General features: G+C 35.3%; 5 protein-coding genes, 1 long non-coding RNA gene and 1 pseudogene across 11 annotated transcripts; 3 read left to right on the top strand and 4 right to left on the bottom strand.

Moving 5' to 3' along the window:
* Nucleotides 1-3431: 3431 nt before the first annotated feature.
* Nucleotides 3432-6545, bottom strand: LOC146936952 (uncharacterized). 3 transcript variants are annotated; one of them, XR_015030799.1, is made up of 7 exons: nucleotides 5766-6545; nucleotides 5508-5667; nucleotides 5311-5352; nucleotides 5059-5154; nucleotides 4862-4966; nucleotides 4057-4099; nucleotides 3432-3930 (listed from the first exon to the last, which is right to left on the bottom strand). It is a non-coding gene; the product is annotated as an uncharacterized LOC146936952 (long non-coding RNA). The 3 variants fall into 3 exon arrangements; XR_015030800.1 differs by having other exon boundaries at nucleotides 5796-6545; XR_015030798.1 differs by having other exon boundaries at nucleotides 5782-6544.
* Nucleotides 6546-9760: 3215 nt separating this feature from the next.
* On the bottom strand, nucleotides 9761-17459 carry LOC146936951 (F-box family protein with WD40/YVTN repeat doamin). The gene is made up of 9 exons (XM_085751494.1): nucleotides 17179-17459; nucleotides 15770-15967; nucleotides 14652-14706; nucleotides 13778-13876; nucleotides 13469-13572; nucleotides 12938-13027; nucleotides 12594-12733; nucleotides 10991-11075; nucleotides 9761-10230 (listed from the first exon to the last, which is right to left on the bottom strand). Exons 1-9 carry the CDS (start codon nucleotides 17337-17339, stop codon nucleotides 9846-9848), a joined length of 1317 nt encoding a protein of 438 aa, XP_085607620.1. The 5' UTR covers nucleotides 17340-17459; the 3' UTR covers nucleotides 9761-9845.
* Nucleotides 17460-23163: 5704 nt separating this feature from the next.
* LOC146936950 (Acyl-CoA N-acyltransferases (NAT) superfamily protein) lies at nucleotides 23164-29551 on the top strand. The gene is made up of 2 exons (XM_085751493.1): nucleotides 23164-23550; nucleotides 29116-29551. The coding sequence occupies exons 1-2, from the start codon at nucleotides 23251-23253 to the stop codon at nucleotides 29365-29367; spliced, it is 552 nt and encodes a 183-aa protein (XP_085607619.1). The 5' UTR covers nucleotides 23164-23250; the 3' UTR covers nucleotides 29368-29551.
* Nucleotides 29552-30966: 1415 nt separating this feature from the next.
* Nucleotides 30967-33174, top strand: LOC146936949 (F-box/kelch-repeat protein At3g23880-like). The gene is made up of 2 exons (XM_085751492.1): nucleotides 30967-31285; nucleotides 31732-33174. Exon 2 carries the CDS (start codon nucleotides 31788-31790, stop codon nucleotides 32916-32918), a length of 1131 nt encoding a protein of 376 aa, XP_085607618.1. The 5' UTR covers nucleotides 30967-31285; nucleotides 31732-31787; the 3' UTR covers nucleotides 32919-33174.
* A 20355-nt stretch (nucleotides 33175-53529) lies between these two features.
* Nucleotides 53530-55139, top strand: LOC146936948 (F-box/kelch-repeat protein At3g23880-like). 2 transcript variants are annotated; one of them, XM_085751491.1, is made up of 2 exons: nucleotides 53531-53823; nucleotides 54199-55139. In XM_085751491.1, exons 1-2 carry the CDS (start codon nucleotides 53733-53735, stop codon nucleotides 54864-54866), a joined length of 759 nt encoding a protein of 252 aa, XP_085607617.1. In that variant the 5' UTR covers nucleotides 53531-53732; the 3' UTR covers nucleotides 54867-55139. The 2 variants fall into 2 exon arrangements, with proteins under 2 accessions (XP_085607616.1, XP_085607617.1); XM_085751490.1 differs by having other exon boundaries at nucleotides 53530-55139.
* Nucleotides 55140-56123: 984 nt separating this feature from the next.
* LOC146936947 (putative disease resistance protein At3g14460) lies at nucleotides 56124-60514 on the bottom strand. Of its 2 annotated transcripts, XR_015030796.1 has the most exons (3): nucleotides 57723-60514; nucleotides 56939-57157; nucleotides 56124-56386 (listed from the first exon to the last, which is right to left on the bottom strand). XR_015030796.1 is itself a non-coding variant. In XM_085751489.1 (2 exons), the coding sequence occupies exon 1, from the start codon at nucleotides 60512-60514 to the stop codon at nucleotides 57767-57769; it is 2748 nt and encodes a 915-aa protein (XP_085607615.1). In that variant the 3' UTR covers nucleotides 56897-57157; nucleotides 57723-57766. The 2 variants fall into 2 exon arrangements, 1 of the variants encoding a protein (XP_085607615.1); XM_085751489.1 differs by lacking the exon at nucleotides 56124-56386 and having other exon boundaries at nucleotides 56897-57157.
* Nucleotides 58153-61683, bottom strand: LOC146936946 (putative disease resistance RPP13-like protein 1 pseudogene; annotated as a pseudogene). The gene has a single exon (XR_015030797.1). The product of XR_015030797.1 is annotated as a putative disease resistance RPP13-like protein 1 pseudogene (transcript).
* Nucleotides 61684-72089: the final 10406 nt, after the last annotated feature.

Below are 72089 nucleotides of genomic sequence, written 5' to 3'. Positions count from 1 at the left end.
AATATATTTTATCTTTACTACAAATTTTTTGTAGTCACAATTATCATTTTATATAAGGACTATATTATTCTTTTTTTTACCAAATGAGTACTACTACTATATTATTATAATTGTTTTTGTTGGTATTAAAAATATATAATGATTAATTACATTTTTGAGAAAAAAATCCAAGGAGCATTTTCGAAATATTTTTGTTATTAATCTTTATAAGCTTAAACACACTTTTGACCATCTTATTTTTACAAAACTTGCGATTTTGGCCGTCTAAGTTTAAAATGACACTTTTGGCCACCTATCTTTACTATCTTTTGCAAAACCTTATTTTGACCAAGCTAAGGCGGTGTTCAGATCTGCTTCAGTCCTTATTTCATCCAGTTTCCCAGTTTGCTTCACCGATGTGCGACATGTGGCGCAAAATAATTCACCATTGTGTCTTTGTTCTTGAAATGACTACATTGCTTAACGAAATCTGCATTTTTTAATCTGCAACATTGCATAAAAAATTATGCATTACTTCTGGTTTTAATTGAAAATTGAACCCTAATTTGAAAAAAGGGAAAGATGCGGTGGGGCTGGAGAAGCTAATTCCACAGTGAAAGTAGCATAGCGGTGCCGAGAGCATGGACAAGAAGGAGAGATGGTACAATGTTCAATTTTCAGGAACGATTCTCTTTGGAACCCGTCTCTGTTTCATTTTTTGTTAAACAAAATATTAGTAATTTTCATATTTTTTAGAGAAATGATATTTGTATAACAATTTTTTGACAACTTTTTCTTTCATACTCACATCTCTCTATTGTTTTGGTTTTGTGTCAATTGCTCCTTTTCTTTGTAAATTAAATTTTTTGTTGTGCCAAAAGTTGTCATACAAATGTTGTTCAAATAACATAACTTTATTTTTTAATCTTGATCATTGATTTCATCTTTACCATGTGTCAAGCATCTAAGCAAATAACTGAAAACTGGATGAAATAAGGACTGAATGAAATAAGGCAAATGTGATCACTCACTTAGCTGAGTCAGACGAAACCTGTGTATTTATTATTTTTAAAGTAAAATAAAATCTACCTCATCAATAAATTAAACATTTCTTAATTAATTTTTATTATCTTCGTCATCTTTTTTGTCATCTTCATCTTCAAATTTATCAACTTTCTTCATCTGCATCTTCGACTTATAAAGCAGAAAGAAATATCCATCATATTTATCTCATCATCTTCAAATCTTGAGGGGAAAAATAAACAAAAGAAAAATAAAACAAACCCAGACACTACCAAACGCAAAAGTTTAGTACCTCAAATCGAATTCAAAGGCTAAAGATCCAAGAAAGGTGTTTATTTCTTGATTGAAATTTAAACATTGTTTCCAATCACAACCTTAAAACACGATTTAACCCATCAACTTTAGGGTTATTTGGATTTTAAACCAACCTTCTAGCTCAAACCCAAACCAAACCAAGACAAACACACACCAATGTGAACATGAAATCACTTTTACAAAATTAATTTTGGAATCAAGAGAGAACCCTTAGATGGAATTATAAGTCCCTTGCCAAAAAACAAAACCCTTAGATGGAATTGAAACTTGTTGTCATTTGAAGGATTCTTGTGAAAACAAAACAATCAGATATTTTCTATGAAAGGTTTTCGTTCTTATTAGTTTCTTATTGGTTCTTCAGAGACGCCACCATCACTCTTGTCTCAACCCATCTCTCAAATCCTTTGATTTCTTAATTTGAGATTTTGGTATTTTCAGGGTTCTAGAATTTCTTGATTTGATTAATGTCTCATATGGAGATTTTTTGAATTTGGAAAGATCACTATTATCAAGGTTTTAAAAAACGCTATGATATCGTGAAAAAGGTCGAGGTAAAAAGTTGTAGCTAATCGTCGTTACCATTATTCTCCGTTTTTACATAGTTGACAAAAAATCACAACGAACTACAGTTACAGCCGCAACGAAACACCATTACACCTGCAACAAAACATCGTCCATGAAAATAAACGAGAATCTCGTTATTTTTCAATTGAGACAGATGAAATCACATTTTTAGGGCATATTTTTACATAAAGGCTAAATTGGATATTTGGTCTCTTAACTTATTTATTGTTTTCATATTGGTCCCCTAACGAATTAATTTTACGCTTCGGCCTCTCATGAAGGTGATAAAAACACAAGAAGGTATGTTGAATTGTGTTAGGCTGTTGGCTTTTTCAAACTTTTTCTAAGTGTTTGCGTTGTTCAGAGTTGGATTCATTGCATTTCAAGTTTCAAAATGGCTTATTTAACATATACAGAAACTAGATTGACGACCCGTGCGCCGCACGGGTCCTACCGATTAAAATAGTCACCAATGAGTTATATTGTAATAAAAAATTGTACTGGAATTTATCAAATGATAAAAATTTATTAGATTAGTGATATCATGACGACATTTATATAGTTCGAAAATCGTACTTTTTACAAATTCGTTTTTTTCCTAGCTTTTTAGTGGATTATGAATAGTAATTGTCAGAAACGGTTGATTCAACTTCTATCATTGTTAACGTACCAATTTTGTCTAGACTTTTATTTCTGATCACACGCAACAATTGATTCATTCATTATGTAATACTAATCATAGGTTAGATTAACATTAAGTCAGAATAAAAATTTAAAGTACTATTAAAAAGCAATGAGACTTTTTCACGTGATAATGCAAGAAATATTACTCTTTCGCAACAAATTCTTTTATAGAACATTTTTTTTTAATATAGAACATTTTTTTAAAAGCAAAAAATATAGAACATATCAATGAAATTTTTTAAAACAACTTTTATGGAAAAATCTCATCTAAAAATTGATTTTTATTTAAATATTATTTCTTCTATAAGCTTTACAAAAAAAAAAAATCAATTGTTATTGTCATGCAATATATTCCTCTATTGTTATTAAATTAACCAGAGATGATTCGGTACAATATAGAACATAGCACATAAAAGCTCAAACTCCGACTCTTATATAGTCTCATTACAATCAACAAAATAAAATGGCACCATTAGACCCTATTTTAGTAATACATGACCCAAGAGCAAATTATATTACACATTAATTTATTAAAAGTGCTTACATTATACCAAATTAACATTATACTTATTTTATAATTGGACAAATTTATAATAGTAACCAATTCAGATTTCCATTCCGGTAAATACATGCTTATATCAATTCTATAAATTAAAACTGATCGGTGACGGACAAAATTTAAACTATGGCAGGTTCATGCTTTTGTTAATAGTTTGGTTGAGCAATCAAAACCAATTGCTTGCAAGTAAGTTTGGACAGTTAAATCAAACCTTATTACTTGATATCTTGAAAGCTTATTTAGTTTGGTATAGTGTAACATTTGTTAATACCTTTAGACATAAATATTCAAATCAAACCAAATGAGATAGTAATAAAAGATATCTTGGAAAATTAAGACAAAGGATATAAATTGTTTGGTACTAAAATAGAGTTCCAATAACATAGACAGAACAAAACTTAAATCTAAAGCTTAAACTTAAAGGGGAAATGAACATACATAGAACAAAGTAAAATAACAACTTCTCAAACTACAATCTGAACTGGTTTGATTTGAATAGGCCAAGTTGCACCAGTACTGGTTGGTGAACACAGTTTTGTACGGAGGACCAACATTAGAGGAGCCATAGGATATATGATCTTATTGTTACCAGCATCTGTCACACCAAGTCTAATTGTTGCACCTTTCAACGAACCTACGTGAATTGCAAAGTTGTAGCCACTGACCAAAAAGAGTGCACGGCATATCCTTTTCACGATTGAATTTGAAATAACATTTTTCAACTACAACCCAAGTAATCCACGACAGTTAATTCTGTTTCGTCAGCAGGCACTGCAGTCTGACAAAAAACCAAACCAAGACAGCTTCTGCAAGACATCTTCCACAAAACCAATTAAATATATATCTTACCAAATTGCCAAAAACATCAGAGGTTGTCAAATCCTTAACACTTGTTTGGTAAAACTTTGTGGGAAGAAAGAGAGTAGAAGCACCATTTGGAATGCTGGAACAGTCAGAAGAACTTGCATACTCGTGCTGCAAAAGCCATAAAAACGGAATAGACACATATTATAAACTTATAAAATGTTACTTACAATAGCAATGTCAAATTTCATGTGAAAAGTTCTCAATTTCATCAAGTCATTAGGAACAACCTTGCTTACAACCCCACCAACATTATTGTAACACATTAAAGATTAACAATTCTATATAAATATTATCAATACACTACAAACAGAAGAAAAAAAAATCAGCGTAAATTTCAAACTTATCGGTGCATCAATAGTTTCTTGATCCTTGGCAAATATGATAAAGTTATCCAAATCAGACATCTTACGTATTGGAATGGAAAGTAATGCATCATATAAGTTTGTCTAGTACTGGCAAAGTTGACTAACTCATGCAAATAAGCAAGTTTTAATATGCAGGTTACTTTGGAAACAAACACTGAACAAACAAAGTTGTGTTTAAAGAACCTGCAAACAAAAATCTGACACAAATATGTGGCAGATTAAAAGTGAAGTAGCTTGTTCACCATCTACTCACACCTTACACCAGCACAAAAAAATCAGTCCTATGGACCTTTTACCATCAGAACCAAAACATATTAATTAGCATTGTAACATCAACAGAGCAGCCATGGCAGCCAATGCAGGGAATATACAACAACACATACAAATGGTAGATTAAAACAAATAGATATGGCAGCCTTGTCCGATATTTGTTTATGCTATTTTTACATACCAAATTAGTTACTAATCAAATTTGTCAAAAAAGAGAAAGGAGAATCTGCCTTACGTGTTCAAACTCCGCTCCTGGGCTGCATCCAATGAGATAAAAGAATAATCATTTTGCTTTTGATCAACTTAACTTTCTCGGAGAAGAATACCATTTGTTAGGTACCTAATGGAAACGAACTGAATCGAATCAATGAACAATGATAACAACACAATTGAGAATTAGAGAATGATAATATTAGGATAAAAATACTACACCTCATATGCTTTTCTTTACTGCATTTTGTAAGCATCAACGGAAAACAAAAATTCAAGAATGTATACCATCGCGAGTTATATTGTCACCGTGAGCCACTGCAAACATCATAGAAAAAAAATTTATGAACAACTAATTGACCATCTCCATTTGCATGGGTCTACTAAAAAACTCACCAATGAATTCAAGTTAGACAGTAATAAACCCACATGTTAATCAAACCCACATGATTAAGAACTGTTAAACAAACCCACATGTTAATCTTCCGTTTCTTCATATTCTTCAACCTCAGAGTCCTAATTTAAACAAACCCACATGATTAAGAACTGTTAAATATTAATAAACAGTCAGCAAGAGAACATGTTAATCATAGAACCTTGTAGACAAAAGGAGATATAAGTCTACGAAAACGCTAAAAACTGATATACATGAAGAAACAGTAAAGATTAACCTCATCGTAATCTTCGGAGTCATCATCGTCACTATCCTCATCCTCGCCGTCTTCATCCTCTACTTCATCTCCCTTAGTGAAGTGAAGCAGTTTTGAATTGAATCACCACATGACTTCCCTTGTTTCAGGAGTTGCTCAATCAATTGAGCCAGTGCCATCACTAAAATCCACCCAATAAATAAATTAAAGTCATGGTTTGTTAAAAAAACAGATTCAACTGATTGACTGTGTGTATTAGTAATGAATGTAAATATTAACTGTGAAAAAATTGAACCATGTCGGCGGAACCTTCACTGATGCAATCATCATCCTTCTTCTCTGCTGTCCGCCGACCATCATCAACTGTTTTCTCTACTGTCCGCCGCCGTCGACGAATTTCGTAAATTTGAAATCTTTTCCGTTTTTTTCATATGGGTTTTGATTGTACTTTAATCAGCGGCGATGGTTTCAGCGAAGAAAACAACACCGACAACATAAATTTATCTCCATCGGAGTTGACGGATCCAGCGGTGGCGGTGATGAAAGAAGAGCTCATTGAAACGAAAAACAACAGCCTAACTCCGATGCCGGTTCCGACGATGATGACGGTGGCGGTGGCGAAGATGTCATAGAATGACTGTCATACAAATGAGGAGGGAGGTGGTCGCCGGTGGAAGTGAAAAAGATCAAGTATGTGTTTGGCAACACGTTTGGAGGTTCCAAACGTGGGTTACTTTTGTCAAACGTCGTTTTGCCCTTAAACATGTTGTTTGGATGAATGAAAAAGCAAGTTTGTGAAACGTGGTTTTTGTCTCCAAACGTGGTTTTGCTGAAGCTGAGATTCGTAGCTTCTACGGTAGGAGAAAACGTGGTTTCAGCCTTTAAAGATGTGTGACATGTTTATCTTCCTATATTACCCTTGTTTTCTTTGAAACTTGTTTTATGATTTTTTAAGATCTGCAACTTTACTGTTGTTGTGGCAATAGGTTGAAGATGATGGTACATGGGCTTTTTGTTATGTTTAACTCACTGGCCCATTAAATCTCTATCATAGGCTTTCTATTATTATTTTTTTAATTTTTTTTTTGTGATGATTTGCGTTTCTTCTTCTGTTGAGAGGATTTTTTTATTGTTAAAATAATTGAATGAAAAAAGAAATTAACTAATGTAAAGAAAACAATTTATAAACATATAATTTTTTTAACGTAATACTTGATAAATTATTATGAAGGAAAATAAACAAAATTAAATATAAAAGTAATGTAATTTTAGGTGGGACCTATTTTGGTAATTATGCACTTAAAAGCAATTTTGATTCAACATATACAAACAACATTAATTCATAAAAATCACTTTTAAACTAGTGTATCCAAACATAAATCAATTCACATCCAACTCACTTTTAACCAAAAGCAATTCTCTCAAACTCAATTCTATCAAAATCAATTCTGTCCGCCTCCAAACCAAACACACACCAAGATGGTGATAGATGTACAGAAACGAACCAGAAGGAATGGTTGTGTTTCTTCTGTTTTCACAGCATTTTTTTATTTCAAAAAATTAGGAGGAGATGGGAAGAGAAAGAGAGAGAGAAAGAAAGATGAAGACTGAACTTTTGGGAGGAGATGATTTTGTCTGGTGAAGCGTGTATTCTCTATACTAATTGGGAGGAGAGGATATCTCAAACCTGATTGGTCAATTGTGTGGTGGCATACTTGAGCACTGTGCACCTAAATTTTTATTTTGAATTTCAAACAGCCAAACACTTTGGAGCCAAATTTTTTTAGGATTATCTCACTTAGCATTTAATGCTGGGATTTTGGAGCCAAATTTCTAGGGTTAAATTGTTGCAACCTAATAAGCATTTAGAGTAAGGGATATTACGTTGGATTTATATTTATTTCCCTAACAATTTATCTCTCAATCCATGCTAAAACCAATTCAATAGGTATTCCGTAGCATATCTCTAACTAAGTTCGTTTGCTAGAAATTAACTATGTATTAACTGCAAGATTCATCGCAGCAAATCACATATTTTCTTTTAGTGAAATGCCATGGAAAATATTAGAAACAAAGATTTACAAGAATTAAGAAACCACATCCTAGAATAGAAGAAACTAAGCGAACCATATCAAAAGGTCACCATAAGATTTGATTTGAGAGAACAAACATTACATATATAATATATAAATTTAACCCGTAAAATTTCATATAAAAATTTACCTTGAGTGACCGAGAGGGTGTGTAGGAGTATTGTAGGAATTACTTGGCTGCATTAAGAGACTTTAGATAGTGTGTAACGTAAAAATTGAGTGAAATGATAGGGAAAGATAGGGGGTTTTCAGAAAGTGTTGGTTTCGTTGTTTATTGATACCTTTGTGTTATACCTTGGTGAGCGGGTCTCCAATAGGTGAATTGTGATGTGCTATGCAAAATCTTAACAAATAGATTATGATGATGAAGATACAAATGCAGTATGAGTGGGTCTCAAAGTTGATGTTGTTCAACAAATTGAATGTGACTATGGGAATGGCAAATTAAAATGCAGCGTGTGGGAGCACAAATAATGTCAGTAGCTGCGTCTTTCAATGTTGGTAATGGGGGAAACGGAAGAACCAATTGGTCAGAGATGAAAGGAAAATAATGGCAATAGCTACGTCTCATCACAAGGCTCTAATGTCGTAAAATTCTCATAACATCGTCTCAACGATAAATAAATTCCCTAAATGAATTTTGATTATTTCCAAGATATATTCAAATTTTCATGTTTGGTTCTTCCCAACTCTAAAAATCATTCAAATGCATGAAATAAGGCAAAACATATTACTACAATTTAGTGAACTAATATGTATTCAACTATATTTTCATGCTTAACAAACATACTACTTTTTTTTAAAAAAAAAAAAAAAAATACTTGTTTTGACATTGTACAAAAATTAACAGAATAAAATTTAAAACGGCAAAGGCCTATTCTAGGTTGTCCTAAACTACAGGTCTTACAACGTAGGAATTAGATTCAAACAAGTTATCTTTTCTTTGGTTTCGAAGAGTGTTGTGGACTCTTTTATCTTGCAAGACAATGATAGAGGGGTGGGTTCCATTTTAAGTAGAAGTTGTTGTACTTTATCATTCTGTAAAACCTCTTATGTTCAACTTTGTTTTGACATTCCACTTTATAGTGATCCTTTGATTTTAATGAATTGCATTAGTTTTCTCTTGTAAATATTAAAGGAACAAATATAAAATCAATATTTTTTTTTAAACTATTTGACATGATGATAATTAGACCAAAAAAAGATCAATTGAGTTATAGAATTTTTAGAAACAATATTTTTTTTTTTTTACAATAAGTAGTTTTTAGAACCTTGATGAGTGAAAATAATATAATGAGTAAGTCCAATTCCAATGTGGCAACAGTTAAGACAATTCACCATAAAGCACCCATCTTGAAAGCTTAAGTGGGACCAATATATACACATCACTCATTATATACCATTTTAACGTTAATAATAAATAGGGTTAATTATGTTTCTAGTCCCTATAAAATAGCGACCTTGTAAGTTTAGTCCTTACTTAATTTTAATAGCATTTTTAGTCCCTATAAAAAAAAAATTTACTTATAATATTAGTCCCTGCTAAAACAAAGTTTGATTAATTATCCTTAAACTCTTAAATTTTTGAACGATTTTTTTTAGACAAGATTAGAACACTATGAAAGGTTCGTTTACTAAAATTTAGAATTTTCAGACATGAAATGAATTAAATATGAATTTTTTAAAACGACAAAAGTTAAAGATAAAAAGTAATAAAATCTGGATGTAGAAATCAAATTTTGCGATAATTTTTTGCGCAGGAACTTTTAGTAATGTTCTAAACATGTCTGCAAAAAATTGTTCAAAAATTTAAGAGTTTAAGCATAAATTAAACAAATTTGAATTGAGTAGGAACTAATACTCAGGGCAAAAAAAACAAAATTAGGGACTAAAAATGCTATTAAAATTAAGTAAGGACTAAACTTACAAGATCGCTATTTTATAGGGACTAGAAACATAATTAACCCTAATAAATAAACACCTAGTTTCTCCAAAGTCCAACCTAACTCCTCAAATTGTTGTTTTACTAAATCGATCCCATCAATAACTATAAATAAATAATCATTTTAATACAACTTATTTATTGGGAGAGAGAGAGAGAGAGAGAGAGAGAGAGAGAGAGATAGAGAGAGAGAGAGAGAGAGAGAGAGAGAGAGAGATTGCTTCTATAGTATTTAGTTGTGTTAAGTAGGTGAAACACCCATCATTGTGGATTCTCTAACCCGTACACGAAATTTAGAGGTACAAATTTAATAGGTCATAAATTTTACAACGAAATGGTATTGTTGTCTTTGAATTTCCACAATCTGATGTCCCTAGTCTTGTGTGTGGTAACAACCTTCTTCATTCCAACTGCTAGGCATGTAATAGAAGGTCGAGAATTCCTAGGAATGGCATCAACATTTATGTAGGTATCTTCAGGCAATCTCTTCCCCTTCCTTCTTTGGATGGAGCCTGGATGACTTTGATACGTCGCCAACAATCTATCCTCCGCAATACAACTTGAAACAATATTGCCATTATTTTGATTTAGAAATCTTAAGATACCATCTATTCCTCCAACAGCCAATGTTGATTTGTCATTCTGCATGTGCTGTAAGGAGGACACGACATTAGGACTCACTCGTGTGTTCCACAACAGTTTTCGTGTCCTGCATGCAAAAAATCAAGATTGTGTATATGAGTGATGATATATATAAAACTTTGCATTGGTCAAATAAAAATGAATGACTTGTTTTTTGTGTGAATCAGGTATCATCTACACACAATTACAACAGAGGCTAATCCCTTGAGCTGAATAGGACCACAATGGGTGGCATGCAAAGCATTCCCTCAAGAGATATAACATTGTTACATTCACAAGGCTGGAATCGAACCCAAAACCTCCGGAATAACTAATGGTTTATGCATGCAGAGCATTTATGTTCCAAATCAACCTAATCTTTTGACATCTAGAGAGGAAAAGAACGAGGGAAGACTATCTAGCAAAACGAAGGACAAATTAGGGAAGGCGTAAAGCCTCATCCAGCACCTTAATACCCGTCAGAATATACGAAAACAATCAGTTCCTAGAGTCCACATGTATTACAGGTGTGATGAAAATACTAATATGGAAAATCTGTAAATTTCTACAAATTATCAGGGTTTTAAAATAGGTGTGATTATGGCTGCGACATGAAGTTTTTGAATGTCTTTGTGACTAAAATTATGGCCGCATCAATTGCATTTGACCGCGATGTTGCATTTGACCACAATTCTTGATAATATCAAGGATTGCAATGCGACTGTCATTTTAAACCTTGGAAATGATATAGCATGCTTTATTACACGCGTCATAATTTGTTTAGGAATTCCCAACGTTGATGCCCCCAACCCCTAGCAATAACCTTTAATACACTATTGCAAGCATACCTCATGTCCCAACAATATGTATACCCAACAGCTGATCCGGCAAACAATAGCTGAGAGGAGGGTTTTAAACACAAGGTCTTTATGCCTGCAAGGAAAATTAAACATTAAGTAAGATTTTCACTTGCTGCATCAGAATCTGTAGTGCTTAATTTCCTACATTGGTCAAAACTGATTATGCCATGCATGCAAAATTAATATTTCAAGCATGTAAATAAATATTATTTCGTCAAGGAGTAATCCACCAAAGAAAATAAGATCATATTAACTTAACTCCGGTTGAAGTGCCACAAGTACAGTAGTATTTCTCATACATGTATGTACTTGCTAAAAGTACAATAATCGTATTAGGGTTTGTATTGTATTGGTCAAGCCTTGAGAAGGCTCTCAAGGGTTGTATTTATAGCCCTTTATGGGCCTGATTTGTGGTTACTTAGTCAGTAAGTAACAGGGGTATTTAGGTATTTAGGCGCGTTCTAGAGTTTCTAGAAGTGAGCAGAGGCGGCGCCCCAGGGAGGGCGCGCCTTTGGGCCTTAGGGCCTTTCTGGAGGGCTCTGAGGCCTCAGGGAGGGTCTAAAAGCCCTTCTGGAGGGTCTAAAAGGGCCTTTTGGAGGCCTTTTAGGTCCCTAGGAATATATTGACGGTCCAATGTACAATCACATAGCATAAAGGACACACAAGAAGTGCAAACCAAACACTGGAGAAATTAGAAACTAATTCCAATGCTGAGCCAATGTAATATGAATACATTATAGCACCCCAGGTTTAACTACACAAACATTATCTCCCATTTTCAAACATTCGACAGCTTGCATAGTTCCCTCCTTTGGGGGTGGTCAACAAACCATTTTAAACCAAACTGAATCACACTTAAACCAAACCACCTAGAACAAGATTTGAACTAAACTGGTTTAATTTAGTAAGTTATGATTCAAATGCTAAAAAAAGTGATTCACACCAGACCACAAACTAACCAAACCAAACCCACATCCAAAATACAAAATCGTGACTGACTTTTAACAAAATTGAGTATCGATGTTTTCTCTTCGAATATAGCTAAAACTTTTACAGAAAAAGTTCCCTATTGAATATAGCTTTCAATTACCTATTTCTTGTGAGCAAAAATAGTTCAAAAAGATATAAGTAGCTTGGGACCTTCGAGGAGATGGAATATTGTTTCGGAAATGACAAAATTACATGTTAAGACGTAAAAAAACTAAGAATGATCGAATGGAAAACTATATATCTATAAAGCCATGGGTTTAATAGTCAAGTAGTACGATTGTTATATTGAAGTATAACGAGGGAAGCAATCTAGACATTCATCTTCAAGTCACATGTCCACAAAGCAATACATATATTGATAATAAAAAAGGGATTGAAGAATAAAGGGCAACCTGGTGCACTAAAGCTCCCGCATACGCAGGGTCCAGGAAGGGGTCCCACAAGCAATAAAAACAAAACGATCGTGTATATTATGCTGAGAGGAATGCATGATGCTCATCAAATAAAAAAAGGAAACATAATTTGATTCTTATGATTGTGTTGCAAATCCTGAATGCAATCATGCTAACCACAATATTAATTAGAAGGGATAAACCATTACCTCTAAAATCACTTGATCTAAGTGTTGCTACTTTCTGAACAGAAGAAGGATCTGCTATTGTTATATTCCCCGAAGTGGAGCCACTTAGTATCAGTTGATCTTCACTTAAACATAAACAAGTTATAGGTGCAGAATGCATTCTGCAGATAACGAGTTTTACATATTATAAATGTTAGACGGCATGTTTAAGTTATTCCTCAATCAATTAAAATGAATCAACCTATACCAATGAGATTTATGATTTTATACAATATGCAACTTGTGTTTTTTCATGATAAACTTAATGTGCAATGACATCAGATCATTTTTGGACAGAAATAAAACAGAAAAAAACTGCAAGATACCTTATAATTTGAGAACATCTCCTACTATACATGTCAAAAACACGAACAGACCCATCATCACATCCAACCATAGCTTCTGGATCAAAGTAACTGCAAGCACATAAGGGGAAAAGAAAAACTTTCAGGTCAAAATCAAGATCCTATCTAGGAGTGGAAAAGGAGTGTAAAATACACAATCTTAACACAGGTCATGTGATCTTATAAAAGTACAATACGATACAATTAATTAACAGGTGTAATCATATCACTAAAGTTCAAGTAAGAATTTAGATGTTTGGTTTGTAGTTATTGCAAATGTTAATCTTTTTAATAGTTATTATAGAAAAATAACAGGAATAGAGCAGAACAGAAAAATCACGAAGGCTTGTATTTCACAAATGAAGCTTAGAGCAAGCAACAGACTGCCTTATGAGACTCAATTTAGATAAATTTTCAACTTCATGCCAGCAAAGCATACAAGATTCTGAGTCTGACTGCCTTATGCAACAGAATTTGAAATAAACCAGAAGAAAGATCATTGTTTTTGCTTACCGCATGCATGAACCTTTTATGAATTTGCCTTCAAGAGAAGGAAATACAATTCTTTTCCCATTCCGCCTCCATATGCATAAATGACTGCCAATTAGACCAACGATCTACAAATGAATATTAAGAGATATAAAGCATACAAAACCTCAGCCATTACAATTGAAACCAATTATATTTATTAATACTAACTTTTAGTAGAATGTGAATTAACTAACCAAACTATTTAAGGTTTTTCATTCCTAAGAAAAGTTTTACAATATTTCTTATACTTTCACTGAACAAAATTAATCCATAAAACATTCAATCATTGACCTTGCTCTCGTCAAAATCAAAGTCCACTAGAGAAAGTGTATCAGGTATCGAGTATTCTTCTACACATTTATAGCGGTCTAGTGACCAGAGACGAATAACCTGCATAATGCCAAGAGAATAGTTAGTACACATGGCTAATCAAGTTAAAAAATTATACCACATGAAAAAGAATAAAAATAAAATATCAATAAAAGGTAGATAAGATAACAATATAACATGAATTTTTACTGTTTTAAATGACAAATATGCTCCATTTAAATGATTAACATAGTCAAATACAGAGCAAGTACACTTCCAAAAGCAGAACAAAAATCCATATTAGATATTTAAGGAATCTATTGATGAAGTTTTCTACAGCCACCAAAGCATAGGCAGTAACCCTTTGAATCACTTGTCTTTTCTGTGTTCATGTGAATTTAAAGTTCAATCATATCTTTCTTTTGTCATACTACTTATGAAAAAACTAAATACTTCGAAGTTACAAGATTCATATATGGAATTGGTGAATAGTTACTATTGTGATTGTTCTATACGATTGTTAATTTACTGCTTCCCACAGAATACAGTTTGCTCAGACACTATAGGATCATTAGATATTGTCTTGTGAGGATGTGTAGATGCACATACATGTACCATTCATGGTTCATGACTACCAACTCATAAACTTATTAATCATACTCGACAAATGATATGGATGTCTTGAGCGATAACTTTGAATAGATCATGCAAAGTTAGTCATAGAACCGCAAAGCAGTTCATAATCCACCGTAGGTTTAATATTCCATAAAACAAACTTTATACCAGCTGCTCTGGGAAGAATGTTTTTAAGAACAGGATATTCGAAATGCATAAAATATAAGAATGGTGTCCACACCTTATCTCCCACACCAGTAACAAGTGTGCCCATTTTCATTCGGCACTGAGAAATCCTGAATGGAAAGGCAAAGATTGAACATTAGTAAACAGTCCAAACGTTTATATGGTGTGTATTTATCGAACATATGTACACAAAGTAGGCAAGTACTTATGCGATCAGAGTATTGATTCATCATTGATATTTACGTCAGAGTACTAATAATAAACAGTTTTTGCATATAGAATCCATTAAGTTCTAGTTATGGGAGGCAGAAATAGTCGCACAGATGTAATAGGATTATGGGAATAATGCCAACAGTTAAAAAATAAATGTCCATATGAAACCAGTAACTAAGGCAGTTTAAGAAAGAATTAAAAGACTATAGCCATGTACTTATCGAATAACATAAAACAATCATGCCAAATATCCTCAGCAGCATTAACATTTAACAAACACTTCATAAAATTTCAAAAATGATCTGAGTTCAGTTCGACATTTTAGTGAACACGGAACAACATTCATGATAGCTTTAAAATTTTGACATGCACATGCACGTATCCACACTATTAAACCTGTATTATATGGCATAATATGGAAGTCACGGCGTAATATGACGTGGCAGACTTTTTGATAATCGTCATGTCCAATTTGTGAAGGGATGCCCGCCATAGGCCACAATGGCGCGTTTAAATTATGGATTTTCGGCCTTTCACCGTATTCCACCATCAACAACGCTGGTATCAATAATTTATTTATCTGTACTCACATAAATATATGTATAAACACAGACATATACACATTTTATGTCACACAAAACATATACACAAATTGTGAAGTAAATACTACTAGTACTAATTATAGAGTAAAGCAAGTGATGGTTGAAAAACAATACTCTCTCCATCCCAATTTATAACACCATTTGACACTTTTCATGCGTATTACTAAATTACCCTTTCTATATAAATATGTTCAATGTTGATTTCTCATATTCCATAGTAAATTGATAGCGGAAAAAGAAAAATCAATGTATCCAGTAATGTGTAGAGAGGGTCTTATATTAAGCGACAAGTGAATGCTCCAAAAGGGTCATATAATTACGTACAGTACTAACTTTAAAGAACTTGTTAGTAACTTACGTTGTTGAATGACCTTTCCACTGATCAACATGAAACCCACCACATTGAAGCGCCAATCTATGCTGCTCCATAGCAACATCCCTTAAAATCACCCTCAAGGACTTTTTAGTATGTTCAAATGACCTCGAACTCGAAGCATTATTCCGCAACTTCCTCTCATAAAACTTTCGCAGTGACCGAGACTCAAGTATTTCATTCCTTCAAAAAAAAAATAGCAATTAGTACGAAGCAAGGACACAGATACAACACATACATGTTGGAATTGATAATAATCTGAGAAAATGGCATTATTCTATGTACTCACACGTGAAAGTGTGTTGTTTGTCAGATGTTAAATGGGTTTGTCCTCGTGAGCTTAGCTCAGTTGGTAAGGACAATGCATAATATATGCAAGGTCCGGGGTTCAAACCCCGGCCACCACCAAATAAAAGATGTTAAATGGGTTTGGATCTCATCCTAAAAGTTAGCTCAAAGGATGAGGGTACTCAAGCATATTTATACACTCAACAGCGCAGAAACCTGAGCAATGTGGGACTACAAACAAACTACAAACAACTTCAAAACCAACTTCAACGTCAGACAACACTTGTCAATCCTATCAGCTTCGGTAGTATTGATTAAGTTACTCCCTCCGTCCCGGAATATCTGACCTATTTACTAAAAAAAAGTGTCCCAAAATAACTGACCCATTTCAATTTTCAATACAACTTTCATCATTCCCAATACAATATAACTCTAATTAATATTACTTTCATCATTCTCAATACAATATATTTCACTTTCCCCTTTATTTATACATTTTTCTTAATCTGTGTGAAAAACCAAATTGGGCCAGATATTCTGGGACGGAGGGAGTAGTTGTTAATCAGTTGCACTTAGTTAGTTGCTAGTTGTTAATCAATTACACACAAATTAATCAATCAACTTCATTCTATCACTTCCAAACTTTTTATTATTCTCTTTGTTGAGCTCCACCATGCATCTCAACAACACTGTGGCACTCACATGTCAACGTTGGACGCTGACATATGTCAACCGTGTTAGAGTCGGATACCAACACATGTCAGACACCAGATACCAGATACGTCTTCCATCAAAAGTGTCGGTGTTACAAATTACTCCCTCCGTCCCAGTTTAATTGACCTACTTTGGTTTTTCACACAGATTAAGAAAAGTGTATAAATAAAGGGGAAAGTGGAATATATTGTATTGAGAATGATAAAAGTAATATTATTTAGTGTTATATTGTATTGGGAATGATGAAAGTTGTATTGAAAATTGAAATGGGTCAGTTATTTTGGGACACTTTTTTTTAGAAAATGTGTCAGTTATTCCGGGACGGAGGGAGTAACTATTATTTTGTTCACATTGCAAACAGAAAAGGAAATGAAAGGGAAAAGAGAAGTTACCAGAATTTGCAAACGAGAGAGCAACGAACAAGGTCGAACATGTTAAGGAAAGCGAAGATGATAGAGAGGATGTCGCCGTCGAGGGAAAGTATTGTGGACGGAGTATTACAGCGGCGTTTGTTTTTGTGGTCGGTGGAAGCGGTGGCCGGAGTAGGATGCATCTTCTCCGGCGCCGCCGTGAAACTATATTGTGTCGGGGAAAGGCAGCTGTGTGAAGTCTTCTCTGCTCTCTCTAGTATACTCAGGCAGCAGCGTATGCCATCGACGAGAATTGTAAGGTTGGGAAATTTGATCTCTTTTAATAATACTGCATTTGTCACCTAAATTGAGAATGGTGCCAATTTATTTTTCTAAACATTGAAAATTAATTTTTTTTTTTTTGAGAAAAATATTGAAAGTTAATGTTATATAATAAATATTTATCATCTTTTTCATAGTTATTTTCTCTTTCTTCTCAATAAGATAAGATTTTTTGTTATAAAACCGTCAATATTTTGACGATTGATTTTTTAGTCCCAAAGACACAAAAGGGTTAAAATATGATGATTTGTCATATGATTAAGAAGTGACACTATTGTGTTTTTGCTAATCATTAATTTTGTATGTGTTTTTTTTTATGAAATCATTAACGTGTTTTCTAACGGGACAAGTTAACATAACCCTAAAAAAAAAAAAATTGAAGTCATGGGCTCAAATTCGATTAAAAAAAATTGTTTTTTAATAATTAAAAAAATTGTATTCTTAAAAAAATTATGGTGTCAAGTTTTTTTTTTTTTACAAGCGAAAATGAGATATATTAACACCAAAATGAGGAATTCACCAGCACAAGATTCGTCACAAAGAAACACCAAAGACTACAACAATACCGGTTCGAAAAGAGTAAGAGTAAAAATAGACAAAATCAACTAATGCCAAAGCACATAAAAGGGCACAACCATCAACTAATGAAAAATTAGCATACTTTTCTTTCGGCCACCAAAAAGAATGCATTTTTACTTTATCTAGGAGCTGAGTAATTGATTATCTCTCTCTCTCTCTCTCTATGTGTGTGTGTGTGCGTCTATTATTTTTACTCCGCTGCACTCAGAACCTCAATCGAACTCCGACTCACAGCAACACAATTCAACCCCCCCCCCCCCCCCCTCTTGTGTTTTTCTCTACTTCATTACGAACAAGGTGTCAGAGAACTAAATATGTTGGAAGATAGAAACAAGTGTTGAGTTGTTTCCACGCCTACTCACACATAACAGTGAATCGTGAGGAAGAATGGTGCTTCTCACCAAATTGTCTTTAGTCGGCAACCTATTGTGAAGAAGTCGCCAAACAAAAATAAAAGGCTAAATTGCATATTTGGTCCCTCAACTTTTTTATTGTTTTCATTTTGGTCCCTTAAGTGGTTAAGGTTGCGTATTGGTCCCTTAACTCACCTTTCATCTGCCAAATAAATCCTTGTCGTTAACTTTTGTCAAAAAACTTTAAAATTCATCATCAAACCCATAAATTCATCACATTCATCTTCAAACCTAGAAAATTCATCACCTTCATCATCTCTCTTCATGACCTTCATGAAGAAACCCAGGAAAATAAAAAAGCTTCACTCGAAACTGATATTACCCTCCAAGGAGGGAACCAAGACAACCCAAATTCAAACGAGCATGGCAATGTCGAGATTCTGGTTTCGGATTCCATTTCCAAAACCTGCAAAACCCACTCTCAAATCCAATCGTGTCCATTCCCTCACAAAAAAGCGATATTTTGAAGTGAAACTAGAAAGATTTTGATTAGTTTTTGTTGGTTTAAGGTTTTAGTTTTAGTTTGTTAGTTAACACTGTTAGTGCTATAAGTTATTCATGTGAGTGTTTGTTGCAACTTGCACAACGTTGCATGAAACACATATGTTGAGTTTTTTTTTTTAAAATAAAAAATTGGGTTTGTTGATGAAGGTCATGAAGGGAGATAATGAAGATGCTGTATTTTCTGGGTTTGAAGATGAATGCGATGAATTTCTGGATTTGATGGTGCATTTTAATGTTATTTGACAAAAGTTAACAATAAAGATTTATTTGGTAGAAGAAAGATAAGTTAAGGGATCAATATGTAACGTTAGTTGCTTAAGGTACAAAAATGAAAACAATAAATAAGTTAAGAGACCAGATATACAATTGAGCCAAAATAAAAACCTTTAAAGGAACATCTTTATGCCAAATAATCTCTCAAAAAAAAAATCTTTATGCCAAATAAGGTTTGAAACTGCAATTAAACTATGCATCCCATGACTAGTGAGCATTTGATACACCCCATGAACAACATAATCTCCACTCGAGTCAAGTTGCAACAACCATTGATCTAGAGTATTAAATTGCAGAGTAATATCATGTAGTAAAACCCTACACTCGTTTACTAGCGCCTCCTCTCACACCAACAACTGACGCCGCCACTTCCAAGTCTCACCCCCTTCACCCCACCCTAATGAAAACATGTCACCCACCGAGTTCCACCTATGGACAAAGAAGTCAAAAAGTCTACTAAACCGCTTACACAAGGGTGTCGCCTCCTAACCACGAGTCCTTCCAAAAAAATCAACACTGTCACCAACCTTTTTCCTTAAGTCCTCCTTGAACCAACCTTCCCCTTAAACACATATGCCATCACAAATTTTCGCCACCTCCCTCCACCTAAATGACCCATACCGTCCCCCATCTTTCAGTCGTCCTCCCTCCTCTCTGTACGGAGCTGACAACACTATGAACCACAATCCTCCTTTATCCACTTACATTCTCCAACACAACTTGCCTAGAAGTGCAATATTAAACTCCCCCATCCTTCTAACCCCCAACCCACCATACTCATTTTCGCACACAAATCGACTCTCAATTAACCCAAGCAATTTTCTTATGATCCTCACCCCCACCCCAAAAAAAAACATTCAAAAGAGATTCAATAGAGGAGATTACACCTGAGGGAGCCTTGAAGAAGGAAACCACATAGACACGCAACGAAGATATGACAGACTTAAGGAGAATTAAACGACCACCAAAAGATAAATTTCTACTTTTTCAACGTGACAGACTAGCTTTAATACGTAACAACACCGGTTCCCAAAACACTAACCGACGCGCGTCACCACTAATTGGGAGACCCAAGTACAAAAAAGGCACTCGCCAATTTTACAATTCAAATCTGATGCTGCCTCATTCAACCAAGAATCGTTAATTTTAATTCTTACCAGCAAACTTAATGAAAATTAATGACACTACGAAAATAACAAAAACAACAGGCATAACTCTAACATTATCCTAACTTTTAACCCAAAAAGCAACATATCATCAGTAAATTGAAGGTGAGAAATAACTGTAGGAGGATGCATTCTGACCCGATAACCAGTAAAAATATAGATCCCACCATGGTTGTCATCATAACATTCAAACCTTCAACTACAAACAGAAAAAGAGAAAGAGGATCACCCTATCTCAATCCCCTCTTTAATCTTCAGTTGGGCTACCATTAACCAAAACATAAGTGGTTGTCGTGCCAATACACTCTTTCATCCACTTCCTCCACACCGTTGGAAAAGACATTTTACCCATAACAACATCCAAGTATCCCCAATCAACATAATCATATGCTTTTTCAAAATCCAATTTAAATAACATTAAATCATTTTTAACTTACGCGCCTCATCCATTATATCATTTGCAATCGGAATACAATCAAGAATCTGTCTATCTTTCACAAACGCAAACTGAGACTCAGAAATGACACTTTCCATAACCAACCACAATCTATTTGCTAACAATTTTACCAAATTTTTTTACAAGATTCCCACCATAGAAATGGGCCAAAACTCATTCAAACATATACTAGTATTTATATGAGATAATGAATACTTAGGGTTTATATGACCTTCTCTATGCCATAGTAACCGATATTGATGCCAACATATACTAATATTTATACGAGATAATAAATAAAGGTCCGTTGTGAGCTCATGCAACTTTGAAACCTTACCCTCGATAACTGATCATCTTCCCCTTTAAAATCCAATAAAGAAATACGCTCTTTTATATAATCAATCATACCCGACAAATTATTAACATATGAGAGATGCAGTCTTTAAGAGCAAATTTAATTAACTTCAGATTTTCCTTCAATACAAATCCACCCCCCATATGCCAAACATTACAACATATGAGGGGGGTCGACGACCCTAATTTTCCTCATCAATCGATGACGGTACCGGACAATGATCCGACAACCCTTTAATATGAGCCACCTGCATGCAACTAGGCCAAGTCAAGAACCAATCCTCAAAAAGTAAAAACCTGTCAAGACGACTCATAGATTGTCCATCTCCCTTAAACCAAGTGAATTTGTGACCCCGAAGTGGAAGATCAACAAAAAACATCATTTATGAACTGATTAAAAGGAATGCAATCAAATGAACGAGGTGTTTTCCCAGCCGATCTTATTTCTTCTAAACAAATTAAGAACGACATTAAAATTGCCACAAACAGAAAAACTCTTTCCTACAATATTCTGAATCCTCCCCGACAGGCTTTCTCATAACAACTGCTTAGCCACATTATCACAAAGAGCATACATATTGGACAGATAAAACTCCTCAATAGTAAGAATAAACCTTCCATGAATGAATACAACATGCTCAAAACTAACAGGTGACCACACTTCCACCACCAAACAGTCCCACACAATCAACAATCCCCTTGACGTCCCTGCTGAATGACGATATGAATAAGCACGAGAGAAGCTACCCCACAAAGAAGAACATAAGAAATCATCAAAAACCGATAACTTAGTTTCTTGAAGGCACAAAATAGAAGATCCCTTCTCACCAACCAATTTTCAGGATTCCTTCTGTTTCTCACATCCACCCAACCCCCATAACATTCCAAGATATGATCTTCATCCCCATCTCTTCCCACCCTACAACACGACACCAGAAAACCTAACAACCCCTCACCGCCAAGTTGCCCGCTACCCCTTCCTGATCACCTAAAGACACCTTCTTTCCCTTCCCAACTTTAGATAACACATTGAACATATTCATCTTATCCTCATTGAATTTAACACCAATTGCCTTTCTTATTCTCCACACGTCATCAACTACCACCTCCTCTTTGCCATGCATAACCACCCAATGTTTCCAATCGTTATTCATTGACGCCGAAAAAGAGTCAGATGCCAAAGATTCCCTATTCACCACTCCAACAAAACCATTGTCATTTTTACCCCCTCCACGCTTTCGAACATTCTTCTGCAAAAAAATTCTTCAATTTTTAGTTCCTTAAAGTTTTTCATCTTCACTTTTGGTCTCTCATTTTAAGTAAACTCCTGTAGAATTAATATTTTTGAATAAAATTTTGCAGAAAAATTTATAATATTTTAAGAGTCTTTCCCTAAAAGAATTATAATATTTTAATAAAACATGTATTAAATATGAAAATTCTAATTGTTTTGGGAAAGATTTTTACAATATTCTACACAATTTAGTTAAAAAATACAAATGCTACACATGAATTGACTTAAAAATAAGGACCAAAGGTGGTGATTGAAAATTTTAAAGGATTAAAAATCGAAGAAATTTTTTAGAAGGATTAAAGTAAAAATTGATATATTTACAAGAACAAAAACATATTTAACCCTATATTAAATGATCTCTTATCATATTATTTAATGGGTTAAAAACATATGACTTGTTATATATTTAATAATTTTTTTAAGATATATATTTAATAATTGATATACAACACATAATTTATTAAACTTTTGTACAACCGACGATGTATATAAATTAAGCTCATACTTATATTAGGAAAAAAAAAAGATAGATGCTCAATATTCTAATTTTTTTTTTTGTCAAATACTCTCTCTAATCTATATCCAAGAAATTCAAACTTCGACCAATGAATTAATATTTAAAATATAATTACCTCAAAAAAATATATTAAATATATTAATGCTTTTATCGAAGCAAATTCTCCCTTCACCATTCGATTCCCCACCCAAATCCTCAAACCAAAACCCTAACCCTAATTCTTCAAATCCACAACAATGGTGTGCATACGCAAAGCCACCGTAAACGACCTACTCGCGATGCAAGCGTGCAATCTCTTCTGCTTACCAGAGAATTACCAGATGAAGTATTATCTCTACCACATCCTTTCATGGCCGCAGCTTCTTTACGTTGCTGAAGATTACAACGGGCGTATTGTTGGGTATGTTCTTGCGAAGATGGAAGAAGAGACGAATGAGTGTCATGGTCATATTACTTCTCTTGCTGTGTTGAGGACTCATCGGAAGTTGGGGATTGCTACTAAGCTTATGACTGCTGCGCAGAATGCTATGGAGCAGGTTTGGTTTGTTTTGATTCTGTTATGAGTTTGGTTTGATTACTTAGTTATCTCGAGTTCGGATTTGCATCGCGGTAGAAAATAGCTGATAACTGATGAGCTAGCTTATAGTTGATAGCCGATAAGTTAATTGATTGAATTTGTAGCGTTGAGTAAAATTAAAGGTTCAACTAACTTATATATAAGTATGAAATGACATAAAAAATATATATTTAATTTTTTTTTTAATTAAAATTAGGGGGGTGAAGTTGGAATAAAATATGACAAGCTATAAGCTACTTGAATTAGCTTATCAATTAACGCTATAAGCTAGTAAAAATAAGCTATAAGCTCATGAGAAAGTGACAGTTATCAAACTGGTCTTTTATAGTCATATGAGCTTATAAGACACTAAGCATAAAATATGATCTTACAAGACATAAGCTATAAGCTCAAAAAAGTGTCTTTTTATTGGAATGATGGACACGACACAGGTGGAAGATTGTAGGATCCATTAGTAGTCCATTTGTTAAAATGGGTCCTACTAATCTATAGTTTATCTCTCTTTAGTCCACTTATTTATGACCGCTTCTCAGAATGCTATGGAACAGGTTTTGTTTGATTATGTTGTTATAAGTTTGTTAGGATTAGTTTGTTATAATTTATGAGTTTGTTACTGGTAGAGATAGTTAGTTAGAATCATTTTTGAGTTAGTTAGGAGTTTATGACTATGGTCCTGTTTGGGAAAAACAACTTAATTAAATGCTTATGGCATAAATGTTTATCATACAAGTGCTCTAAGTATAAGCCATTTATATAGCAAACAATAAATTAAAATCAAACTATTTTTATATAAGCTATGAAAATGAACTGGAAATAGGCTTTCAAGTGCTTATGCTGGTAGATAAGATTGAATAAGTAAATCCAATTCCAAACAGGTCATAAATATCTGCTACTGTCTTGATCGCCGCGGCCACCCATTAGGCTATGGAACACATTTTTACTCATTTTGTTACAATGTTGTTTGGATTAGTTAGTTAGATCACAGTGTTAAGTTACAACATACAAGTCTGTTTGGATAAACAACCTAATTAAGCTATAAACGTTTATCATATAAGTGCGTACATATAAGCTATTTCTGTAATAAAAAATGAAGTCACATGTTTTCATATAAGCTACACATTGTTTTAATAATTTTCCTAGGGAGCTTATGGAAATAAGTTAAAAACAGCTTATAAATATGTTGTTATAAGTTTGTTATAATTTACACATGTCTTTTAGTGTTAAGAGATAGTTGGAATCGTTTTTAGAGTTCGTTGGGAGTTTGTGACTATGGTCCTTTTGGATAAGCAACTTAAATAAGCTATAATCCCCGTTTTGATAATCAGCTTAATTTTCAGGTTACAACACAAAATCTTATCATGATAAGAGTTTATGTATAAGCTATTTTTACAACAAAAGATAAAATAAAGTTAAATTGTTTTTGTATAAGCTATTTTTATAAGCTTTTTTTGAGGCCGTTATGAAAATAAATCGAAATCAACTTATTAACTTGTCATTGGCTCTTTTTGTAAGTTTCCCAAGCAATCTCACTACTGTTTATGTCAGCTGATAAGATCAAATAGGCAAATCCAAACAGGCCCTAAAAGTTTATCATATAAGCACTTACGCATAAGTTATTTTTATGGTGAAAGATAAACTAAAGCCGAATTGTTTTCATTTAAGCTATAAACTGTTTTCATAAGCTATTCTATGGAGCTTGTGGAAATAAGTTGAGATTAGGTTACACTGACCTAAGCACTTGCAATACTATTTGGGAGAATGAAAACAGTTTATGTTTTAAACTTATTTTCACAAGCTCTGTAGCTTATGGCAACAACTTAGAGCTTATACGAAAACGATTTAATTTATACGAATGCAACTTAGATCTTAATCCGAAACAATTTAAATTTGTTATATAAATAGCTTATACATAAGCACTTATCATGACAATCGCTTACTACTGCTGCACAGAACGCCATGGAATAGATTTGTTTTGGTTCTGTTATAAGTTTGTTTGGATTACTCAGCTGTGTCACGGTGTTTGGTTACAATTTTACTGTTTGAGGTAGTTAAAATCTGTTCTTGATCTTGTTGGGAGTTTGTGTCTATGACAATGTTTGGGTAACCAGCTTAATTATGTGCTTATGCTATAACCAAAGATTGATTAAAGTCAAACTGTTTTCACATAAGGTATAAGTTGTTTTTTGTTTTCGTAAGCTTTACTAGAGAGTTTACGAAAATAACCAGAAAACAACTTGTGGGTATGTCATAAGCTTTTTCTATATGCTCTCTCAAACAGTGTCACTAGTGTTAATGTTAGTAGATAAGCTCAAATCGTCAATAGTCAATACTCAATGCAAACAAACCTTGTAAATAGTTTTTACAGATCTGTTATGCTTAACCGCCACTCAAAATGCCATTTAACAAGTTTGTTAGACGTTATATTTTGTTTGGGTTAGTTAGTTACATCAAAGCGTTTAGTTTAACTTACAAGATTTTACTGATACAGTTATAATCATTTTTAGAGTTAGTTGGGAGTTTGATACTTAGGTATGTTTGGATAGATTACTTAATTAAGTACGTATAGCACAAACGCCTATCATATAAGTGCTGAAACTGTTTTCATATAAGCTATAAACTATCATAGATAGCTTATGGAAATATGCTGAAAAAAACTTATGGACATGTCATAAACTGTTTCCATAAGCTCTCTCAAACACTCACAATTGTTTAATGGACATTGCTTAAGTTGTTTTCATAAGCTCTCTCACAGCCTCGAATAAGTCAATCCAAACTGGCCCTAACTATCTGTTACGGTTCTGTTATAATTTATATATAAGCTCATGATCTCTGCCCAAAATGCTATGGAACAGGTTTATACTGATTATGTTACAAGTTTGTTCAGATTAGTTACCGTTACTGTTACTGTTGCAATCATTAGAGTTGCTTGTCAAAAAAAGAATCCTTAAAGTTAGTTGGGAATTTGTGCCTGTAACTCTGTTAGGGTTTTGTTATACTTAAGCTCATGACCACACCACAGCTGAAAATGCCATGGAATAGGTTTCTCTCTAATTCTGTTGCAAGTTTGTTTGTAGTTGGTTTCATCTTTAGAGTTATTTACATCACACTGAGTCACGGGGTTCAATTACTAGTTTGTGTATTGCTTTACAAAAAACCTACTAGTTTGTGTTTTTATGATTGACAAGTGATAATAAGTGAGTAGTTATTTAAGTTTTTAAGGTTTGAACATTGGACCTCCTGCTTAAAACTACTATGGTGTCTATTAACCCACCAACCTAGGAAATGCTTATTATAATGTGTTTAGGCAAACAATTTGGTGTCTATTATGCCATCAACTTTGAAAATGCTTATTATAGTGTATTTGGGTAAACAATTTAATTAAGTGTATTAAAAAAATGTTTATTATATAAGACTTTTTCTAGTCACACCCCAAAAAAAATCTAGTTACACCCAAAATCTATTAAAATTAAGTCATAATACCGAGAAAGCCCTTGTTCATACAAAAATTTCAAAAGCAATTTTTTCATCTCTGGGTAACTCTTCACCTCTCAAAATATCCATTAAAAGTGACCGATTTTGACAAACAGCTAAAGATTCGAGCATAAGGTCTTCTATCAATACTCTATTGCATAACTATATCACCATTTCAATGACTTTTATTTTATTTATTTTTCTTCAGTATTTTGCGTTTTCAATCGTATGCAAACACAATTGATACATTGCTGGAAAATCATAATTTCCAGATACGTGAATTCAATTCACGTAGGTGTCCATGAACCGAGTTCACTTGTATTTAGGAATAGAATAAGTATACTTGAATTGAATTTCTTTTGGAGAACCTGAGTCATTTGAATTGTCAACAAACTCTACTTCTCTTTGTTATTGGTTCAAGCTATGTAATCTGAGAATTCCACTTACACATTCAATTTTTTTAGGAACAACTTACATATTCAATTGGCCTTCTTCCTTTTGATGGGGGTGTGACAGGTACATGGTGCGAGTGTGACAAGAATCTATGCCAAAATTTTGTAGCTTACACATACAGGCGAATTGAATAACAATTTATGTGAAAATTGAAGGTGAGCGTAAAGTGAAATAACATGTGTATCAAAAACCGAGTGATACATACGCGAACTTGGTTCACGTCAATTTTCATAAGTATGTGAATTTAATCTACGTATACCTCTATCACTAATAACTAAACAGAACACACAAATAACCCATTGGGGGTATTTTTGTCTAAGATGGGTGTAACTAGAAGTTTATAGGTTGTAACTAATAAATCATTATATAATAAGAGATTCTATGTATATGTATCGATAAACAAAGAGAAAATGAGATTAAACTATTTTCATATAAGTTATAAGCTGATTTCATGGGTAGGCTAATGAAATAAGCTAAGCGTGACTTATGAATATGTTAAAAGCTATTTTTATAAGCTTTCACACACTAACACTTGCTCAAGTGATTATAACACATGATAAGTTGAAATAATCTCCTCCAAATAAACCCAAAGTTAACGTCATGCTTACAATTAGTTCACATCTAATTTAAGTATTTGTTACAATTTTGTTAGTTAGGTCCAAGTCCAACTAGTTTGGATTAGATTCTAGTTCTAGGAGATTCTCCAGTTTCTAGTCTTAACGTACAAGAAAGTCTTATGAGGTTATTGGTGATTCTGTTGCAAGTTGTTTGTTAAGAGTTAGTTATATCACAATGTTCAGTTACAAACTGTTACTGCTATAGTTGTGAGACTGTAACTATTAGTTACAGTTTTGTTAGTTGGGTCCAATTAGTTTAGCTTGTAAAAGATTCTTAGCTGAAATAAGAATCTAATTCTTAACTTACGCTTACTAAATAGGTTTTTATGGGTTTACTGGTGTTTATGGACTAGTTTGATGAGAGAGTTCATATAAAGATGAGCTGCGATGGTTGATTTTGACATGTGAGAATTTATTAGAATATTCATAATTATTATAAGATTATTATTTCAATCATTCTTTTAGTACGAATATTTTGTTGAAAATTTTATTCAATTTGCATTTCAATTAGTTGTGTGTGACACTTTGGGTGCGTTTGAAATAGCTTTTACAACTTATCTGGTCTTAATCTTATAGCATAAACACTAGTGGCGTTTATGGAAAAGTTATATGGGAGAGTTTGTTAAAAGGTTGTGGTGGAAGAGTTGATTTTTACAGATTAGAGAGTGAGCTATTAGATTAAATGCTGATAGGTATTACAATATCATTTTAACTTTTTTTTTCCTTCCTACAAGTGGTTTCTTGGGAAGTTTTTCTAAATTTGCTCATAGTTGGTTGCCTATGTATACCACAATTCAATTCAGTTAGACACTTACGGATATGCTGATTTTCTCTCTCATTTTCTTGATATTTCTCACTCTTTATAGCAGATCCTTTAGTTCTACAATTCTATCTGTTAGGAGTTAGATTCATCAAGTTAAATGTGTTCTTGTAATGGGACTTGGTGTAAAATTTAATCTGATTACTTACTGTGTGTGATACAGGTGTTTGGTGCTGAGTACGTGTCTCTGCACGTCAGGAAAAGCAACCGTGCCGCTTTTAATTTGTACACAGAGACCTTGGGGTACAAGATTCATGATGTGGAGGCTAAGTATTATGCTGACGGTGAGGATGCTTACGACATGAGGAAGCAACTCAAGGGGAAGACGATACATCCACCACAGCATCATCATCACCACCACCACCACGGCGGTGGTTGTTGTTCTGGAGAGGCCAAGGGGAATGCTAAAGCCTGATTGTGTATGCAATCCCCTACCCCACCACAATTTTTTTGCCAGTTTCTTGAGTGTCTTTGTTGTGAAAACAATCAGAACTTTGTTGACTAGCTTGATATTGAGAAGATTGGTAATATGTTGCCGAATAATGCTCTCTGTTACTTGTTGCACGCTTATTTAGTTATGTTCGCTATTTTTTCACTTTGTAGTTGTGGATTTACTATATTTTTTTTAATGAATGCACCCCTTTGTGGTCCATCATGCCATGATGCTTGATTATGGTTGGATTCAAATATCTTTGCTTTTATGTCATGGTGTATACACAGAGAGATGGCAGAGAGAAATGTTAATTCAGAGAGAAAGAGGTAGAAAGTTAAACTAAATATCTGTCTTTGTCAATGCTTAAACTATACTGTCTAGACTTGTTATACTAGTGATTCTGTGACAGACGTTAATTTTGGAACAGTTCTATTGTATGCTTTTTGGTTTCATGCATGTATTAAGACACCGTCGACTCATGTTGTCTTCTTTTGGAATGGAATGGACGCGTGTTTAGTTTGGTGTGAACTAAATATTCTATGCGAGCAACTGTAGAGATTAGTTTAATGAGTAGTAAAACCACAATGAACGGTAAAACTCTCCCACGATCAACACATGTTAATATTTGGAATCATATTTTTTTTCTAGTGTTTTAAAAATAGTCATCTTCAGATTTGTTGGATAACTGTCAACACCCTCTGCGTATGTTCCCTTGAAAAAAAAGAAAAAAATACCCTCTGCCTATGTAACTATAACATAAACAAAGGCACTCTTGTATAATCAATGTATGTATCTAGTTCAGCTATGACAGTATCTAGTTCATTGAAAGTACTTCTGGAGTATAAACTGTAATATGTCCATGCCTCAACTATGACAGCAAATCCAAAATCGAACAAAGTGATTTTGGAGAAGGTGCACTATATTTTACCGTCACATCACAACGAGGGACATTACACATGTGAACTAGATAAAATGGATTGATTATATTGATTATAAATCTTGAGGAGGAAGTATGCTTGCTTAGATACAAACCCAAATAAATATATTTGAACACACGCAAAACCAAAAGAAAATAGAAGAGAATGAAATTGAATAATGCTAATTGATGTGACTAAATAATTTTTCTTAAATTTTACTCATTTAATGTGAGAGTTCCTAAATGAAATTGATTTATGATTTTGTCCATACAAAATTTTCTCCTTCTTGAAAAAATGGCAGGTCACGGGTGGCTTAAAGGTGCCAATAACTTAGTTTATACCAGACATGGCTTAGTTCAGATTTATTGACTATAATTTAGGCTAAAATGTATTTTTTATCGTTGTAAATATGACTCATTTGAGTTTTGATCCTTAAAAAAAAACTTTTGAAAAACGTTACCGTAATTTCTTTTGTTTTTTAAAATAATTTCCGAACCAACTTGTTTGTTGATTTGTCCCATTTTTATCCATGTGGCAGGGGTTTATTGTGCAAAGTTGGTCATGTGGCAGACACGTGGCATTTATCTTATTTTAAACATTTTATAAATTATTTTAATAAAAGTAAAATTGATTTTCAAAATTAAAAAAAATTTAATTTTTAATTACAAAACCCTTTTCTTCATCCAGCACCATCATCTTCTTCATTCTCTTTCTTCATCTTCTTCTTCTCCCACCTCTTCTCTCCCTCCATAACTACCTCATCAACACCGGCTACACCACTCACATCCCCTTTTCATCAATAACCAAAACTCACTTCCCAGTTTACCCTCAATCTACCACACTGCTAGGGTTTTCACCAAATCAACCAAATACTCTTTCTCCGTTAAAATCAAAGTAACCCATTTGGTTCATTTTCACTTTCACGCCTTTAATTCCTCAAATCTCAATCTGGGTCGTGCTAAATTTCAAATCTTGGTTAATGGGTATGTTGTTTTAAGCAATTTTACACGTTTTGTTGTTGATAGTTAAAGAAACGGGGAATTAGTCACTTTAGTCCCTGAATCGGAAGGGATTCGTCACTTTAGTCCCTGAATGCAGATAAATTGCAAAATAGTCCCTGAATGTAGACTTTGTTAGTCAATTTAGTCCCTGAATGCAAGCTTCGTTAGTCAATTTAGTCCCTGAATGTAGACTTCGTTAGTCACTTTAGTCCCTGAAATTGACCATGCAGGGACTGTTTTGCAATTTCTCTTCATTCAGGGACTAAAATGACGAATCCTCTCCCATTCAGGGACTAAAGTGACTAATTCCCCTTAAAGAAACCATAGGGTTGTTGAATATCTTATTTATATTTAATTATTTTTAATTTATTTGTTTGGTTTATTTCAAAATTGACATGTTGGGCATAGCATCATCACATTCCATGTAGGAAGAGTATTGAACTTGTGAAGAGTACCAAAGAAGGATTAATACTTTATCTATCAGATGGAGAACAAGACCGACCTGTATCTGCCTCATGAATTGATCATACAAATCATGTTGAGGTTACCTGTGAAGTCTCTTATACGTTTTAAGTGCGTTTGTAAGTCATGGTTAACTCTTATCTCTGATCATAACTTTGCAAAGTCACATTTTGAACTTTCCGCTGCAACACACACAAATAGAATTGTGTTCATGTCAACTCTAGCTCTTGAAACTCGATGCATAGATTTTGAAGCATCGCTTAACGATGATTCTGCTTCTACTTCACTGAACCTTGATTTTATGCCTCCCGAATCTTATTCTAATCTTGAAATTAAAAGTTCATGTAGAGGATTTATAGTTTTGACTTGTTCTTCAAGCATTTATCTATGGAATCCATCGACCGGACATCACAAACAAATACCTTTTCCTCCTTCCAATTTAGATGCCCAATATTCATGTTGTCTGTATGGTTTTGGGTACGACCATTCAAGAGATGATTACTTGGTGGTATCAGTGTCCTATGATACGAGTAAAGGCTCAATAGAAGATAATATTTCATCACATTTGGAGTTTTTTTCATTGAGAGCTAATACATGGAAAGATATTGAGTGTCCTGGATTGGTGAAGTATAATCACTTCCCTTATTATATGAATGCAAATGATGATCCCAAAGTAGGGACGCTCTTTAATGGGACTATTCATTGGTTCTCTTTTCGCAATGATTTATCAATGGATGTTATTGTTGGCTTTGATTTAGTGGAAAGGAAATTTTTTGAGATGCCTTTTCCAGATGGGTTTGACCATGAACCTATAGATTGTGATTTGTGGATATTTGGAGAATTTCTCAGTCTATGGGCTATGGAGGATGGAACAATTGAAATATGGGTTATGAAAGAATACAAAGTGCATTCGTCTTGGGTTAAAACTCTTGTCCTATCTATTGATGACATTTCCATTGAGTACTATCCCCCAATATGCTCTACAAAAAGTGGTGGTATTATTGGAACAAACGGTGGCACTGGATTGGTGAAGTATGATGGCAATGGTCAGTTGCTAGAGAATCGCTCATACTATAACGAACCATGTGAACCCCTAGTGGCTATGTATACAGAGTCTCTGCTTTCACTCCCTGGTGACAGTGATCAAGCTTAAAATGATGACACAAACAAGAAGAATGAAGATGTAAAATATACTTCAACTTTTTCTGAACATTTATAATGTATTATAAACTCTTGCACTTGTTGGGTATTAAGTGTTTGTAATATGATCCAGTTTGCCGCACTAGCTAAATGCTATATGTCATGAAATGTTTATTGGTCATATATTTGTAATGATTATTGAAAAAGTTGACAACTTTGTTTGTGTGATTCACAGTTACTTATGCATGTGTAACTTGCTTGAGTTCTAATGTGGGTTGTGTTCCTTGTTTGCATTTGTTTTATAAGATAATGGTAGTTTATTTGATGAGTTTATGCCTTTTGATCAAGATAGTGCAATTGTTTGGCCCTTACTATTTCTCTGTTTCAAACCAGAAAGAAAACTTCTCTGTTAAATCACCACTGATACTAAATAGTGCTACAGTTACAACTATGGCTTTGCACTTTATTCAATGAACAAAGCTAATATTAATTGGAGGAAAATTTTAACACATCAGAATGTTTAAATTGAACACAATTAAAAGTCTTAGCACTTTATTCAATTAATAAATGTAAGAAAAACAAAATAGATTTTTTTAACAAATCGGCATGTCTTTACAGAGTTGTATATCAGTAAGAAATATTTAACAAATCCGAACATGACCATAATAGTAACTTAACACAAGGCCATCAATGTTAATTCTATTTGTGTGTGTGCTCTAGGAAGAAATTGGATTGCTTGAACATCTAAAAAATACACAATTCAACCAAAGATGGTGAACTTTTTGGCATTGTTTGTATAAAACACTAACCCGAATTAACAATTCCAGATTACTGCACTATTCACAATTACTAAGCTAGCTTCTGTCGGTTGTACAAATTTCAGGAGTCAGGACCATCCTCTCATATATCTCTTGCAAATCCATTACATTCCAGAGGGAATTATAATAGGGAATCTGAATCACTGGTATATATGGCTGTAGCAGAGAGAATGAACATTGACTTCCTGTCAATTTGATATTGCAGTGACCTTTCTTACAATTTGAAACTGTTTCCAGAGAAAGTAGTCTTTAAAAACTATAATAGAAGCATATATTATAGTTTCGCATATCTGTCTTATATAAACTGTGACCTTTTTTTTTTAAATTTACTAGAACAGCTCATATCCATGGCGAGAATTTATTATAACAGTTCATATCCAAGCACACGACGTACCCCAGATAAGAGTAAAATGTACAAAGCACTGCTAGGCATCCAAATACAAAGTCTGTGGCGCAACACCATTCAAGATAGAAAAACCAACAGAGGCGAAACAAGCACCCTGTGAAACATCAATATCCAAACAATTTGCAAAATAGACCAAAGATCACAAATCCAAACCCCACATGACAGTTCAAAAACCAGAAAAGAGAACACAACTCCAGGATATAGAGACTACGCGGGCAAAAAAAGACTTACAGCGGCAGACTATAAAAACTGTGACTTGCAAAGTGAAACAAAGGTTTTCAGTTACCGTTGTTTATAAGAAAATGTATCAAGTTCATATTTTCAAATCGAACTGTTTTAAACAGAATTGCACATGTGCGAAACCAACTGAACTAGTACACTATGAACCAAACTGAGCTGAATTAAACTACTTCTTGTATGAACCGAAACCAACTATTTTTTTAGTGTTGAATTGATTTTGAAGAGTTCAAAATCTGAATGTTTTGTTTTTTAAGTACTTTAAAATTGGGATTTAAAACTTCATAGCGGGGTTTTAACAATTCAAAAATTGAAGTCCCACACAACAAAAACAAGAAAAAATAATCAAGTATTCTGAACCTATATATACACTAGTTGACATGGTAAATTATATATGGAAAATATTGCCAAAAGTGAAACCTGTAATTTCACATGTTTATTAAACTTGTTCTGAAATATTATGTACCCGAGCTAAAATGTTTGATATTGAAAAAATCACTTAAATCAATAAACACCAAGAAAGTACATTTAATGCTTCTTTGACGTTTATACCTGACCAGCCTAGGGGTGGGCAAAAAAACCAAAAACTGAATTAAACTATTGAACTGAACTGAACCAAAAAAAAACTGAACCATTACAGTTCTGAAACTGAACTGAAACAGTTCAGTTCGATTCGAAACAGTTCAGTTTAGTTCGGAGCAGTTCAATTCAGTTCGGTAACTAAAATTCAATTTCATTTATTTTTTTCATATTTTTTTCAAATGTATCAATAATAACAGTTCAGTTCAGTTCGGAACAGTTCAGTTCGGTTTGAAACAGTTCAGTTCAGTTCGAAATGCAAATAATTCAATTCAGTTCAGTTATTTTAAATTTAGCAAACAGTTCAGTTTTCATCCCGAACTGAACCATGCCCACCCCTAGCCTCAATAGCAAGAATGAATACCACATCATGTAATCTGTTATATCCGCCGTGAAAAAAGTTTTCATGGCTTCCATCTTATAATATAAACTTTTGACAAACAGTCAAATGTCAGCATCGTTTCTGGAGATTTTTTTAATGAGTGAAATTTAATAAACCATAATTTAAATTTACATGGAAATTTTTTAGGGGAAAAAAAAAGTAAGTTTCAGGGCTCCTAAATTCAAAGATATAAGAGTGAAAATTTGAGAATACTTAAAGAAAGAATCTTTCGTCAACTTTTTGAATCATATATGTGCTAAATTTTGCAGACTCAAGGCATATGTTATATTAATATTATATTAGAGAACGTGTACTCGGTAGAAGTGACACCAACAAACTCAAGTAACTGAAGACGGTATTTGTTGGTCTTATAAGTGGAATTCAACTCAAGCACCCTAGAGAACCTGTTAAACAACTTAATACCATTTGGATGCGCCTAGAAAATATCACTGACATCACCGGAATCAAGATACTTCTTACAATGATACAAATACTCATTCTCAACCAATGATTTCAATGTTGCATGTCTATTATCGTACCCCTAATAATCTGTCTATACCTATGACAAACATTATAAATATGCATGATAATAGTTGAAGTTCTACTGTTCCTTTTCCTTAAATTTGTAACAATTTGCCTCAAAGGAACATTTGAGTCTGTCAACTCATGAAGATATATACTTTAATTTGGGTTGAGACGTCCGGCGGTTTTATGGCTTTTCAACATAGCTTCCATCTAATTAGCTTCCATCTAATGGTTGTGTCTGAAGGTGAGAAAAAACACAAGAAGGGGGGTTGAATTGTGTTTTGAAAAAATTCTTCGTTTCTCCTAAAAACTGAACACACTGATCAGAAGCTAAGTGAGACAGCTTCTGAAGTGATAATCAGAATCTAAATGCAGCGGAATAAAACAGAGAGAGAGAAGAAGAACGACACAAAGCAATTATACTGGTTCCTTCCACAATCCGGAAGTAGTCCAGTCCCCCTTGCACTTCCAAGGAAATTTCACTATGAGTAATATCTGATTACAAATGCTCAAGCACACAAGCAAGAGACTTCCAATGCTCAAGCACACAAGCAAGAGACTTCCTGCTCAAGCACAACTGCAAGAGACTTCCTAACTAAACAAAATTACACAGAAAATTGTTTAAGGTTGAACACTTGATATACAATCAGAGGTGCTCACAATACAAATCAGATACAGACTCAATGAACTTAAGAATTTCTAAAATATGACTTTGAGACACAGAAATTCTAAGTGAATGCAGAACAATTTCAGCAGAGATTTGGCACTTGTAAAAATGTTATGAGTCTTTCGTTCAGCGTTCATGCATTGCCAAATCTCTAGGTCTTTACTCCTTTATATAGAGGTGTGAAAGAGACGTTGTGAAATTGCCAGCACACCAAAGAGTCGTTGTTGAAGCTTGATCTTTCACCAATGATCTTTTGCCTGATTTGGTTGTTGTCCTATGAATAACCAATTTGAAATCCATTCCTTATCCAAAGGAACATATATGCAGGCGAGACCGTATTCTGGAGCTGTTTTCTTGTCTTGAAGCGTGGACACAAAACAGAGTAGTGGAGAACGTGGTTGTACAATTCGTACAAAGTACAATGTCAACGCTTTCGTCCAAATTGCAAGCACAAGCCTTCAAACACCTTTGAAATGACCGTTGCAAAATTCCACTAATCCTTTGTTTGTGTTTTCGAATCCAATAGACACCTTTTGCATTGATAATTCTTCAATTCTTGAATCTTTTGCAAATCCAGTTGAGATTTAGCTTCTGGTGAAATAGCTTCTGATGAGGCAGCTTCTGATGATGCAGCTTCTGATGATGCAACTTCTGATGATATGACTTCTGCAGCTTCTGATGATGCAGCTTCTGATGATATGACTTCTGGACTTCTTGTCTTCAGGAGCACTATTCTTACTTCAGAAGCGTCTTAACTTCAGGAGCACTATCCTTACTTCAGAAGCGACTTAACTTCAGGAGCGCTTTTTCCCTTCAGTAACAAGTTGCCTTCAGGAGCGTCCAAGCTTCAAATTTTTGTTGTTTCCTTTGCTCTTTATTTGCTCATTCAGAACCAATGATGATGTAACTTTATAATTATGGTCCTGTACACTTGAACAAATATTAGCTAGTCCAATTTACAATTTTTAATACCTTGTTATCATCAAAACTCTTTAAGGTTCATTGTTAAACACATTTTGTTCCAACAATCTCCCCCTTTTTGATGATGACAAACAAAAGTATTTAAAATTGATCAATTGTTGTTAATCTAATTAACAAGTTGACTTTGGGGTTCTGAGGTTTGTAAGCTCAGAATCTGAGGTTTGTAAGCTCAAACTCCCCCTGAGTCTGATAGTCTTTAAGGTGAGGTTTGTAAGCTCCCCCTAAGTTCTATCCAGGTTAATTAAATTCATTTTTCGCACAATAAAAATATCAGAGCTTTAAAAAAAATTGAATCAATGAAAGAATTAACTTATAGATAAGAAGAATGGTTCAATTAATTTTACTTGAATTTTGATACTTCTTCGTTCGTTCATAGCTTATACCAATAAGGTAAAAAAAAAAAAATGATAGAAGTTTTTCAAAAATTTCAAGTGCCATTAATGTTAATGGGGCTCAGAGCCTTTAAATACTTGTCACATATACTCCCCCTTTTGTCATTATCAAAAAAAATGATATAAAAAATAAGCATAAAAGACAAAAAGATTTGAGAAAAACTTAAACATGAGAGAGTATACTAAGAAATTAACTAAATAAATCAGACCAAAGTATATGAACATGAATATCCAAATATCAGAAGCAACTAAGCAGTCAGAATCATTTAAGCATTCAGAAGCATAGAAAAATAAAACAGGATGGTTTCAGAAGCAAGGACTAAAAAATTTAAAACACACAGCAAACAAAAGATAACACTAAGGTGTGCAACTAATGGTTGGTTTGTTGTTGTTTCTTCATCTCCTCCATTTCTTCAATTTTCTTCTGCAACAGTTCTTCAAGCTGTTGTTGCCTCTGGAGAAGAGCTTGTTCCCTTTCTCTAGCCTCTTGCTGCTGCTGTGCCATCTGTTTCTTTAGAAGCTTACACAACCTTGCTTCTCTGGTCAAGTAGTCCGTTTCTAAGAAGAAAGGCTGGTTTGCCAGAAGCAGTGTAGAACTTCTTACTCTGAGACTCTGATTCAGTTTTTCCATAAGCCTTCTGACTGAAGCTTGCTTGACTCTGATGCACATAGCCTTTATGTTTTCAATGAGCTCATTTGCCCGGTTCTGAAGAGATACCCAGGAGTCTTCATATGCATTGGTGAGATCAATTGACCTTCTTTGATCCACCAGATTATGCATTTGACTAAGGATTGTGAGAAGCTCAGCATTAATATATTCAGATTCCAGGATGTTTGTGGGTGGTTGTTCAAGGGTTTCAAGATCAGAATCACTGATTTCCAGGTCTTGAACAGGGTTAGGAACTGGAATGGTAAAGTGTGTTTGTGTGTTTGAAGATGAGGGCTGGTCAGAAGCAATGTGTGCGGTAGAGGTTGAGGCTTGGACATTGACTTGAGAGTTGTCAATATCCATGGGAGTTGGTTGTGGGGAGTGTTCAATTTCAGTTGGTGGTTGTTGTGGTGAAGTTGATGTATGAGTGTTGAGTTGGGGGTCAATGGTAGCTGTTGGTGATTGTGGGGGTGTTGTGGGTTTATGTGGTTCAGGTGTGTGTTGATGGGGGTTTTCTGAAACAACATTTTTCAGAAGCAGCTGCTTCTGGAGTTGTTTTAGAGGCCTTTTCTGAGTTAAATTCAACATTTTCTGGAGGAATCATGTTGAGAGGTTGAATGTTAAGGGGTTGAGGGTTAATGCGAAAGATAGTATCAATGACTCTTTCTCTCTGCTCAGCCATTTCAGCCAACTTCTCATTAATTATGTGACCAACTGGTTCATAAGTAGTTGACTGAGAGGGCTTTGTGTTGGTTTTGGTTGATGTTTACTGGCTTTTTACTGGTTTTTGAAAAAGTTGGGCTAAGGGTATATCATCATCAGAATCTGAAGATGATGATGAGGATTTTGAAGAAGGTGAAGGAGAGTCACTGGATATCTCATGTACTACATGTTCTGAGTGTGTGAAAATATTACCTGTAGTAGAGGGTTCTGAGCAATCATCTTTAGTAGTGTCAGGGATTTTAAGAAGTTGTGATGCTTCTGTTATTACCCTCTCTTGAAGCTCAGAAGCAATCTCCATAGCTTTTCCAATAGCTTCTGACACATTAGTAGCAGCTTCAGTTTTCTTAGAAACATGAGGAAAGTTCTTGGTTCTCCTTACTGCTTGCTTTCTTTTCTTCTTTGGTATAGCAGGTTGATCAAGAGTAATGCCAACATCCATGATCATCCTGGAATCCATGTCTTTAATGGCTTCTTCAATTGAAGGTACTGATGAACTACCAATCTTGAGCTTGTCAGTAGCAACTTTTGCCTTTTTAGCAGATTGTTCAACCTCTAGATATTGCTCTGCAGTCATCTTCCTTTTTGACTTTCTGCCTCTGGCTCGTGGCAGAGCACCACCATACATTTCCTCTGGAATATCTTCCAATCCGATTCTCTCATTGGTTGCCTCAAAATGTTCCTTGATATAGTACATCTGCACTTCAATGGGATCCTTCTTGCAGATGGGTGGAAAGTCCTTCATAAGATCAGACTTAACAAGTGATTCACTCAAATCTGTATGAAGCTTGGTGACAGCAGGGATCAACTTCATATTCTTGAGGGTTTGTGCATTAATGAACTTTCCAGTTTTAGTATCAAGCAGCTCATCTGTGAAGGCTTCAGCACTGCTTAGCTTGTTCAAGACTCCTCCTTGATAGAATATTTCTGACAAGAGTCTTCCATAAGGTACCCAGGTTCTATTCTGCAGCTGACTCTGTTTCAGACACTCTATCAAGTATTTGAACATATATTTTGGCACGTTCACTTTCTCCTTCTTAATGAAGTGTTGAAGAAAGACCTTTTGTGCCAAATTGGGTTTCTCACTACCACCACATGGAAGTAAGTCCTCATTCTGAATCTTCAGAAGCAGCTTCTTATCCATGCTTAGATCAGCATACTTTCCTGCTTGCGTTGAGTTGTACAGGGCCAAGTTTACTTTCTCTTTCCAGAAGCGTTCTTCACCTGTACTTGAGAGATCAATTCCAGAGTATTTTCCAGAGGCCTCTCTACAGAGTACAGCTTCTATCTGCCATTCCGCAATTCTTACTGGAATACCACAAATACTTGACCTGATTTCAATACCTGTAAATGGCTCAAGTCCCATTTCTTCTCTGGTCTTCCCTTCCAGTTCGGGATAAATCAACACCATTTGACTTTCTTCAGTTATAGACGCAGTTTTGTCATAAACCTTAGCCCTCACCCAGAAGTGTCTTACCAATGCTTCGTATGTTGGTCCATTCAACATCTTGAAGTAATGCATAAGTTCCTGCTTTTCATAGTAGCTTCTGATCCAACACTCATGGAAGGCGAGTGATTCAAAATCCACCGGATTTTCTATTTGAACCTGTAGTTCCCATTCTTCCAATTTCATGCTTCTTCCTTTGTAGTCATATTCAGGGATCATCCGTGAAGTAGATACTGAAACTTCTCGTTGCGAGCTTGATGATGCCATTTGATGATGATTGAAGATTTGAAGAGATGAAGATTTTAGGGTTCTAAGGTTGAGAGAATGCGCTTACTTCGCAAGAGGTTTGAGAGCAAATGTGTTTGTTGTGAGTGAGTAGTGTGTGAATTGTCAAAGTGTTAAAAGTAAAACGATTGCAATTCAAAAGAGACAAACAAACATAACATTAATGACAAAATTGGGGGCGCATGAAAAGTACTTTCAAAGATATTAAATCATCATTGCCCTTTTTAGTTATACACCAACACATACAGGCCACGTAAGAAGTTCACAAAGTAACTACCAAGTTAGTGGGCCAGAAGTTACTTTTTAAAAGGTAACTCCCAACGTTTCCACTAATTCAACTATTCAGAAGCAATAAATCCAGCTTCTGGACTTCAGATGCTGACGTCATCATCAGAAGCGAGTTTTCCTCAGAACCTCAATAAAGAGCTTCTGATGGACTACCGCTTCTGAACTAACTTCAAAACCTAAAATCCTATTCAGGAGCAAGCAAGCATTTAATCAGATACAAAGTGCATGTTCAAATTTTTCTTTATAAAATCAAATCTTTCAACAGTTAAAGGCTTAGTAAATATATCAGCCCATTGATTTTCAGTATCAATGAATTGTATATCTAAAATTCCTTTTTGAACATAATCTCTGATAAAATGGTGTTTGATTTCAATGTGCTAAGCTCTTGAATGCAAAATTGGATTTTTAGACTAACAAATAGCAGCAGTATTATCACAATAAATGGGAATACTGTTAGCAGTTATCTGATAATCTTCCAACTGATGTTTCATCCAAAGTAGTTGTGTACAACAACTTGCAGCTGAAATGTATTCTGCTTCTGCTGTAGACATAGCAATAGTTGTTTGTCTTTTGCTAGCCCAGGATATAAGATTATCACCCAGAAATTGACAATTGCCACTGGTTGACTTTCTTTCAATCCTATCACCAGCATAATCAGCATCACAGAATCCAATTAGCTTATAATCTAAGGATTTCCCATAAAGGAGTCCAAGATTAGTTGTTCCTTTCAAATACCTGAAGATTCTCTTGACAGCAGTCATATGAGATTCTCTAGGATCTGATTGGAATCTTGCACACAAGCATACACTGAATAAAATATCTGGCCTAGATGCAGTGAGGTATAACAAAGAACCAATCATACCTCTATACAGCTTCTGATCTACTTTAGCTCCTTCATCTTCTTTGCTTAAGGTGCACGTAGGGTGCATTGGAGTGTTCATCACTTTACAATCTTCAAGTTTGAACTTCTTCAGAAGCTCCTTTGTGTACTTTGATTGATGAACATAGACTCCATCTTTGCATTGATTGATTTGAATGCCCAGGAAGAACTTCAGCTCTCCCATCATGCTCATTTCAAATTCATCCTGCATTAACTCAGAAAATTCCTTGCAAAGAGATGCATTAGTAGAACCAAATATTATATCATCAACATATATTTGCACAACAAGAATATCCTTCCCAAGGGTCCTTCTGAAGAGTGTAGTATCAACCTGTCCTCTTTTAAAATCATTCTTGATTAAGAAATTACTTAGTCTATCATACCAAGCTCTGGGAGCTTGTTTCAAGCCATATAGTGATTTCTTCAGTTTAAAAACATGGTCAGGATATTTAATATCCTCAAATCCAGGAGGTTGCTTGACATACACTTCTTCTTCTATGACACCATTTAGAAATGCACTCTTGACATCCATTTGATATAATATTATGCCATGATTAACTGCATAGGAGAGAAGTAACCTGAATGCTTCCAATCTTGCAACTGGAGAAAACGTTTCAGTGTAATCAATGCCTTCTTGTTGACTATACCCTTGTGCAACAAGCCTGGCTTTGTTTCTTGTTACTTCACCTTGCTCATTCAGCTTGTTTCTGAATACCCATTTTGTTCCAATAATGTTCTTGTGCTGAGGTTTGGGTACCAGATCCCACACATCATTTCTTTGAAATTGATTCAACTCTTCTTGCATAGCTAGGATCCATCCATCATCTGAAAGTGCTTCATCAACTGTTGTAGGTTCAATCATTGAGATTAGTCCAATCATTGACTCTTCTTGTCTGAAATGTGATCTTGTTCTTCTTGGACTATCTTTGTTTCCAATGATTAGCTCCTCAGGATGTGAAGACTTGTGTTTGAATGTGTTTCTGGGAGGATCTGCTTGATGTGAGCCATCTTGTGCTTCATCAGAAGCAGCTTCTGGACTATCTTCAGACTCAGCTATCTGATCAGGTTCTGGAGTAGATTCAGGAACCTGTATCTCTGCAAAACTTTCACCTTGCTTTGAAGTTTTATCTTCAAGCTCCTTGTCATCAAATTTAACGTGCATAGATTCTTCAACACAAAGTGTTTCTGAATTATACACTCTGTATGCCTTTGACCTTTCAGAGTAACCTAAAAAGATTCCTCTTTGGGCCTTGGCATCAAATTTCTTTAGGTAGAGCTTGTTGTTCAGAATGTAACATGTACATCCAAATTGATGAAAGTAAGAGATATTGGGTTTTCTTCCTTTAAAGAGTTCATATGCTGTTTTCTCCAAAATAGGTCTAATATAGATCCTGTTTTGAACATAGCATGCTGTATTCACTGCTTCTGCCCAAAAATGTTTTGGTAAATTGTTTTCATGAATCATTGTTCTGGCCATTTCTTGTAAAGTTCTATTCTTTCTCTCTACAACCCCATTTTGTTGTGGTGTTCTAGGAGAAGAGAATTCATGGAAAATTCCATGTTTTTCACAAAAAGGTTCAAATGGCTCATTTTCAAATTCTCCACCATGATCACTTCTGACTTTCAAAATTTTTGATTCTTTTTCAGATTGAATTTGAGTGCAGAAGCTACTGAATACATCACACGCAACATCTTTACTCTTTATGAATTTCACCCAAGTCCATCTGCTGTAATCATCAACAATGACTAATCCATATCTACTTCCATATAAGGATGCAGTACTTACTGGTCCAAATAAATCAATATGGAGTAATTCTAAAGGTCTTGAGGTTGAAACAATGTCTTTGGTTTTAAAAGATGATTTCACAATTTTCCCTCTCTGACATGCACCACAGAGTGCATCTGAATGATAGTCAATGTCTGGTAGCCCTTTCACAAGTTGTAACTTACTAAGCTTAGAGATTAACCTCCAGTTAGCATGTCCCAACCTTCTGTGCCACATCCATTTCTTATCATTCACTGATAGTAGGCAAATCACCTTCTGATCAGCCAGTTCAGAAAAATTGATTTTATAGACATTGTCAACTCTCTTTCCCTTGAACACAATGGATTTGTCTTCCTTGTTGATTACTGTACAGTTGGGTTTTTCAAAAAGCACATCATAACCATTATCACAAAATTGACTAATGCTCAAAAGGTTATGTTCAAGACCATCTACCAACCATACATTATTAATTGAGGTAGAGGAATTACCAATAGTTCCTGTACCTATGATCTTGCCTGACTGGTTGCCTCCAAATTTCACATTTCCTCCCTCTTTCATTGTTAGGCTGAGGAACATGGACTTGTCTCCTGTCATGTGTCTTGAGCAACCGCTGTCTAGGTACCATGATCTTTGCTTTGGTACTGCTCTTAGACATACCTGCATCATTGACATTTTTTGATTTAGGTACCCATTGTTCTATGGGTCCTGGAAGGTTAGTACTTAAGGCTTTACTCTTCACTTCTTGTACCTTGTGCTGTGAGTTGGGTTGCTTCTGATTAACCATCACCTTAGGTTTTGGTACTTCAGAAGCAGCAACTGTCTTCTTCTGAAACTTAGACTTCAGAACCCCAGATTTTGGTTTCACCAGACTCTGAGGAATAGGTTCTGATCTTTTCAGGATCCTGACCTTTGAAGTCTTGGAATCAGATTTGATCATAGCCTTTGACTTAGAGTTCTTTGGCTTTGAAGTAATCTTAGCCTTAGAACTAGAAGCTTCAGGTTCTGATTGAACAACAGTTTCCAACTCAGCCCCTTCTGGTACAAAGAATGTTTTCAGACCTTCCTTGATGCATTCACAACAAGATTTTAGATTGTTTTTCTCAAGTTTCACCTCTGGAAAACCAATTCCTCTGCCATTGTTCTTGTAAATGCTATAAATCATAGAAGCCACTCTGCTTCTGTCAATGCCAGATATAATGAAATCTTCAAGAGCAATTTCATGGTTACTTAAAGGTTTTTCATTACACTTTTCTTGTAGCTTCTGACATAAGAACCTGAGCTGGTCTTCATATGTTTTACACATGAAGTCAAAGCCCCTAAGTCCTTGTTTAGAAGCTTTCAGATCCAATAGAGTTGATTTTTGCTGTTGTACCAAATCAGCATATTTTTCTTTTAAATCCTTCAACTCATTGGTTCTTACTTCAAAATGTGTAAGAAGTTCTTTAAGAGACTCAACAAGTTCATCTCTGGGAATTTTGGAATATACCTCGTTTTCATCTTCTGAGTCTGAATCTGATCCAGCTTCTGAAGTTGCTGTTGCTACCAACCCAACAGCTACCTTTGCATCTTCATCAGCTTCCTCTTTATCAGATCCAGATTCACTACCCAAATCATCCCAGGTTGCCATTAAACTCTGCTTAATCTGCTTCTTGAGTTTGCTTGGTTTGAATGTAGACCTCTTTGACTTATCCTTTGATTTTTCTCTTTGAAGATCAGGGCATTCAGCAATGAAGTGTCCAGGCTTCTTACAGTTGAAGCATCCCTTCTGATCTTCTTTCTTTGAGCTTCTGGAGTTACCCCTTCTGGAGAGAAACTTTCTGTTCTTCTTGGCCAGATATTGAAGTCTGTTTGAGAGCATGGCCATTTCAGCAGCATCTGGTTCAGAATCTGAACTTGACTGTTCTTCCTCTTCAGATTCAACTACTTTGAGAGCTTTTGATGACTTGCCTTTGGATGGAAGAGCTATTGATTTACTCTTCTTAGTAGTCTCATGTTCATTAAGACTTAACTCATGAACTTTGAGAGAACTAACAAGATCTTCGACACTTAAAGTGTTTAAATCTTTAGCTTCCTCAATGGAAGTCACTTTTGGTCTCCATCTGGCAGGTAAGCTTCTGAGTATCTTGCTTACATGATCAGAAGCAACATAGCTCTTCTTTAGAATCTGTAGCCCAGAAACTAAGGTTTGAAACCTTGAGTACATCTCCTCAATAGTTTCATCATACTTCATCTTGAATAACTCATACTGATGTACAAGCAGGAGAGCCTTTGCTTCTTTGACCTTCTTGCTCCCTTCATAATTTGAACAGAGAGAAGCAAACATAGCTTTAGCAGTGGATTTGTCACTCATCTTCATATACTCTGCTTTGGGTATGGCAGTGACAAGGGCTCCTCTGATAATATGATGCTTCTTGTAAAGTTTCCTCAGTTCTGGAGTATGTTTCTTCCTATCCACAGCAGCTCCTTCTTCATCAAGGACTAAATCACCAACACCATGTTCCAGAATATCCCATAATTCTTCATCCAGGCTCATGATGTAACTGTAAAAGTTGGTCTTCTACCAAGAGAACTCTTCAGCATCTCCATTGAACTTTGGAACTTTTCCAACGCTGGTTTTCTTACTATCACTATAATCATGTGAGACATTCTTATAGCTAGCATCACTAGGACCAGTAGGAGGAGGAGTAGACATGTTTATCTCAGATCTTTGACTGTTGCACGGTTAAGTGTTACACAACAGACCAAGGCTCTAGATACCAATTGAAGGTGAGAAAAAACACAAGAAGGGGGGTTGAATTGTGTTTTGAAAAAATTCTTCGTTTCTCCTAAAAACTGAACACACTGATCAGAAGCTAAGTGAGACAGCTTCTGAAGTGATAATCAGAATCTAAATGCAGCGGAATAAAACAGAGAGAGAGAAGAAGAACGACACAAAGCAATTATACTGGTTCCTTCCACAATCCGGAAGTAGTCCAGTCCCCCTTGCACTTCCAAGGAGATTTCACTATGAGTAATATCTGATTACAAATGCTCAAGCACACAAGCAAGAGACTTCCAATGCTCAAGCACACAAGCAAGAGACTTCCTGCTCAAGCACAACTGCAAGAGACTTCCTAACTAAACAAAATTACACAGAAAATTGTTTAAGGTTGAACACTTGATATACAATCAGAGGTGCTCACAATACAAATCAGATACAGACTCAATGAACTTAAGAATTTCTAAGATATGACTTTGAGACACAGAAATTCTAAGTGAATGCAGAACAATTTCAGCAGAGATTTGGCACTTGTAAAAATGTTATGAGTCTTTCGTTCAGCGTTCATGCATTGCCAAATCTCTAGGTCTTTACTCCTTTATATAGAGGTGTGAAAGAGACGTTGTGAAATTGCCAGCACACCAAAGAGTCGTTGTTGAAGCTTGATCTTTCACCAATGATCTTTTGCCTGATTTGGTTGTTGTCCTATGAATAACCAATTTGAAATCCATTCCTTATCCAAAGGAACATATATGCAGGCGAGACCGTATTCTGGAGCTGTTTTCTTGTCTTGAAGCGTGGACACAAAACAGAGTAGTGGAGAACGTGGTTGTACAATTCGTACAAAGTACAATGTCAACGCTTTCGTCCAAATTGCAAGCACAAGCCTTCAAACACCTTTGAAATGACCGTTGCAAAATTCCACTAATCCTTTGTTTGTGTTTTCGAATCCAATAGACACCTTTTGCATTGATAATTCTTCAATTCTTGAATCTTTTGCAAATCCAGTTGAGATTTAGTTTCTGGTGAAATAGCTTCTGATGAGGCAGCTTCTGATGATGCAGCTTCTGATGATGCAGCTTCTGATGATATGACTTCCGCAGCTTCTGATGATGCAGCTTCTGATGATATGACTTCTGGACTTCTTGTCTTCAGGAGCACTATTCTTACTTCAGAAGCGTCTTAACTTCAGGAGCACTATCCTTACTTCAGAAGCAACTTAACTTCAGGAGCGCTTTTTCCCTTCAGTAACAAGTTGCCTTCAGGAGCGTCCAAGCTTCAAATTTTTGTTGTTTCCTTTGCTCTTTATTTGCTCATTCAGAACCAATGATGATGTAACTTTATAATTATGGTCCTGTACACTTGAACAAATATTAGCTAGTCCAATTTACAATTTTTAATACCTTGTTATCATCAAAACTCTTTAAGGTTCATTGTTAAACACATTTTGTTCCAACAGTGTCTACCGTCTGTAACATCTCAGACGACTTTAAGCATTGCCGACTGACCCCACAAACCAACACAAGTCTTTTCATCGTGTTTTGTCCTCACTCACATGCTTACCGGGAAACTTCCCGGTAGGTCACCCATCCCAAAATTGCTCCAAGTCAAACACGCTTAACTATGGAGTTCTTATGGAATGAGCTACCGAAAAGAAGATGCATCTTGTTTATATAGGTAGTACCAACCAATTCTTATAAGCCTTCCTTCAACCATGTAGTCCCATATGTAACGCCCGTTTCGATTATTTAATTATTTTAAATGAGTTTTAGAATATATTTATATGATTAGAGTGATTTATAAGATTTTATGTGATTTATATGATTTTAGAGAAATTTATGAGACATTGTGACTTATTTTATTGTTTAATAAAATAAGATTCGAAAATAAAATAAATATTAAGTTGTGGGGTTATTTTGTGTAGAAATATATTTATTATTTGATGTAGAGATATATTTGTTATTTTGTGTAGAAATATATTTGTTATTTGATGTAGAGATATATTTGTTATTTTGTGTAGAAATATATATGTTATTTGGTGTAGAAATATATTTGTTATTTTGTGTAGAAATATATATGTTATTTAGTGTAGAAATATATTTGTTATTTTGTGTGGAAATATATATGTTATCTGGTGTAGAAATATATTTGTTATTCAGTGAAGAGGTATATTTGTTATTTGGTGTATTAATATTATTAAGTGGGAGAGATATATATTTAATTTAGAAATAAATAAGATTATAAGGAAAAGAGTAATTTTGAGGTGTAAGAGAAATTAGATGAGGGGTTATAAATAAGAGAAGTTAGGTTTAGAAAACATAGAACGTAGGATCAGTTTTTGGAGAAAACAAAGTTTAAAGAGAAGAGAAGAGAAGAGAATAGAAGAGAAGAGAAGAGAAGAGAAGAGAAGAGAAGAGAGAAGGGCTGCCAATCGATAATTCTAAGGTAAGGGTGAGACTAACTTTCAGTAATATTAAGTCTGTAATTCTGATAATTAGATTTAACATGTTGTAGGTTGAGTTTATGAGAATTTGAGAATTAGGGTTTTGAGAGAGATTTGATGATTAATGATGAAAACTTGTTGAATTGATGTAGAAATTGTGTACAGACCTTAGATAATCCATAAGATGATTATTGGAAGTAGTTTTGAGGTTAGAACCATGAGATTAGGTGAAACTTGGAGAAAATCTGCATTCTGCCCGAATTTTGATATTAAAACTGGTATTGATCGGTGCCGAATTGATCTTAGGTGTAAACACGAAAGTCGTAGGTATGGATGTTAGCTTTCTAATGCCGTTGGTCTCACGTCAAAACGATTTATAGAACTTGAGTTATGGTCAAATTACTGCACGTAGATCACAGTGAATTTTTATGGACTTTCAGCACAACTTTTCCGAATTTAAAATGAAAACTGGTATTGATCGGTACAGAAATGGTCATAGGCGTAAACGTGAAAGTTTTAAATAATTTTGTTAGCTTTCCAGTGGCTTTGGTTTGATAAGAATATAATTTTTAGTTTTTGAGTTATGATGAAAATACTCCAAGGAGGTCTTAGCGAAATTGTACGGTGACAACATTCTCTGTTTCATGTTTTTGCGTTTTGTTCATATGTTTCTGTTTTGAATTGATCTTTGTTGTAAACATGAAAGTTGTTGATAATTGTGATATCTTTCCAGTAGCCTTGGTTTGACATGAAAATATGTTGTGCATGATTATTTATGTTCTTACAAAGATGCATGATGAATTGTTGATACTTGAATACGATGATATATGATGAATTAATTGTGTGCTGTCATGTTTCTGTTAATATTATCAATGTGATATTGTTATATGAGTATTAATGTGAATTATATATGATGTTTTAAGATGCTAAGATAAGATGTTAAGACGTTAAGATGATATGAAGTTGTTAAGTCGTCGAGTCGTTATGAAGTCATCAAGTTGTTAAGATGTCATATATGTTCATGAAGTTTCTAAGACGTAAGATGTTGAGTCCATGCATACTCATTTAAAGATGAGGGCTCATGCCCTGAAGCTTTTTGCTCAGCCACGACGATGGAGCTTTTGCTCAACCACGACGATGAGGGCTTATGCCCTAGGAGTATATTTCTGCTCAACCACGACGATGAGGGCTTATGCCCTAGAATAGTACCACATGCATTTGCATTTGTCAAGATGATTTGAGAAGTTGAAGTTGCATAGTCGAGTCGAAGTTGTTAAGATGTTAAAATGTCAAGTTGTCGAGTTGTTAAGATGTTAAGATGTCAAGTTATCGAGTTGTTAAGATGTTAAGAAGTTAAGATGTCAAGTTGATGAGCTATTAATGAAGTGCTTTATGAATGATTATGATGCTTAAGATGATGAATGATTATGATGTTTATGATGACTGATTATGAAGTTGCTTATGAAGATTGATTATGAAGTTGTTTATGATAAGATGCTATGTGATTTATGATATGATGCTATGTGATTTATGATAAGATGCTACATGTTTACTAATGATGATATGTGATGATGTTTGTGATATTTATGATGATATATATGATGTTATGATTAAGATGATATATGATGTTTATGATTATTTATTATGGTAATATAAGATGAAGTTTATGACTAATGTAGGAAGATTAATGATACTAGTTGATGAAGTTTAAGTTGTTAAATGTGATTGATGAATTATATGCTTAATATTGTTGTTTGGTGAAATCTCACCCCTTTGCTTGAAAATGTTGCTCTTCGTATGGGTAACTTGCAGGTAACCAAGATTAGTTGCGGTCGTGAGTGGACTCCTCACAAGTGTGTCTTAGGTGCTCTGATACGTAACGGGATGGGATTATGTCTTTACTTTCTGTTCCTTACGTATTACTTTATGAATCTTTCAAGAATTGATGTTGAACTAAGTTTTATGAGATTTTATATCAAGGCCCTTGTGCCAAAGATTATTTAAGTTGTCAAACTATTCCGCTGCGAAGTTTTAAATATTATGTTGTTGAACGTTTTGAAGGATAAATTATTATTTATTCCATTTATGATTTTTAAGAAATGTGACATTCCGTTTTATGATGAAAAACTCTGATTTTATTTATGAAAATTTTACGTTGGGAAAACGGGGTGTTACACCGTACCTACACGGCCTCAGGATCCCTCTCATTCCGGTGTGATTTGGTTCCTCTATAAGCTGTCGAGACGTTGGGAAAACGGGGTGTTACACCGTACCTACACGGCCTCAGGATCCCTCTCATTCCGGTGTGATTTGGTTCCTCTATAAGCTGTCGAGAGCCGCTCATTGTCGTGCCTTGTGCACCGGCGATCACTCCCCTGCTCTCGTCAGCTGTGGGTGTTACATGCCCACCAGCTTCCGCCTGGTTCGTCCCCGAACCACACCATACTGGGAAAGGTCTGCTCTGATACCATTTGTAACATCTCAGACGACTTTAAGCATTGCCGACTGATCCCACAAACAAACACAAGTCTTTTCAGCGTGTTTTGTCCTCACTCACACGCTTACCGGGAAACTTCCCGGTAGGTCACCCATCCCAAAATTGCTCCAAGTCAAGCACGCTTAACTGTGGAGTTCTTATGGAATGAGCTACCGAAAAGAAGATGCATCTTGTTTATATAGGTAGTACCAAACAATTCTTATAAGCCTTCCTTCAACCATGTAGTCCCATACCTACACGGCCTCAGGATCCCTCTCATTCTGGTGTGATTTGGTTCCTCTATAAGCTGTCGAGAGGCGCTCATTGTCGTGCCTTGTGCACCGGCGATCACTCCCCTGCTCTCATTAGCCGTGGGTGTTACACCGTCACCAACTTTGAGGCTCCAATCACCAACAATCGACAAATAACCTCTCACACGAAACAAGCACTCACATTTAACCGAACCAGATATTTTGCACCTCAACAACTTCTTGTACTCGATATATAAACATCCTCTTTTGCATATCACTGTAACAAATGCATTTATGCCATTTCCACCTTTATCTGATTAACCGATAATGGTTGAAAATCCTAGCTTCCTTGCTATCTCTCGAACCCACTCCAACAAATCGTTCTGTACAGCAAACTTTTATTTCGTGGTAAAATGTTCTCGGTGATCAATAGAAACAACAACATTTAGATGTATAACAACCGGAAGAGCATCCTCTACTTCCGCATCGCTTGAAGAAATGTCAACTTTCGGTGGAGGATCCTCGACTTTGGCATTTCCGGAATCATCTATAACTTCAAGAGCAACAACCGGAAACACAATAGGTGCTTCAATCTCAAGTGGCAATTCATTGGAGACATCAACGGGAACATCCATTTCTGAAATAGTGCGAAAGCATGGTCAGAAAATGCAACCAGTTTCTGCACTGGTGGTTTTCGGATTAGAAAATCTGAATCACCTTGCTGATTTTCAGATTTTAGAATCCAAATAGTGCCAGTATAGACTCATTGACGTGATCAAAAGGAAAGTGCCTATAAATCAAATGAGGGAAGTTTTATATAAACATTACCTTTGCATTCAGACAAAAACAATGTTGTAAAATCCCCTTGCTGACTAGATTGCTACTCCATCACTTTTTCGCCCAAAATGGTGTGTTTTATGAGGTATAGGGAGTGTTTAGTGATAAAGGTGGTGAACTTCTGCTAGGTCCTGGGCACACCTTATATATTCAGACTTTTTCGATTATACAATTCAAAAGTTTCCGATAGTTTTCCTGCTTTTTTAAAAGTGGACATTTCAGAATAAACATTCCGAAATAGATAAATAAAATTCAGATTATACAATCCGAAGATGGTTTCACCCTACTCTTGTTAAGAATGACTCTCAGTTATGATGGCCTTTAGTTTTTGACACTTTTCGGATTTTAGAACCTAAACTGGTTTTAGATTATAAAATCCGATCAAAGGGTAATTAAAAATAATAATAGAATGCGCGAGAATAGCATAGGGAGGGAAAAGTAAAAGCCTTGTCAAACTATTTCCAGTCATATTGAGAAACAAAGTGACGTTGGAGAACTTGCTTCACATTTTCTTTTGATCACAAGTGATTGTATTAGGCGCAAAGGTATAAGTCATCATTAGATGTGAGAAAATACGATGTCACATGTTTTATTATGGGTGGCTAATCTTTGAAGTTATTAAACACACGATGAATTTTTCTCTTTTATTGAATTTTCTATCTACACAAGAGTTAGTGATGGAAACATGACACACACGACTTTGATTCCCATTTCCAGAATTTCAACTATTTACATGTATTTAATCATTTTTAATTTAAAAGTGACATGTTGGGTTGGCTTTCACGCAATGTTTACTGTTTTTTCCTTTGCAATATATAAATAATGTTCGTTGACTTAAAGGATTGACCATCACATTCATGTATGAAGAGTACTCAACAATGAACTTGTGAAGAGTACCAAAGAAGGATTAAATATCATTGAGCTCTCTATTACTACTTCGTCACCAACGTAGTAAATACTATATATATTACCATCCTACAAATTAAATTAGTAATCCAAATCAAAGAGAAACAAAACAACAATTGCAGAGGAGGAAGGCAAATGGAGAAGAAGACCTATCTGCCTCATGAATTGATCATACAAATCATGTTGAGGTTACCAGTGAAGTCTCTTATACGTTTCAAGTGTGTTTGTAAGTCATGGTTATCTCTTATCTCTGATCCTCACTTTGCAAAATCGCATTTTGAACTTTCCACTGCAACACACACTAATAGAATTGTGTTCATGTCAACTCCAGCTCTTGAAATTCGATCAATAGATTTTGAAGCATCGCTTAACGATGATTCTGCTTCTACTTCACTGAACTTGAATCTTACGCTTCCCGAATCCTATTCTAATCTTGAAATTAAAAGTTCGTGTAGAGGATTTATAGTTTTGACTTATTCTTTAAACATCTACCTATGGAATCCATCCACTGGACGTCACAAACAAATACCTTTTCCTCCTTCCAATTTAGATGCAAAATATTTATGTTGTCTATATGGTTTTGGTTATGACCATTCAAGAGATGATTACTTGGTGGTATCGGTGTCCTATGATACGAGTATAGACCCAATAGAAGATAATATTTCATCAAATTTGAAGTTTTTCTCATTGAGAGCTAATACATGGAACGAAATTGAGTGTCCTGGATTGGTGAAGTATACTCACTTCCCTTATTATATGGACGCGAATGATGATCCCAAAGTAGGGACGCTCCTTAATGAGACTATTCATTGGTTCTCTTTTCGCCATGATTTATCAATGGATGTTATTGTTGGCTTTGATTTAGTGGAAAGGAAACTCTTAGAGATGCCTTTTCCAGATGGTTTTGACCATGAACCTATAGATTGTGATTTGTGGATATTTGGAGAATTTCTCAGTCTTTGGGCTATGGGGGATGAAACAATTGAAATATGGGTTATGAAAGAGTACAAAGTGCATTCATCTTGGACTAAGACTGCTGTCCTATCTATTGATGGCATTTGCATTCAGTATGATCCCCCAATATGCTCTACAAAATGTGGTCATATTATTGGAACAAATGGTGGTACTGGATTGGTGAAGTACGATGGCAATGGTCAGTTGCTAGAGAATCGCTCATACTATAACGAACCAAGTGCACCCCTAGTGGCTATGTATACAGAGTCTCTGCTTTTAATCCCTGGTGACAATGAGCAAATTGAAGAAGAATGAGGTTGTGAAACATTCTTCTTCAATTTTTCTCGATATTTATAATTATATTGTATTATAAACTCTTGGGTGGCTGCATTTGTTGGGTAATATGTGTTTGGTTTTGTTTGTAATATGATCCAGTATGCTACATGAGCTAATGTAATGTGTTTACTAGTCAAATATTTGTAATGTTCATTAAAAATGTTGACAGTTTCGTTTGTGTGATTCACAGTTAATTATACATGTGTAACTTGATTGAGTTTTAATGTATATGTTGTGTTACTTTGTTTTCAATTGTTTTATAAGATAATGATAGTTTATTTGATCAGTTTATGCATATTGAGCAAGAACAAAACCAGAATTGCACAAGTCAATCTCAAAGCACTTATTTAGATACTTGATCATGGCCATATATATTTGAATGAAATAGAAGGTTATTTTCTCTAATTCTCTGGACTACAATAACTTTGGCCCTTGCCAATTGCCATTTTCTTTGTTTCAAAATAGGAAAAAAAAAATATTTCAAATTAATGAGCTTCACATGAATTTACAAGACTTTTAGATCATAAGATACATACAAGTGAAGTCACCCCATGATCGAAAATAGTGCTACAGAGTGATGTCGAGTTTGATTCTTGTTGTGTGTATTGTACATTCTTCAAGGGCTGTAGTTCCAAGGGTTCTGTTAAAGATATAATATAAAACTGTTCATGTGTTTTCCACCTAAAATAGCTCAAGCTTTTTGAATTGAATGATTCATGACAAGTTCGTATGAGCTGAGTATGCTTGGACATCTATAAACATAAATAGTATTAGACAGACAATCTGTATTTTGTGAGCGTAGGAAATTGATCAAAGAAGGGGGCATCGATCAATCTTTACTTTGTGACCAACTTGTATGAAACAATACCCGATGATCGCGCTATTCTCAATTAGTATACCAGATTCCGTCGGTTGTACAAATTTCACGACCAACCTCTCATATATCACTTGAAAAATTCATTAATTTCCAGCGGGAATTATAATAGGGAATCTAGCTATTGGATTCGGTTGTTTGTAATGTATATTGAAGCATATGCTGTGGACAGAATGTCGAGCTGTGGATGATTGTAATCAGCTATGCTTTTGTTCTTTCTTAAAAGTTTCATTGATATATGGTTGTAGCACAGAGAATGAACATTGGCTTCTTGTCAATTTAATATTGGAGTGCCCTTTCTTACATTTGAAACTTACTTCCTCTAATAGAAGCACATATTATAGTTTTGCATACATGTCTTATAAAAACATTGATTTTATTAATCGGCGAAAATTTACTATAACAGCATGAGGTACGAAGTTCTGCACTTGCATGTAGGAACAAAATAGAACACAAAACCGAAAGATACAGCAGCTCCACGACAACAAAAACAAGCACACTAGACAAATGGAACCAAAAGAAGGAGAACACAAAATGAGGCACAAAGCTGAAATCAGAGCCAGCTATAGTGAAACACCAAGCTCCACGAGAAGCCAACGGGATCCTAGGCAATGAAATCCAAAGCCTGTCGGACAAAACCATTCCATCAAGATTCAAGATAGCAAAATCAAATAGAGGCGAAACAAGCACACTTTGACACATCAAGATCCACCAAATTTTCCAAATAGACCAAAGATCACAAAACTGAGCTTGACAGATCAGAAAACCAGAAAAGAGAACACAAGTTCATGAAAAATCAACCAAGCGAGCCAAAAGACTTACAGCAGCAGACTATAACAACTGTGGCTTGCAAAGTGAAACAAAGGTTTTCAGTTACCGTTGTTTATAAGAAAATGTACCAAGTTTATATTTTCAAATCAACTGTTTTCATTAGAATTGTACATGTGCAAAACCAACTGAATTACTACACTATGAACCAAACTGAGCTGAAATGATTTTGAAAAGTTCAAAATCTGAATCTTTAGTTTTTAAGTACTTTAAAAATTGGCTTTAAAAGTTCATAATGGATTTTAAAAATTAAAAAATTGAAGTCCCACACAACAAGAACAATAAAAAAATTAAGTAGGACTTGGAATAGATTTGAAACGTGAAGTAAATGGATTCAAGAATTACGTACTGCTTAGTAGTATGTCTGACTGACTCATGCAGGTTATGAAGGACATAAAAAGGCGCATTCAATGATAAGAAAATCCGATCTTGTGGAATTCAATGGAAACCATACATTTGGCACCTCTCAAACATTTTTACAAGAAGAATCATGACAGTAATAACATGTCCCACTTTTGTCTTCAATTCATCATGTGAGCTGATTTTCATCCATTTAGGTCTCGATTTCCTGAAAGGAAGACAGAAGAGATGATATATAAATTTAATTTCTTTTTCAATATTGAAATATACGAGTGACGATTCAATTAATCAAATTAAAATTTGCTAACAGTTTGCACAGAATGAATGAGCCAGGAAGTGAAATTTTTTGGCGATTTAGAAAAAGTAGTTAGACAATATAAGCAAGGAAACTAGTTCGTAACAAACTTAAAAAATACAGAAAACTGATTTCTATATCGAGAGGTAATAACTTTGGCTATCTGTTGCAAAGAATGTGCTGAAAGAGGTTAAGAAAATTACTTTATAAATTGTTCTTCAGACAATTCCATTCAGATTCCAGATAACAAAAACAAATAATTCTCTTTATGTTCACAAGCAAGCACATTTCATAGCAAATCATAATGACTTATTCCAGCTCTGATAAATGTAACAGTGTGTTACTTATCAAATGAGCATATAGTAAACCTCATACATAGATCATTGCTGTGGAAAATTTACTATGTCATAGTTACAGAGCTCTTTAGATTGTACAAAAGTGAAATTATTTTGACTAGAGAAGTTAAAGAAAAACGTACTTGATACGAGAATGCAACTCTTCCTTCTCTCGCTTTATCATGGCTCATATTGTGACTAGGCCGTCTATTTTTATGACAGGTATGTGAGCAATTTTGGACCAATGTTCCTTCCTTTTATACCTTTCTTCTAACAAAGGACAAGATTGGATGACCAGCACATTAATAGAGTCAGGGAGGCTGTGTTCTGGTAACGACTCAAGATTTTTACAATCATACAGCCTTAGTGATTTCAGAGAGGAAGGAAGGCTGTGTTCTGGTAATGACTCAAGCTTTTTACAATCATGAAATTGAAGTGATTTCAGCGAGGAGGGGAGGAAATTTTCTGGCAATGACTGAAGCTGTTTACAATAATGAAAGTAAAGATTTTCGAGAGAGGAGAGGTGTTGAAGTCCATTTCCAGCAAAGGACTTCATTTGGAAGAGAAAAACAATTTTGAGATCCACAAGGGAGATCGGTAGCAACATCTCATTTAACAATGTGTCAACAATATCATCACCACATCCAATACTTAAGCTTGAAAGAGCAGTGAGGCCTTGGAGACCCCATTCTGTTACAGACGGCGTTGTTATTGGGGATATAATATCAATTGATCGTAATTTGGGAGGTAGACAAACTTCTTCACAAAATGACAACTTTAGACATTCAAGAAACAACTTTTCAAGAGCAGTGAGTGTGTCCATCCGAACATTAACTTTAAGTGATTCAATTGAGTCATGGGATATGATTTTAAGTGATCGGAGGCTTGACTGCCGACGTGGAGGACTTTCTAAAATAAAAATCAAATCCAGACTCCTACAATCACAAATGGTAAGGCTTTGTAGCGCAGGGAAACCGTCAAGTGGGAATGATGTAAGCTCACCACAGCTAGCGCATAAATACAAACTCTCGAGCGATGTGTAATTGACCCACATTTCAGGAGGCATGAATGACAACTCCTCACATCTAAAAATAGAAAGTGACCGCAACGAAGTAGGAAGGCCATCCACCGGAAATTTTATGGGAGACTGAATTTCATAGAGTTCCAATTCTTGAAGACATGTGCTGCTCAAAATCATTTTAGGCCAAGAAAATAGACCCAAAAAGCTAGTGATCGTTACACACTGTAGAAGACACGGGGAATCACTCTCAAGCAACGGCTGTTGCATTCTTTCAGCATGCCCTTCTAAACTTAAATGACATGTAATTTTCATTTCTTTTATTGATGACAGCCAATGCAAAGTAGGTGGTGTTTTCAATAGATGATCACACCCTTTGATTTCAATTTCTTCTATGGAAGAAAGGTGACTTGGCAAATGTCGCCTAAGTTCATGACAATCATGTAACTTCAAAGATCTAAGACGAGGAAAGGCATAATTGTTGCCTTCAAAGGGAAACCACTCCTTCAAATTTGGCATGTCGTGGAGTTTCAAATACTCAAGGGATGGAAATGGTTGGAAGGAAGAACTGGAACCTTCTCCTTCTCTTACAAAATAGAACTCTGGGCCAATTGTCTCTATTATCTTCATACCATATATTTCTAGATCCTTGAGAGATGGTAGCTGACCTAGTGGTGGAAGTGTCGCACAATAGTCACAATTACTGATGCAAAGGGACACCATGTTGGAAAACAAGGAATCTCCCAACCAACTCGGAAAGCTTGTCCCGCCATACAAGTCAATTTTCAGGCTCTTCAGGGTCATTGGTGGTTGCAACAAATCAAGCACAACTCTCACTTTTAGAGAATCTTCACTGTGTTTTCCCCATAGCAACTCCAACTCTTCAATTTGCTCTTTGCTTTTCAGGTTGGCATCGTGTGCCTCCTTGACATCGATGACATTATGCAGGTTATTGATGGTAAGTTTTCCTTGTAGGTGTGAGAATTTCTTAAGCTCTTTGATACCTAACCCTACTTGTCCCTTCCCCACTACAAAAACAGTTAAAGTTTGAAGGTTTTCTAGTTCACCAATTTCTATGGGCAACTCTTTTAGATCAGTCCCACTTATGTCAAGATGACGTAAATTTACTAAATTTACCATATTGATTGGCAATTCAGTGAGATCACAACAACCGCATAAAATCAAGGTTTGCAAATTGTAAAGGTTACATGTGGTATGAGGCAAGCTTTTGATTCTTGTGAAGGAGAGATCAAGATACCGCAACTGCACCAAGTTACCAATTGAATCTGGTAGCTTTGTTATGTTTCCATAACCTGATAGTGATAACATGCGCAAAATTTTGAGTGTGGGTATCAAATCATCAACCACCTTGATGGATAAGTAATTTCCTCCTCTCCAAAAGCATGTGGGAAGGAAGCTTCGCAAGAATTTGAATCTGTACAAATTCTTAAACTTCGTGAAATTGTCATAATATTCTTGGTTATATGACAAATGACGGACATTTTTAGAGATATTATCACATTCAAGTTTGCAACAACTTTTGCCAGATATGAATGTCGCTAAATCGCTGACAAGGTTATGCATGACATACTTTTCTCTCTGCGTACCATCATATGATTGTTGAATTAACGATCTAGATAACAATTCAGCAAAATAGTCATCACCAACTTCCTCCGCTGCTTTTTCACTTTGAGAATAATCAAGGAAGCCTTCTGCCATCCACATCCAAACCAATTTCTTCCTATCAAGTGGGTAATCTTTTGGAAAAATTGAGCAATAGGAGAAACATCTCTTCAAACGCGATGGAAGGTATTGATAACTCAAATGCAAAGCGGGCATAATTGTATCATTTCGTAAGTTCCATATATCGCTATTAAGTATTGCAGTCCACTCCATTTCACCTACCTTTGAACGCATAAGTCCTCCAAGTGTTTTCGCAGCTATTGGCAATCCATCACATTTTCTTGCAATCTTCTTCCCAATCTCTTCTAGGTTTGGGTATTTACTGCAACAATAGTCTTCAGCACCAAATGCATGCTTCGAGAGTAATGACCAACACTGTTCATCAGATAGAGGTTCTAATTTATGAATTGGAAATGTGCGTGCGACCTCTGCAACTTTTTGTTCGCGTGTTGTTATGATCACCTTGCTTCTAGTTTCTCGGTTATTAAGGGTGCTATTAACTCTTCCCAGTCAATATAATTGTCATTCCATATATCGTCCAACACAAACAAAAATCTTCTATCCATCAAATGTTTCATTAATTCAACTTGAAGGATATCAAGATTATTGCTTTCCCAGACCTTTGAATTGACAGATGTTGTATTTCTAACAACACATTCAAGGAGAGATTTGGTTATTCTAACAACATCGAAATCCTCCGATACACAAACCCATGCCTTGAGATCAAAATATTGTTTAACTTTTTCATCATTGTAAACAAGTTGAGCGAGGGTCGTTTTACCGACACCTCCCATACCCAAAATTGCAACAACACCTAACTTATTATTTCTGTCCGTGCCATTGTCTGATACCAGCACATCAATTAGTCTATCCTTATCTCCCGTCCTACCAACCATGACAGATTCATTCACCACAGAACTTGAAGGTGTTCTATGAGAAACTCTACCACTTTTAGTTTGCAAACCAAGGATATCTTTATGTTGTGCGAAAAGTTGCAAGGTTTCACACATGATCTTCATCTGGGAATTGATCTCTCCATAGAAGTTTTTAAAAGGAGATGAAAGGAAGTTCCACACCTGATTAGTTTTGTTTCCAGCTTGTTTACTCTCCATCTTGCACCGAAGAGAGTCATAGCTGATCTGATTGAGCAGATCCTCGGCATCAAAGACAGCATCTTTCAAGTCATCAAGCCATTGTTTGACAGCAGGATTGTTGATCTGCTTCTGCTCGGCATCATCTAACACAGCCTGAAGAGTGAGCAATGTTGTTTGTAACTGCTTCAATAGTGAGACATTGAGCTTAGTGTTTTTGATGTAATCAAGAAACTCTTTTGAAGCAAGTTTCTCAACTAAGGTTTGAACAGTTGCAGAGAGAAAAGAACCTCCTATCATAGTTGCAGCCATCTTCTATTGCTTTTGTTAAAGCAAAGTAGCAAGGAAGGACTTTGATCTAAATTTTGAAGAAAATTAAGATCTATGCAGATTGAGAAAACTCTCAAGTAAATTGATTAGTACTACTTTTTGATACAAGAAGAGTAGCATGTGAGTGAATGCATAGTATTATTAGTAGTACTTGTTTGTTGGGTAAAAGACAAAACTAGAAAGCTGGATAGCAAAGCTTACACTTGACAATATAATTGATAAAAAGAAAAATTGCACACTTGCTTAAGGCAATTGGCATATTAAAAAAAAGCAAATTGAAAGACTCAAGAAGACTCACATGTGAAAGAAATTGAAATATGCAATTTTCAGTCAAAAGTCCTTTCATATACTAGTATTATATTCCCTATTTTCCTATCGCATGTGTTAGAAAGAGTGTATGTCGATAAGTATAACATTGGTTTTGATATACCACAGGATCTGCAACATATGGTAAATCCTACTATAATACATAATTGTTGAATTGTATATATTAGCATAATTTAGAATTTGAAAATAATCAAATTGTAAACTTACATGTATTGAATTGGGATTTCAAGAGATTTTAAAAGACTTTTTAACTATAAAACAATCTTGTGGTATTCAATCAAGACTTTTTTAAAATATAAAAGAATCTTTTGGTATTCAATCAAGACAATCAATATTTTTTATTCAGGACCACGAAATCCATTGGTATTCAATCAAAATTTCTCATAACTTATAAAATGTCTCTTGGTATTCAAAAATATAAAGATTTTGATGGATTCTTTGAAATGGTGGATTTTGTGAGACTTTTTAGTTAAAAATATGAGAACATCACTTATTTAACAACCTCACAACTACTTGTGTGAGACTTTGTGAGACTCTCACAATTAGTTATTTGTGTCATGTTTTGCCTCTTCAACGAGACTTCTTCCTGGCAACTTTTTCTGGCTTTCTTTCTCGTGGCCTTCTGGTTGTCTTTCTTCATTTTTCCAGTTTTTTTTTTTTTTTTTTTTTTTTTTTTTTTTTTTATCGTTGGCCCTCATTTTATTTGTCTTTTTATCATGAAACATTTTTTTTGGTGGTGGCCGAGGTTCGAACCCCGGACCATATATTATGCATTGTCCAAACCAACTGAGCTAAGCTCACGAGGACTTATCATGAAACATTGCTTCTCGATAACAGTTTCACAAGTTAAAAAATTCAATCCATTAATTTCACTTATCATCGATGGTGCTCTTTAATTATAGTAGCTCCTCCGTGACGTAGTACTCTCTTGTGCTCTAAGAGGATTCGCCAGAAAGCCCTTTCACTAGATATATTTCATCATGTATACAATTCTTAGTTTTAGAATGTAAAGTGTATACACAATACTAGGAAAATAAAAAACACCCTTGCAAAAAATTCTCAACACACAAACATTAGGAAAACTCAAATGACTTCTCTAATTTCAAACACAAAATGAGGGCTGACAAATAATTTTTTTTTTTTGAAAGATTTGTTAGGGATGACATAATTTTAAATATGTAGAATTGAATTTTGTGGGAATAATTTGATTTTTAACAAATAAAAAATGTGTATTGAGAATAATTTGTTAGAGTGTTTTTTTAGTCCCTTAAAATCTTATAAAATCCATAAAGTCATTTCAAATTCTATAAAATCTTATGATACAAATCCTTTGAAATCCAAATTACAAATCTCGATAGTCTTTTAAAATCTTAAAATTAAAATTTTAAATAGTCTTTTAAAATCCACTAGACTTTTTTCATTGAAACAATATTATCTATCTATTTATCTTTATCTTTATTATATTAAATGTTATATAGTGTTGCTAGTAACCCTAATTAACCTAATCATATTAAATGTTATATAGTAGCTGTAATTAACCTAATCCCGCCCTTTTTGACTAGCTTTAAAAATCTTTATAAAAAAAATTACTTACAGGAAGTTAAACCCGGTTGCAAATGGTCATCCTCAACAATTTTTGCCACTAAGCCATACAAGTTTTTGTTGAATTACATCTCATCAGCAAACATCTAATTTTTGCCTGGACTGTCTATTTTGTCACATATTTTTGGCCACAAAATTCCAATTTCGCTGATCTGCTCTTATCTCATATCTCTACTTCACCACTAGAAATATAGAACTTTGGTGGTGCATATTTATAAATCTATATTCACAACTCTTATCTATATGTTACATATCAACTCACATCTCTACTTTCATTTCAATTTTGCCCTCCATCTTATACCACATCTCTACTTCACCACTATACATGTGAAGCTTTGGTGGCGTACATCAATTCTTTTTGTTCTCCCACTCTTATCACACATCTCTACTCATAACCATATGTAATGAAATCATACGATGTTCAATTCGCTCTTGCAAACGAGTCCTTAAAAGGGTTTCCATATCATCATAAGAAGAAAAATTTCTACCATTTTATCATCAAGTCTTTGTATTCGGAGGATATATATTAATTCTAGCTATTTGGTAAAATTTCTATCATTCTATCATTAAGTCCTTATGTATTGTGTTTATTTACGCCATAATTCTTTTAGCAAACCTATTATATGTACTTTTTATTTCCAGGTGTTGTGTTATCATGGATTTGAGTAAATTGTGTTGTCGAAGACTCTCTAAAATTACCATGAGATCGTCTTTGAAGGAAATCAATTCCGTGCCTTTCATTGATAATGATCAAGAGTACATATAGTTACAATAGGTAGAGTCAAACCTAGGAAAGTAATTACAAAATAATGGAGAGTAATTACCTAATAATAACTAACATAATGACTGACATAATTACATAAAGTCAAGCAATAATTACTAACATAATTACATAAAGTCAAATATTCTATCACACCCCCGCAGTCGAAGCGGGAGGTTCAGAGACGCTTAGACTGGTCCGAAAATCATCAAAAAGAACTCGAGGTAGGCCTTTGGTGAAGATGTCAGCAATCTGATGACGAGAAGGAACATGAAGGACGCGTGCCTGGCCACGCGAGACCTTTTCCCGAAAAAAGTGAATGTCCATCTAAATATGTTTAGTACGTTGATGTTGCACTGGATTACCAGAAAGGTAGATGGCACTAACATTATCACAGTACACCAAAGTAGCTTAGGAAAGTGGGTAGTGAAGCTCTAAGAGAAGATTGCGAAGCCAACACGATTCAGAAACCACATTAGCAACACCCCTGTACTCAGCTTCTGCACTGGAGCGAGAAAGTGTGGGTTGTCGTTTGGAAGACCAGGAAATGAGGTTGTCACCAAGAAACACACAATAGCCAGAGGTAAAACGACGGGTGTTAGGACATCCACCCCAATCAGCATCAGTGTAGGAGATAAGTTTCTCAATAGGGGATGGATAAAGATGCAAACCATAGTGTAGGGTGCCCTGAACATAACGCAGGATGCGTTTGAGGGCAAGCATGTGGTCGGTGCAAGGGGCATGCATGTGAAGACACACCTGTTGGACAACATAAGAGATGTCAGGTCGGGTGAAAGTAAGATACTGCAAGGCTCCTGCAAGACTTCGATATAGAGTAGGATCGTTATATGAAGTGCCGGCGGTGGTACTGAGCTTCTGTTTGGTGTCAACTGGAGTAGCAGAAGGTTTGCACGAGGCCATGCCTGCTCGAGCAATAATATCACTAGCATAAGTACTCTGGCTGAGGAAGATTCCACCATCATGTCTAGTCACGGAAATGCCCAAGAAGTAACTCAGTGGACCCAAATCCTTCATGGCAAACTCAGATGCAAGGAGTGCCATGATGGATTTTCGAAGATCATGGGAGGAGGTGATGAGGATGATGTCATCAACATAAAGCAAGAAGTAAGCCATATCAGAGCCACGCCGGTAGATGAAGAGTGAGTGATCTGAAGTGCTATGCTGAAATCCAATGGTGGAGACAAAGTCAGCAAAGCGCTGGTACCAGGAACGAGGCACTTGCTTAAGACCATAAAGTGATTTTCGCAATCGGCTCACATAATCTGGGCGATGAGGATCACGAAAACCTAGTGGCTGATGCATGTAGACTGTCTCATGAAGGTCACCATGTAGAAATGCATTCTGAACATCTAGCTGATGAATAGGCCAGGATTTGGACAGTGCAATGGTGAGAACGGTGCGAATCGTCGCCGGTTTTACTACAGGACTGAATGTCTCATCACAATCTACACCTGCAATCTGTGACCTGCCATCACCTACAAGACGAGCCTTGTAACACTCAAAAACACCATTAGATTTTTTTTTATGACGAAAAATCCACATACAACGAATAATGTTAACATCACAAGGTTGTGGAACCAAATCCCACGTATTATTTCTAATAAGAGCATTAAATTCAGACTACATTGCGGATTTCCAATTAGGGTCAGATAAGGCTAGTTTAAGGTTTTTGGGAAGTGGTGAGATGGTAGGATCATCAACGGTGACAGAAAGGTTAAAGAGTTTTCTGGGTTTGTGGATACCTCGCATGCTATGGGTGGCCATGGTCCTAGTAGGAGGTGCGGGCGGGGCCGGTGGTGTAGGTGATGGAGAGGTATTAGGTGAATCAGTGGAGGTGGAAGAAGATGTCATGGTAGGAGAAGTATTAGGAGGTCCGGCCATAGAGGAAGACAGATGGTCAGGTGGAGGACTAGGAGGATTACCAGGAAGAAGTTGTAAAGTAGGATTATTCCACTGGTGGACAATATGTGGGTGTAAGTCATCAGTGAAACATTTATAGTCAGAGAGAGGTGATGAAGATAGTTGGGAAAAGGGGAATTGGGTCTCATCAAAAATTACATGGCGGGAAATAATGATCTTTCTATGCGACAAATCAAAACATTTATAACCTCTGTGGTTAATGGGAAACCCTAAGAAGACACACGGGGTCGAGCATGGTTGTAGTTTGTTAATGGTAGTTGATGGAAACAAAGGATAACTGATAGGCGTTTGGCAAGTGCACCAAATACTATCGAAGTAGTAAAAATATCGATCCCACGAGGACTGTTTTAACTTCAATAATTCAATTGCGTTATAAGAATAGGATGTGTAAAAGTTTATTTTAATTTGCCACTAGGCGGTAGATTTGGTTTGATTTTAATTAAATCAAGTAACAGAAAATAAAGATTTGGTTAAGAAAATATGAGAGAAAGATGAGATCAGATCCGTCGAATCCTCTAAGTTCCCCTAATTGGTCTACTGCACCTATTTGTTATGAACCCTCTTTTAGTTTACGACGATTAACAAGTTAGCCCTAATCAATCCCTTGAGTTAGGACCCTCTTCTTAAACTACAGCCCCTAATTCCTTAGGTGGTCTAATAATTCTTGAAGGTTTTACCGAACGTTAACCTATTATCACTAACAAACGATTATCTATTCCTAGACTAACCCTGTTTATTAGAACAATTCAATTAGGTCTAAGTTGAAAGCCATGGTCAGTGGTCATTCATTCTCACGAAATCAAGTTATATGTGATCAAGATATAAAAAGCATTAAGAACAATTGAATTGAATAAACTAGAATTGAATTCATAAACAAAATAGAGTTTCACAGCAACATGTGTCAATTAGGGTTACAAAGATTCATCTCGGATCTAATCTCTAAGAGATTTAGCTACTCATAATCGAGTTTACAAATAGCATAATCAATGAAATAATTAAAACATACATGAATTGGTAAAAGGATGAAGAAATCGCCCTTCTAGCCGTCTCCGATGTCTCAAAATCACACTTTGCTCTCCAAAATCATAACTCTTGTTCTTCAGATTGAGTGCAGTATTTATAGAAGTCATGGGCCTGACCCGTCAAAATCGCGCCGCGCCATGTATATAGGCGTGCCGCGATTTCCCTCAAACAGGGAGGATGTAATTTTGCTTCAAAAATCGCAGCACGGCTTGAAATTGGCGTGGCGCGATTTCCTTCGAACAGACTTCAATATTTAAGCTTTTTGCACTCCAGAACAGTATAAATTGCATGAGAACTCTATCAAAATGTCACAATAAGTCCCTAATATTACGTAATGACAGAATGTCATCACAACCCCAAACTTAAACCATTCCTTGTCCTCAAGGAATTTGCTTGCAACAGTGACAAATGACAGTAAAATAACAGTTACCTGACAAAACGATAGTACCCAAAAGTTCATTCTCCTTCTAGCTAAAGATGAGCTAGTTTGACTTGTTCGCATCCACCAATTCACAACTCCTCGCATCAAATTGAAACAGGGTTCTACCAGTCGACATGCAGGTCTACATATTACCATACGCTTGAAAAGTTTCTAAACATCAATCAAAGTCAATATCATTACACACTTTTGAGGTCTTTAGGGTTATAACGGGGCTTAGGTGAAAGGTGGGATATATTTGGATAAGTAGGCTACACAAAATTTGAGTTAGGCATTCCTACGGAAATTAAAGCACAAAATTCAATCCTTCAATCATTCACCTTGTGGAATAACAATCAATGCAAAGGTACTAGAGAATATTTTTAACATTTAGGGACACTCGAGTTTGAAGTTACTCGGATTTTCAATGTTTTGTCCCTTTTTCATCATTCAATTTCTTTTTTTTTTTGATACACCATTTTTATGTGTATATTTTGCATGACAATTTCATAATTCTTTCATTTTTGTTCTCTAATTCTCTAGTACCCCCACCCCAAACTTAGTTGGTTGCAAATTCCAATAGCAACCCCAAACTTAATCTTTAGCAACATTCTACAATGCCTTAACTCAGAAATTCATTAAGGGACAAGTCCTAAAAGTCTCTAGGCTTGTAATGTAGTTTGTCACCGAACAAAAAGTTCTAATCCTACCGGCTCACAATTGGTTAAGAAAGGATAAATTCAACAAATTAAAACAGGGTAGGCTTCAAAAAGGCTCACAGGACCAAGCACTTTTGCCTCAGTGTGTAATTGACAAAGACCAATCAATAATAGAGAAACAATGCAAGTTCTAGAAATGTAGTTGCATGGAAAACTAATCTAAATATAAGTAAATTGAAAAATAAATTTGGCAATGAACCTTATGGCTGAGATTTCTGGGAGTATGTGACTACCTAGCAACGCCGTACACTTCACCTTGGAATCAAGTCACCCCTCCTTTAGAACTTTTGGAATACCGTTTCATCAAACAACTGTTACTAAACTGGAATAGGTCACATGAAACAAAACAAATTCATTAATAATAAACAAGTGCAGGAGCAATTACAATAGGGAAATAGTTCAATGGACTTCGACATTAAAAAGAAAATAAAAACTGAATGTATTGAAAAACAAAGTAAATCTAGTGGGTTGCCTCCCACCCAGCGCTTCTTTATCGTCACTAGCTTGACTGCTAAGGATCCTCAGAGGTCCTTCAGAATGAGTGCCACCCTTCCTTTAGGTAGGTCGCCACCTAGGTATGGTTTAACTCTTTGTCCATTAACTTTGAAACTTCGATCTCCTTCAGGTGTCACTAGTTCAACAGCTCCATATGGTGACACACTTTTGACCAAGAATGGTCCAGACCATTTTGACTTGAGCTTCCCAGGAAACAGCTTCAACCTGGAATTATACAACAAAACTAGTTGTCCACAGTTAATATCCCTAGGCACTAAGTTTTTGTCATGATACCTTTTTGTCCTGGCTTTATAGATGAGTGCATTTTCATACGCTCTAAGCCTCATCTCCTCAAGTTCATTAAGTTTCAAAATTCTTTTCTTACCAGCGGCTACTTGATCAAAATTCAAGGCCTTAATGGCCCAATAAGCTTTATGTTCCAGCTCGACTGGAAGATGACATGCCTTCCCATATACTAACTGATAGGGTGAGAACCCAAGATGGGTCTTAAAGGCTGTCCTATATGCCCACAGTGCGTCATCTAATTTCCTAGACCAATCTTTCCTATTTGACGCAACTGTCTTCTCCAGAATCTGTTTCAGCTGTCGGTTTGAAACCTCTGCTTGACCACTAGTTTGTGGGTGATAGGGAGTTGCAACTTTGTGCTTAATGTTATACTTTTTGAGCACATTTTCAAGAAAATTATTGCAAAAATGCTTCCCCCCATCACTGATCAATACTCTAGGGGTTCCAAACCTAGTGAAAATATTCTTTTGAAGGAAGTTGACAACCGTTTTGGCATCATTAGCAACACATGGTATCGCTTCAACCCACTTTGTGACATAATCAACACAGACTAGAATATGGAGATAAGAGTAAGAGGAAGGGAATGGTCCCATAAAATCAATACCCCAACAATCAAATGGTTCAACTTCAATGATTCCTTTTAGGGGCATTTCATTCCTCTTTGATATGTTACCTGTCCTTTGGCATTTGTCACATCTTGTGACGAAGTCGTGGCAATCTTTGAAAAGGGTGGGCCACCAGAATCCACTTTGCAAAATTTTTGCAGCTGTTCTTTCTCCACTGTGGTGGCCTCCATAAGCTGAGCTATGGCAGTGCCACATGATACTATGTGCTTCCTCACCTGCAACACAACGTCTAATCAAACCGTCAGTACCTACCTTAAACAGATACGGGTCATCCCACAAGTAGTGGTTTGCATCTTTGAAGAACTTTTTCCTCTGAGGGTAGGTCAGATCATCAGGAACTATGTTGCCGGCCTTAAAGTTTGCCATGTCAGCAAACCAAGGTCTTTCTCCAATAGCAAACAGCTGTTCATCGGGGAACTCGGCCTTGATGGCCTTCTCCTTCTTTGTTACCTCGTCATTCTCCAGCCTTGAGAGGTGGTCAGCTACCACGTTCTCGACTCCCTTCTTGTCACGAATTTCAAGATCAAATTCTTGCAATAATAGGATCCACCTCAACAGTCGAGGCTTTGAATCCCCTTTTGTTAAGAGATATTTGAGAGCTGCATGATCTGTAAAAACAATGACTTTGGAGCCTATTAGATAAGAACGAAATTTTTCCAATGCAAAGATTACCGCAAGCAATTCCTTTTCAGTTGTGGAATAGTTAACTTGATTTTCATTTAAAACCTTGCTTGCATAGTAAATTGCATGAAAAAATTTGTTCTTGCGTTGGCCTAGGACTGCACCAACAGCATAATCACTTGCATCACACATAAGTTCAAAAGGTAAATCCCAATCGGGTGCAATGATTATTGGTGCAGTTACCAACTTGTTTTTAATCAAAGAAAAAGCATTTAGACATTCAGAATCAAAATTAAACTCGTTTTCTTTGACCAAGAGGTTACAGAGGGGTTTGGAAATTTTAGAAAAGTCTTTTATGAACCGCCGATAGAAACCGGCATGCCCCAAGAAACTCCTCACTCCTTTAACATTGATTGGTGGAGGAAGTTTCTCTATAACCTCAATCTTAGCTTGGTCCTCTTCAATGCCTTTAGCACTTATCTTATGCCCCAAAACTATACCTTCGGTTACCATAAAATGACATTTTTCCCAATTCAAAACAAGGTTAGTTTCGGTGCATCTTTTAAGTACAGCATTTAAATGGAACAAGCATTGATCAAAAGACTTACCAAAAACAGAAAAATCGTCCATAAATACCTCAATGTTCTTCTCTATCATATCAGAGAAGATGGAAAGCATGCACCTTTGAAAGGTTGCCGGCGCATTACACAGCCCAAAGGGCATCCTTCGATAAGCAAACACACTGAATGGACAAGTGAAGGCAGTCTTTTCTTGATCTTCCGGAGCCACTGCAATTTGATTATACCCTGAATACCCATCCAAGAAGCAATAAAAGGTTTGGCCAGCCAGTTTCTCAATCATTTGATCCATGAATGGTAATGGAAAGTGGTCCTTTCTTGTTGCGGTATTCAACCTCCGGTAGTCTATACACATTCTCCAACCAGTGACGGTGCGGGTAGGTATCAATTCATTTTTTTCATTTGCTACCACCGTCATTCCTCCTTTCTTGGGTACCACATGAACTGGACTTACCCATGAGCTATCTGAGATAGGGTAGATCATACCTGCATCTAGTAACTTCAGCACCTCTTTCTTTACCACTTCCTTCATTGTTGGGTTAAGTCTCCTTTGAGGTTGAACCACCGGTTTGTATTCAGCCTCCATGTGTATTTTATGCATGCAATAAGCTGGACTAATACCCTTTAAATCAGAAATGTTCCACCCCAAAGCTCCTTGATTGTCTCTTAACACCCTCATCAATTTTTCTTCTTCCAAAGGTGTCAAGGTATTGCTGATGATTACTGGTTTAGAGGCATCCTTAGTGAGAAAAACATATTTCAAGTGAGAAGGGAGTTCTTTTAATTCTGGATTTTTCTCTCCTTCTCCACTCAAAATAGGAGCATCTATAGAGTGCTTACCCATTAATTCTTCTGTTTTTACCGGACCCAACTCTTGCTTGCTTGCTGCTAGTTGCTTCACACAATCACTTACTTCAAGATCTTCATCATCTTCACCTTTTTCTATAGAATTCACAATTGCACGTTCAAGAG

The sequence above is a fragment of the Medicago sativa genome, chromosome 3 (assembly GCF_051527215.1).
Source record: "Medicago sativa cultivar Bolivia chromosome 3, Bolivia_mono, whole genome shotgun sequence".
In the NCBI taxonomy this organism is placed as follows: domain Eukaryota; kingdom Viridiplantae; phylum Streptophyta; class Magnoliopsida; order Fabales; family Fabaceae; genus Medicago; species Medicago sativa.
Note: the sequence above shows the minus strand (reverse complement) of the source record. Positions and strands in the feature narration are given on the sequence as shown.

Coding starts and splice junctions, on each gene's coding strand:
- LOC146936951 (XM_085751494.1), bottom strand. CDS start 17,339: ATGCATCCTACTCCGGCCACCGCTTCCACCGACCACAAAAACAAACGC. Junction 15,968..17,178: donor TCTCTCGTTTGCAAATTCTG/GTAACTTCTCTT, acceptor TTTTTTTTGAAG/GAATGAAATACTTGAGTCTC. Junction 11,076..12,593: donor TAGATCAAGTGATTTTAGAG/GTAATGGTTTAT, acceptor TTTTCCTTGCAG/GCATAAAGACCTTGTGTTTA.
- LOC146936950 (XM_085751493.1), top strand. CDS start 23,251: ATGGTGTGCATACGCAAAGCCACCGTAAACGACCTACTCGCGATGCAA. Junction 23,551..29,115: donor CGCAGAATGCTATGGAGCAG/GTTTGGTTTGTT, acceptor TGTGTGATACAG/GTGTTTGGTGCTGAGTACGT.
- LOC146936949 (XM_085751492.1), top strand. CDS start 31,788: ATGGAGAACAAGACCGACCTGTATCTGCCTCATGAATTGATCATACAA.
- LOC146936948 (XM_085751490.1), top strand. CDS start 53,733: ATGGAGAAGAAGACCTATCTGCCTCATGAATTGATCATACAAATCATG.
- LOC146936947 (XM_085751489.1), bottom strand. CDS start 60,514: ATGCGTTCAAAGGTAGGTGAAATGGAGTGGACTGCAATACTTAATAGC.